This window comes from Varanus komodoensis, unplaced genomic scaffold (genome assembly GCF_004798865.1).
Source record: "Varanus komodoensis strain SLA01 unplaced genomic scaffold, ASM479886v1 scaffold28, whole genome shotgun sequence".
Classification (NCBI taxonomy): domain Eukaryota; kingdom Metazoa; phylum Chordata; class Lepidosauria; order Squamata; family Varanidae; genus Varanus; species Varanus komodoensis.
Window position 1 is genome coordinate 13,706,349 of NW_025335727.1, and position 72,089 is coordinate 13,778,437.

Consider the following 72,089-nt stretch of genomic DNA (forward strand, 5'->3'; position numbering starts at 1 on the left):
AATGCACTGGAAGCCTGTTCAGAGCAGGACCTGTGTGTTCTATGAACAAAGAACCAGTCATTAGACCAGTATATAGAACTTTTATGAAAAACAAACAAACAAACTTAAGGTGTGCCTGTCTTAACTGCTTCTCTAGGCTATTAAATGAGTGGTCAACTTTTTCAATCAAAGAATATTAGTGTTCCTTGATGGCAGTCTACAGAACCTGGGAAAAATGTGTGTGTGTCTGTGGATAAATTAGGAAAATGCATACCCAAATGTACACATTTCTGTAAAGAATTTGTTTTGGTTTATGTGTTCTGTGTTGTTTGTAATCAGAAACAGGAAAACCTGTCAGGCTCTGAGATTGAAATATCATCCATTCATCTGTCCATCCACCCTCATTTCTTGGCATTCAGGGGTCTAGGAATTTAATACACTTAATATTGGTTTCAGAGTTGGGATGTTAATGGTAGACAAAAGCTAAAATATCATTAAAATATGTTAGCATGTAAGGATGGCATTTTGTATGTTTCTTTCAACATGTGTATGTCATCAATGGTGGCACCCCTTTCTTCTGGTCTTTTCCCTGCCCACTATTATTCCTATGGACACCTATGCATGTCACTGTGTCATCATGATATCATGAGCTTTCCCATCATTATCAGTGGCAGAAAATTATGTGGAGTAGGGACAAGATGAAAGAATAGCGCAGATATTAGAGTAAGAGAACTTCAATTTGGAGGTCATGTCCAGCATATAATTTTTACCAATAAGAAATAAGGAAGTTGTCAAAGATACACTTGGGCATTCATATAAAGGGCAGAAGCACCAACCATAGCAACGTGTGGACAGTCAAACATAATTTTCGTTTATCCAGATAAAGAAAATTACTGTTTTACAATGCATGCTAGTAACAACTAATTTTTGATAGATATGTATACTATTGTTGCCTTATGCCATACAGGAGGATGTATCTATCAAAGAAATTTCTCCCTACAGATCACATTACAGCCAGGACCAAAGGCAACAGCAGTTTACTGAATTTTGTGCAGGTTCAATAAACCTGACAGTTTTCATCCTGGTCTGATGTGCTCTTGTGCCATAATCTATTCTTTGTCCAATTCCGACAGAGAAAAGGTCTTATTTGATGCATTTTCTCAGCATGCTGCATGTGAATATATCACCAAAAATCATGCCAATTACGTAGAATTACTATTCCATATAGACAGTCATGTCTATCCAGTATCATTAGGTTTAAATCAAATCTGTCTACCATCTGATCACCCTTAGAATACAGCAGATGTCTTCCCCTAGTCTCAAACTGATTTTTCCTGCCTTATGGTATGTGCCTTTATGAGAATAAGAGTTTGGGGAAATGTTATCTTTTTCCTCTTTGTTCAGAATGTCAAATTTACAAAATGCTGCAGTGTGTATTTCTGTTTAGGATTCTAGTCAGCTAGATATGCCCTTTTCTGGGATATGCCATTCCTACCCAATATCTCTAAGCTTTCCTCACCCCCAGTGAGAATTTTCTTTCTGTTCTTTGTGTAGTTTTGTTAAACATTGGATTCCCCCAAACCTGATAATACATTCTTGTTCTGCACAGATCAGTTTGCCATTTTGGTTACAGAAGATTCCATATTCATGATATGGCATGTGAGCTGTTCATAAAAATGTAATGGTCACCTTTTCCCTTGGCATTTGATGGCTGAAAATTGAAAAGTGAAAGAGGCAAGTTTAAAAAAAAAACTTTCTGATTTTTATCTGTTAAGATAGATGTTAGGTTCTCTCTCCCATTTTTTTCTTCACTACTAGTCCCATTGAATCCAACAGGGACTGCAGTCTATGAGTGTCTTCTATATCAACTGAATCAACTGCAGCCAGCAGTCCATGAGTGCTCAAAACAGCCATTCTTCTCACTCACAACAATAGGCATCCAATTAGACACTGGACAAACTACCAGTTGTTTCCACAGACATGAAACAGTGTGATTTCTGGCCAGGAATTATAGAAATTGTAGTCCAAAATATCATGAGAGCACTTCACTTTTAATCCCTGTGATCTAGCCAGTGTGTGTGTTTACCTGGTCCCTCAGGCCTCTATTACCTGTGATTACAGTTTCGTAAAAGATAGAACTAACTCTTCCCTTTCCTTCTAATAAAATAGGGCACTGGGAGGAATGAGGACAAAGATGTCAGGACTCCAGAAAATGAATGGATGCCTTCTCCTACCATCTGCTACTCGTTGGCCAGCCAAAGGAGGGACAGCACACCTGCAGGCAAAGGAGCTGAGATGCTGCTAAGAGATAAGCTTTAGCAAGTGAATTAAAAAGCAGAAATAAATATGCTGAACAACAACAACAGAAATAATGAAGCATTTTCTTGGCTCTTGTCTTGGCTAACATGAAAATGCAGCTAATCCAGCTAAGGAATGTCTCTTAAATCTTACCTACAGTTTGGGTTGCACAGAAACTAGAAAGGAAAGCATACCACTGGATTCATCCTAAAAATGGAAAATTACAGTTGTGTAAGAAGAACTAGGGAGACAGGTATCTCTTCCACTGGCTTCCTTCTCATCCCAAAGTTTCCTCTCTGGTTTCCAGATTTAATTTGTCACATCTAATAGCAAATTAAAGGTGATAGGGATCAACAAAATTTGAGCCAAAAAGGGGTCAATGATGAAAAAGAGAATGGAAACAATAAGTTTATCATCTGCAAAAATGTAAAACTACAAATTATTTGTTAACATGAAGAGAAAAGGAGTAATTTCTATGTTTCTATAGCCCCATTGATGTTCAAGGATAGGCTGGACATGCACATGGTACGCATGCCATGAGCAGAGCTGGCTGGAGCCTGGGATCAGACTAGATGGCTCAGGAGGCCCCTTTTGACTCACTTTGTTTCTATGTTTCCAACTTCCCAAAACCCAAATAAGGACTGAACATGTACATCATTCTCAGTTCTGGAGTCATACAAGCTCCACTCTAGAGAGACACCTCAGGACCTGAGGTGACAAGAACAATAAAATGAGATGGGTGACAAGAACAATAAAAAGAGAGCAATATTCCGAGGTCTTAAAAAATGATGTGAATTCCCAAGTCTGAGGCATTGCAATCACCACTTTGCAGAGCAAAAATTGTATCGGTTTTGTCTGAATGTAGGTAGTGTCTCTAAAACATGTGTTTAATTCTGCACAGTGGGATGCTCTCCATGATTTATCAGGCAGAAGAGCTTTGTGATGGAGGGGAAAAACAGCACAAGATTGTTTTTTAGTCTCTGAACAGGAAGAGGGTTAGATCAAGTTTTCTATAAAGCTGCTTGCTTACAAGTAGATAGTAAATCTCTTTTCCCCCCTGAAGATGTACAAGCACCACACCACCAAAAGGAACATCCCTATCACTCTAGATAACGCACCAGTGATCAAATGACTGATTACATGTCTGCCAAATCATATTGGCTAGGGGGAAATTCAATTTTAGTAGCTCTCCCCAGCTCATGAAACCCTAATAGCCTTTAAAAATCCTTATAAAACCACCCAAATGAAAGCCGTGATGTGGCTGACTAACACAAAAGTCAACCCACTGAATTATAGCTGCAGCTCTGGGATTAAGAATAAGGTGATCAACATGTTCTGCTAGCATCTTGAAGATGTTTTTCTGTGTGGCATGTGTGACATATCATCACATGGAAGAGAGAAAGCAGTCTGAGGAACACGGGGGTTTAAACAGAGCATCTAGCTCCTCTTCTTGCAATATTTTCAAACTAAGAGATATCCAAGCATGAACATCCATACCATATAAATTATGAAGCACATGTGCACAAGCATTGTAGTGTGCTGGACAGAATAATAAAAGTTAGAATTGGGTTTAGTTTCCCACCCAGCCATGAAGCACACCAGGTTACCTTGAATTTTCAGACACAACCCATCGGGTTGTGATGAAAATAAAATGGGAAACCCATGCATGCTGCCATGAGCTTTTTAGAAATGGATGGGATAGGATACAACTAAAATACCTTCCAATCATTTTATTGGTCTTAAGACATATTGTTTCAGACTTATTGGGAAAATGAGGATGATGGTGATGATGGTGCACCTTTTACCTTTCAGAGCAGAACTCTTTGAAGATTATGCACGTGAAGCATGAGCACTGGGCCTCATTACATCCACATTCCACCTCACACAGCTTCCAATGAGACCTAAACATCCATTTATCAGCAGTCTTTACATATTTTAGTGATTAAAGTATGGATTTTAGTAGCATGAGCCCATAACTCTGGGAGGAGATTAGGATGAGAGGCTCACTGTCCAAACCTGACAATTCTTATTGACTGGCTTCACAAAATATGATAGGCCATGGTAGTTTATACTCTAGGATAGCTTGCCATGTTGTCTGAACCCAGAAGTCTGAGTTTTTTAGCCATTCTGCCTAGGTGCCAATGACACCTGGTTTCTAAACCACCTGGTTTCTAAACCACCATGACTTATTGTGTTGAGTGAACCCAGTCTTACAGTTTGTAGTTGAGAAATCAAAGCTTTGAAAAACCAAATAACATTCAAAAACATTAGAAATAGTGATATTTACTAAGGAAAAAACACTGAACTGGCCTTTCAGCATGTATAATAAAGAGAGTGATAAGGGATAATAGCTGTACTTGCAGGAAACAAAAGTCCTACTGGGTCCTTCTTATTATCTCTATTCTATTAACGAATAATGACCTTAACTACATATATCAAGGCTGGGGAGCAACAACAGAAAGACTTCTTGGGTCATTGACCAGGTGTCTTACCAGACATAGTTCAGCTAATACATTTGTGTTTTGCTCTATTTTTATCCCCACCTTTGCCTTTGGGGGAATGCATTTTAGGAACCCCATTAGAAACTTAATAGCTTAATCTAGTCTCACAAGATCAGTCCCAACCCCACTCCTGTGCCTTTCTCCCATTTTTGCTGAACCTGGAGAAGAAGATGCCTGATTTAGCAGCTTAGTTTCAAAATGGATCAGTATCATCCAAAGACAGCTACTTTCTAGTATGAGTGAGCTTTGATAATTGATGCAATATGTTTTCATTTAGTACTTAGCATTTTATATCTGAATACAAGCTGTCTTGCTGTCTTGTGAACCCTAAGAAATAAATCACGACAATTGTCTCACTCAAGTACAGAACTTTGCTGTGCTAAATTAACCCAGATTACTCATAAATATCAAGGACAGAATTTGCTCCACAACTAGGGACAGTTCATTATGGAATAAGGCCATTTTTTAAAATAGGAATTTGGATTGTTAACTGTTTTTTCTGCCTAGCAAATATCAAGTTCTATTTGAGTTTACACTGGATTATAAATGCATCATCCAGGGATAGCTAATTAAAATGGCAAAACTATTTGCTCAGATCCTGTAGAATATGACTGTGGCGGCATCAAATATGTTTGATTATAATTTTTCTCTTCTTTTTCATTCATTCATTCATTCATTTTTGAGAGGCCAGTACACAGTACATGCAGGATCCTGAATTGTGTAGCTGATGCCATACTGCCAGGAAACATTTGGATGTGTGCTCCCTACTGCCAAAAGAAACAGTTTCTGAAATTTCAAAAGGCCAAAACGTGGTCTGTGGTAGGGCATGGAGCAAACTCATAGTGTTCTTACATAGGCTTTTGGCCCTGCAGCAGCCAGTCAACCAACTGGTGTGAAGCTGCTGCTTCCCCCTACACAGCAACTGGTGTGAGAACAGAGCAAGCTATGCCTTTTCAGGAAGCGGCATCAAGAACAGGCCTTGGCTCAGTGCAAAAGTAAGGCTGCTGCATGGCTGGTGATCCATGACGTCAGCAGGAGTTACTAGTTTGTTAGCTGCCATGCAGGAATTCTGAACACAACATGGGGGGGGGGGGGGGGGGGGGAAAATCCCCAAAAAGAATTGAAAAACTTCCAGCTGATTTTAATGGCTCTGAGTTGAACCTTTTGTCATCAACAATGTAAATTTTATCCCCCTCCCCCTCCCTCCCCCCCATATATATATATATATATTTCAAGGACAGACTATTTTTGTATGGTAGAAGAGAGACCTCTTGTGGCATGTTTAAACATGCCATTCTTGGACAAACATTAAAAGGACCCAATCAAATTTCCAAAAAAAAGGCCAAAACGGATTTGATTTATTAGATCGTGGCCATCATTTTAGAGCACATTATTGTGTGAGAACAGAAGAAATAAAGGGCTGGCAATATCTAGGAGTGAACAGGCCACAATTATATAAAAAAGGAAAATGTCACATAGCATGCTACCTACTAAGATCAGTGCTCTGAAGACATCAGCGCTGCGACTCTGAAGAGTCTTATGCCCTCAGACGATGTCAGGGGGCCATAGGATTGTGCCCTAAATAAAATTATGGAAATGGGGTACTGAATTGTAACATGAAGCAGATTTCCAGGCTCCAAATGGTGGGGAAAGGGTAAATTCAAGAATTACCTAAATGCTGAAAATACCAGGTTCCAGCCTGGTGGGAAGCAGGCATCCAAGGCCTCTGGGGAGACATCATCCTCCCTCCCATTAGGGAGATGAGAATTCTCCAAATTCTCAAGGACACAGGAGATAACATGGAAGGCTGGTTGATGACTGGCAGCAGAAGTTAAAGGCTTTTGAGTGGTGGCACCCTAGTTAAGAATGTTCTTAAAGCGGTGTGCCAGGAACCAATTTTACTTTCTCCAGTGCCATATGAATACATTTGTTATATTTTCCCAGATATTTTAATTTGATAAATGCCTTTGTCTTCTGTATATTTTCAGTTGCTATCTTGCTTTAGCATTACCATTAGTGTTTCATTGTGTATTTTAATATTTTATTATATATTTGTCCTTCACCACCATAGATCCAATAGTATTTATTGGATAAACGACACTATGCAAACATTTCAAATAAGTTGCCTTAAGTTGGACATGATAACAAAAGCATGATATCAGTAACAATAAAAAGCATGCATATAATTAAATAAGTTCACTATCTTATTAACTATCTCTGGAACATTCCTAGCTGTAATCAAAACATTTAGCTTTACATATAGTAAAACAAGCCTGTAAGCCATAATTCACAGATTCTTTCCAGTCTTAGTAGTTACAAAGTACACCACAGCTTGGTGGTCTGGTTAAAAGTCATCACCTGTTAGTTAATTAATCAATATATTTATCCCACATTTTTCCCAGAGTCCCCCATAGCAGCCCATAAAATCATAAATTATGACAGGAATAGATGGCATCTTCACCAGCCTCCATTAGTTACAAGACTCCCTGCCTCAATTTGCTGCTGCCACTGAACCTCTGGATGGCACAATTCCAGAAAAGCATGAACTTGATCAGAATTTAGCAAGTATATAATGCCCACTCTGGAAATACACAATTACAACCATGCAAAAATTATGGTAGCCTGTAAGGACATGAAAGCTCAACAAGATTGCCTTCTTCCCCCTTTCATTTGCCCAATCTCTTTCCACAATATGCTTGACTCTTCCTCCAAGTACCTGCTTGAAATGCCCTACAACAGAATGCTCAAGAATGAGTCCCCCAGAGGACCCTGCCTGGACTTTCAAGCCTAAAATGGAAGGGGAGGCAATACACTTTCCCAGTGCATCTTGTTCCCAGCATATTAACTTTGCGGTTTCCTTGTTCACCGGGTGGTGCCTGGCCTGCTCAATACTTCTGAGGTGGCTCCCATCAGGCTTCAGCCCCATGCTGGGCTGATGCCAAAACAGAATCTACAAAGACTTCAAGCCATTTGCCCTTTACAAGGTGGTCCCCAAATATTTTGTCCAAAATATTTCAGAGAGTCCGACCCAAACACGTTTGAGTGCTGAACAGAGAGTAATCCAATTTTCATCCACAATTTTGCAACCTCCCCTTGACAGTCTCAGTATCATTTTTTTAAACACACATGTGTGAGTGTGTGCACACACATGCACACACACATACAGAATGAGAAAAAGAGAGAGAGTGCAAAAAGGGGCTATTGACTGAGACAATTCCATATGTATGTTGAGTCCAGGTTGCAGGAATTGGTAGAATACACACAGACACACACACATGCGTGTGTGTGCACACAAGCACAACATACACACGTATAAATTCTATATGGTGATGTCATACAGCTAATTTTGGCTATGTAAAACTGACATCACTAAGCCAGATCTTAGTAAGGTCAGGAACCATCGCTCTCAGAGTAGCTTTTCCGACAAAGCCAAAAACCAATCAGACAGCTCTGATTAAGGCATAAAGCCAGATTAGTCTGAAGGTATTGCTTCCCATCCTCTGTTTGAATGAACCAAAGGTTTGTCCCTTCTTTCAGACTTTCCCAACATGTTCTGAAGTGTGAGCATTCTCACGAAGCAACACATTCTTGCACTGTGCTCCCCATCTCATTTCTACCCTAGTTGCATGAGGCTTAGTTATGTGGTAAGCCAGTGACTACATCATATTAATGATTTTAGAACTTAACTCTGCCAACAAATCAACAAGCTGCATATCCTAAGAAGAAATTACACTATACACTTAGAAGGTTTAGCTACACTTGGTTGCAACTGCTGGCAAAAATCGCATTAGCTGCATCAAATGCTACCATTGTTATGGCTGAATAAATATTGGTCTTAACAGAAAGAGCCAGTTGGCAGAAAAACAGCAATCCTGGAATGTTTGCTTCTAGTGTTATAAAATAAAATAGTATTTAAGAAGGATGCCATAACAGGATTTTCTTGAAATAATTTCTGTTGGTTACAACATCATAGCATCATATATACCTTGTATAATCAGGGGGTTTTTTCCTTTAATTTCTGTTCCTATTGCCACCACAAATATTGCATAAAATCTCAGTTTTCAATGCCCCAGTTAAACTCCTTCCAAGGCCAACTGTAAACTGGAGTTACCCTCTTTGCTTAGATCTTACATTTCTTATATAACTACACAGTAATCTCATTGACTTTGTTCAGCAGCCTCTAATTACTTTGTGGGACACATTCTGTTTGAAAAATCATCACCCACTATGGCTTCCATCATAACAGAGGATTCCACTTACCTGCCTAGCATTTTGTTAACTGCTGAATTATGTCCATTGTTCACCTAGAGCCTCGTCATTGATTTAAATCTGAATGTGCAAACAATTCCTCCATTAAAACCATTGTGCTAGCCCACAGGGCAGGCATGAATGCATTGGACTGGTTTGGATCTTAACTCAAGAATATCATCTGGTGGCCCTACATGCGGAGCCAATAGTTCTCCATTGCCTCTGAAGGGACAACTTAACCAAACTGAATTGTATGAACAGAGGATCTAAAATGGTAGGCCACGTTTGGATGAGCTGACCTAACATGAACAACAGAGGTGAAGCTGATGCACCACCAATGTGTATAAAGCTATATCAGGCCTCTGAAGAATCTGTACTAATTGTCTGTGATTACTGTTTCACACATACAAAGCATTCTTTGATGTTGCAGTCACTCAGAAATGACCATGCAGGGGTGAACTCAACCAGAATCTAACTAGTAGACGCAACCACATTTTTCTAAGACTGGTTCCCACATGGCAATCTGAATAAATTTTTCATATACTAGAGCCAGGCTAGTGACATCTCTATTCTCTTCAATACATAAGTACCTGCTTCCAACTGATTCACAATGTATCTTCTATTTCCCTGAAATAGCCTTAAGTTCTTTTGCAGACAGCTGTGGGATGTTTTAGATGGACACGGCAGTAAGGCACTGAAGAAAACAAGACTCCTTTTCTTCCCTGCAACATGACCTCTTTAAGTGATGGATTCTGCCTCATTAGGATTTTGATAGACACCATGTACATAAATACAAAGCTGGTAGTTACCCTTCCAGATAAGCACCATAACCATACAAGAAAAGTCAGTAAGCACAATAACCAAACAACAGGAATACACCTTGCTCTCACGCTACTGTGTCTAGTTCACAGCTCAAACATAATTTCTACATTTACAAAATCCCCAGATATAGCAAACAGCTGAGGAGCCATCTAAAAGCTAATGTAGTGTGCAAAGTGACCCTGAAATGCATGGATATGCTGCACTATATTTCCTAGTGGCAACAGTGGTGAACAACAGCAAAATCCTTTGAAGGAGAAACCTTACTTACGGGAGTGCTGCTGTTTGAAAAGGTATTCATGCTGATAGAACTGCTCATTTTGTCAGACGACAAGGAAGGCGGTGATGGACTGCGCTTCTCCAGATGCTCCTGGTTCTGTATATCATGACGCTGTAGATATTCACGCCATGCTCTCTGAATGCTACATGAAATTTGAAATATAGATGAATATTGGCATGCCTTGTATACACAGATAACTGAAATTCTTCTTTCCAATGGAGGCCCTGTGGAAGGCCACCTTGAGGATCTTAGATGACATCTTGCACAAGGCTAGAACTGAAATCCAAATATTTTCAAATCTCTCTTTAGAAAACTGACTTTAAAATGTCCATGGCACAGAGTCTAGCCCTAGTTTGTTTGTTTGTTTAAAGTATTTTTATGCCATCCTATTATAAAAGATCTCAGTTCCTTCCTTGTGTTTTTCCCCCTCCAATGGGAGAAAGTTAAGCTATGAATGGGTTGACAATATACACATCTGGAAATAAGCCTCATTGAATTCCATGGGATGTGAGTCTGAACAGATGTATATTCAGATCAAGTGTATCATAATGGTTAGAATGTTAGGCTGAAGATTGGGAGATCTGAGTTTTAGGCAGCCCTTAACTATGAAGTTCATTGGATGACTTTGGTCCAGTCTCACAAAGTCTCAGCCTAATCTAGCACACAGGGTTGATGTGAGGATAAGATGGACGAAGGTTCTATAAGGCATCTTGGGTTCTGTGCAGGAGAAAAGGTGGAATAGATGACTAAATAAAATATACATAATAATGTTGGTCTGTTGATGACATTTTAATGTTCTTCATTATCAGTTTGCTAACCTCCCTACTTCATCTAATATACATAAGAATACAGGAGAAACGATGTTAGATCAAACCAACGGACTCTCTAATCCAGCACCCTGTTTCCCACTGTAATATATGAGGGATCTTCATAGAGTTTCCACACTTTTATATTCTATAAATATAATTTATATATTTTTGGCTAATGGCATTTAAAAGTTGGTACAATGCTGGGAAAAATACATCACAAAGGAAGGTGACTATGTAGAAAAGTGATGTAATTATTTTTGAAATTCCTAATAAACAGAGTTTTAAAAAGTACAGAAACTTTTTGAAGAACCCTTGTATAACCAACATGACTAACTGCCACTGCAGGAAATGCTGAATGAAGGAAGAAAGGCAATAAGCTGAATAAGTAATAGAATGGGCACAAATTTGGGTTAGGGGGATTTTCTTGCAATTCTCTGTCCTCATTCTCTCAAAAAATGCAGTTTAGGTTTACAAAAAGTGTCCATAAGAGTCTATACCAATGATGGTGAACCTTTTAGAAACCGAGTGCCCAAACTGCAACCCAAAACCCACTTATTTATCGCAAAGTGCAAAACATTGCAATAAAACCTGAAAACTGAGGTTTTAGTTTAGAAAAAACAACTCACAGCCAGTCCAAGCAAATATATATATATCATCCTTGGCAGCACACTGACCAACCATGCGAAAGCTCAGACGCGTCGCAGCTCGTGACATCATCGTCTGGCGCCGCTACTCCTTTCCGAGCATGCGCATGGCCCCTGTGTGCACTGTTATCCAATGCTTGGCTGCTGGGTGATGCTGGGGTGACTTGGGTCGCGTGCCAGAGAAGGCTGTGTGTGCCTGTTGTAGCACGTGTGCCATAGGTTCGCCACCACTGGTCTATACTTTTCTGTAAACAGTGTAGGACAAACTGTTTTGTTTCAGATCAAGGACAAATGAATCAATATAATCTTACTCAACTCATACAGATGGATTCACATATAACACATGATATAACATATATATGTCTTTGTTATCTTTCTGAGTATTGTTAATAGTGAAAAACCAGAAAGAGTTTTCCAAATCAAAACCAACTAATTATAGATCTGCACTACTGAGTAATCAAGTGCTCAGTTACAACTGCATAGTTAGCACCAGATGGCAGTGTAGTTTCAAATAAGGTTTTCATTCTTTAATAGAATTGTGCCAAGCAGTGCTGTTAATACACTAAAAAAATTCTAGGAAACCAATACTTGATCTTTTGACAAAATCCATAAGTTCCTGTACCATTACCTTACTTTATCTTCCATATATTCCTGCTTTTTTCTAACCCTCAATAGAAAGTACTGTCCCAGTCAGCTATCCTAACTGGGAGGGAGGAGTCCCATGGCAGACAAACTGCAATTTCAGTGGCTTTGTTAATTGAATCTAGCCAAAGCAATTTGTTTTCAAAACTTCTTTCTCACAGGTCTTTGTTTTTTAAAATTCTTCTCCCAGTGTGAAGGCAATGAAAGCCTGAACTTGAGGGAGGTTGGATGCGCAGTCCAGAGACATGCTGGAGATGCGAGGGGAAAGCGGAAGCAAAGCCAAAAGCTACCCCAGTGCACCTTCAACATTCCCCTGGACTGAAAAGAAATGACAGTACTCCAAATCAGCCAGATTTTGAGATTTGCACATGCTGACAGAGCTCTTCTCCACCTGATGGCAAACTGATGGATATCAGAGAAATCCACAACACATTCAAATCAGTTCAGTTTTCTAGGAATGTGTCCTACAGATTCTGCATTGGATCAGTTGTTCCTGAGTCACATAGTTAAAATATAGCTCACAAGTATATAGTATATAGTATATATAGATAGAATCTATCTATAATTTCATGTGAATTTATTCAAAATATGTATATGAAAAGCACTGACCCAAAATGTAATTTATCTGCCTAGATTAAAACATTAAAATATGTATTTTGGGAGGATTTGTATATTTTGGTGAGATCTGAATATTTCTAGAAGTTCAAATTTGCATGAATGTGCACACACACATTTATGCAAAATCAGATTCTGTCAATGACTGGACAATGAAATTAAAGGTGTCTGAAAATCTCCAAAACACCAAGGGAATTAACTTTACAAAACTGGTGTATCTCTATCCCAACCCTGCTCAACTGTCCTTTCTAAACCTTTGTTTTCATGGATACCAATATACTTATATAACATTGTTTGGCAATTTAAGAAGGAAGAAAATCCATTGAGCATTTTGCCTTTAAATTAAAGGAAGATCAGACAAAACTGGAGAATATTCAAAATAGCCCAATGGAAAAGAGAGAGAAACTCTCAAGCTGTATAAAAAAGCATACTCTGAGGAATAAATATACTTTAGATTTAGTGATAGGTCAGCTCCTTCACTTTGAATTGGAACTGGCTGTCCAGTTAAGTGCATTTTTTAGAGCACTCTCACAGCTAAAATATAACATTTCCCAAGGGTTCTAAACCGAGTTGTAAATTTGGCTGCACTACATTAAATTAGTTTAAAACCTCATTTTTCCAAGGCCTAGATAAAATTACTCAGCACTAAGAAGACATTCAGTGAAAAACAAAGCAATAAAACATGTTTGTCTTAAAAGGGGATATGGAATTTCCAACCTACACCCCTAATTCCTGCCCAATCCTCACTTAGATCTTCATTTTCTTTCATCTGCCTACTATCTGCCAGACTAACAGGCATGCACTTGGTTTTAATTTGAAACTTCATGTCCCATGAATATTCTATTAATATTTTAATATTCTCTAAACTGCTTTAACTTGAGCAGCATTAGATGAAAGTTGGATTAGCTGCAAACACTGCAGCCTTGAAAGGCGGCTAAGACACCCCTTAATAAATAAATAAATAAATAAATAAATAAATAAATAAATAAGGGCAGAGTTTCCTACACAGGATCTGCACCAGGTCTTTGCTGAGCCCTGCTGAGGCTCACACAGCAGTAGAACCCTTTGTCTAAACTCTCATCCCTCCCATCAGTTGTGCCTGCTCAGAGGGTGCAGATCAAATTCATGAGACAGAGGTGCAAATGTTCTCCTTCCTAGAGCTTGTCTCTGTGCTATTGCCACAGCCCTTGGAGAACAACACCCTCCCTTTGCCACTGCACTCCATCACCCAGCATGTGCCCAATCAGTCCTCCAGAGAAGGAAAGGATGAGGTGGATGGGGGGGGGGGTCCTCTTTCTAGATAGCTGTTAAGAGGCATTTCTGGCAATCAGCCATCCTACAATTTTCTCTTAGGGTATTAATTTTTGAATAAGAATCACAATTGTGTCATTCAAGCTGAAGTTGATTTCTCCTGTCTGGTTCCTTACACTGATAGAATCTTAATCATGATTATCCCCTCCAAGCAAAAATTAAAAAAGGGAGAGGGATGTAGGAAGAATAATGACTGCACCTTTTTAAGCCTCCTACAGTGATCTTGCACATTACTCTGTGGCCAGCACAAGTCTGCCATGGAGAGCATAATCCTCAAAGATTCACTGCCACTCCTGGCTCTCCGAAAAGTCTACCTGTGGCTCTTATGTGCTTTCCAAGGGTGGGAGCTGGATGTGGTGTTCTTTCATCTGGAGCCCCAGATCTTTGGGATGCCATCTGCCCCACCAGCCTGCTGAGCAGGGGTAGCTGCTGAAGCAAAGGCACAGAAGCCCTGATTATCTCTGTTGCATCTGATCCTCCTGATTTAGCTGGATTTTGCCCATGTGGGCTTTGACTACTCCTGCATCCCCTTGACTCTTTCTGTGTGAGGTTTCAGAAATAGCAAGTGCTATCCTTTACCTTGACTGTACAAACATTTTTACAAATAGGTCTCTCTGGGAGACAGAGTAGACAAGGGGTCCTCAAACTTTTCCACCAGGGGGCCAATTGAAAGGTGCCAGTGCTGGGCGCGGGCCGGAAAGGTGGTGCCGGCCAGGGCGCCCAGGCCGGCACAAGAGGAGGGCAGGGCACGTGCATGTGCATGGGCTGCAGTGGGCATGCGGGTGCACGTGGTGAGGGGAGGCGAGGCGAGGCGGGGGCGGGCTCACACTACGATGCAGCAGTGGGCGCGCGATGCAGCAGCTTGCTTGCTTGGAGATCGTTTCCTCCGATCGAGTCCAAAACGATCTCCTCGCTAGCAAGCCGCCGCCTCCCTGCGTGGGGGGCAAGGCAGGCGGCGCGTTGAAAACCTCTGAGGCGGGCCGGATAAGTGGCCATGGTGGGCCGGACCGTAGTTTGAGGACCTATGGGGTAGACCTTTGTTTTCCTTTAAAGATACACACACTGACTTTAGATTATATGCAAACTTTCTTTTGTCTTGTCAGCCTGAGACCTGGATCTTTTCAACACCTAGTACCACCCCGGTGGCATCTAATCAACTCCTTCCACAGTCAGCACAGGGAGAAGCGTAATCTGCTTTCCACGCTGCAGCTCTCCGTGCTCCCTCAAAATCTGCTCGGGTTGATTGGAATTCCAGAACAGATTCTGGTGAGACTGAGAGGATTATCTTCATCCTGTGAGAACTGGAACCCCAGGTTGTTGATAAAGCAACAGTCCAGATTTCTAATCCAAGAACAAAGTATGAGTGTAAGTTATTCCTCGCTGATCAAGCCAGAATTCTGGGTTCATACATAATAGTAACAACTCGGGTATTTGTGAAGTGCCAGCCAAGTCATTTGCTGGGTTATTCAGTAATGTGCCAACTGGACCACTGACTACCTTCTCCAGAAGTCTATAATAAGCTGCAGCAGAAGTGGTATGTGACATCTCCCTGAATTACGCATTACAATTGCCATCAATAAACTTTTTCTTAAGATTGTGGAATTCAAATATAGACGAAACAATATGCTCCTATTACCATTTTCTATTGGATTAATCCCAATTTTAACCTATGTAAGAAAAATGAAGGCACTTAAAAATTCAAGCCAATCAACCAAATAAAACATCTCTCTAGAGCTCAGGTAATATCACTGTATTTCTAAAGCAAACATAAAGGAGTAGGTTTTATGTCACTTACACTTTCACTTTTGATTCCAAGGGCTGTAAATTAATGTGGTATTTCTCAATATTATTTTCCACATCCATAGCAAGCTGATGGCTGTAAAATAGAGGTTATTCATTAAAATCTATTTCAGTATGACATTTCTACAATTACCATGAACTATCCAGTTAAAAGCATACATGCTCCAGCTGCTTGTTCTAAAATGGACAAGTTATGTGTGGGTGTTGGGGCGGGGGAAGGGAACCTTTCTGGAGGTCTAACAGCCAAGCTATCATAAAGTACTGACAAAAGCACATAATTTAAAAGTCATGTGGTGGGTTTCCGAGGCTTTCTTCCTTGAGTTTTCAACAGTGGTCTATGGGTTCTCCAAGATGAGGCTTACCTGCCTGCTGCTTCTTATATAATTTCTAATTTCCATGTGACTGCTCTAGAATTAGCTGTTCTTTCACCTTCATCACTTCCATGTAAAGGCATGGTCCAGAAAACCTCAACCTGTGCAAATGTGACAAGTCTCACATGGTAAGACTTGTTATGTTATCATCTTCACTAGACTTTCTCTTTGCTCCATTCAGAAATCCTTACCCTGGAAGCCTGTTTTTCCCCACATAGAATCGCAGAATAGTAGAGTTCAAAGAGCCAAGAAGACCATGGGTTTTTTCCTGACATCCAGCCAGAACCTGGGTTCCTGTAACTTGAGCTCCTTATTCCATGTCCTGCATTCTGGGATGACTGCGAAGAGATCTTGGCCCTCCTACAGCCTTCCAAGTACTTGAAAAGTGCTATCCTATCTCTTCTCTTCTCAAGGATAAATATGCCCAGCTTTTTCAATTTCTCCTCATAGGGTCTGGTTTCCAGTTCCCTAATCAACCTTGTTGCCAGCCTCTGATCTGTCTTTTCAGTTTGTCTGCATCTTTCTTGATGTGTTGTGCCCAGAACTGGATGCAGTACTCAAGATGGAACCTAACTAGTGCTGAATAGATGGGAGACAGAATTTCCTGCACCCACCCCCATTTTTAGCTTTAAAGCACTCAGTAGCGGTGCCAACTCTGATCTTTCTGTTCTTCTATCTCTGTGTTTGTTGGGATATGGCACAGACAGTCATATTAAGATTTCCTGATCTCTCAAAAGAGTTGGCCCTTTCACCCTAGCCTAGAGCAACTTTTTACACTACCTCCATAATACCACATCTCTTACTTTCTAAAAAGACTTTTCAAAATGTATCTTTTACATGAAGCCATCAGTCATAATCTATTGCAAGGATGTCAAAGCTGTCTCAATCTAAGGATCAAACTCAAGTATGGAGAAGTTGTTGGGAGATGCCAGTGGTGGGTGAAGCTGAAGACTCAAGGGAATGTTGCAAAATGCAATAGAAGTAAGAACTAAAATACCCAAAGTCTCAGCATATTTTAGCTTAAAGCTCTTTCTGCCAGCAACCAGGCCATGGGAGATCCATTTCAGAATGAGAAAAAACACACACACAAGCTGAGAAGATCACCTTGTGATCAGTGAATGATCAAGCAAATGATCAAAAAGAGATAGGAGAAGGTATGGAGGGCTGGATTGGGACCCCTGGCAGGATCAATCCCAGGTGACCCTGTCCTACTACAACTAAGCTTAAGCATGCATAATTGAAATATTTGCATAATCTTCCCTTGTTTAACCCTATCTCCATTTCCTTCTTTCCTTTATTGTATTCCCTGTATGGATTTGCAGATTCCAGAGTTCTTGGGGTGGGGAACTTTTCTCTCACATGTTAGTATCATCTATGTGAATGGCACTTGTAAAGAGTAAATGGTCAAAAAGGCTAAGGTTTGTTTGTTTGTTTGTTTCTCAGTTGTTTTCCTGACTGCTTGGAAATATTAAAAGTGGATGAGAACCATCCACTTCATTTTATCTCAGCCTACCAATTAAAGTTAATTCCCCCAGCACTCATTAATCAATGAATCTATATACAATATTGGCTAACCCAAACAAAGCCTGAAGTCCCCATTAATATCCTGTGCAAGCCTTCCATTTGGAAATCCAAAACTATCAGTACTTACTTTTCAAGTAAATATTTCCCATCACTAACTTGCTCCAAGGTATGTTGCAGTCTTTTGAGTTCTTCCTGCAGTGAAACAAGGTATGGGGAAGCAGTATAAGCATCATTCACAGAATATTTGTCTCGAAGCAGGACATCAAACCTCTTACAAGAATGGAATCCCCTAGCTAGCTAGACTTGCGATTTATGGCTCCTTTTTAAACACTGGAAGAGTTTGTGTCTTCAGTGTAAGGCACCACAAATCATGAATAAGAGACTTTGTAGGCATTTCCAGGAACTTCCTGTGACACTCTGAGAGTTGCTTAAAGAGAATACTGCTGTCCTGCTCCTTGTTACAGTACAGCTAGCCAGAGGCAGGTAATGCAGCTTCTAGTTCACAAGTTGTCAGGTGATACATGGAAGCAAATGGGGCCTCACCAAACTCTATGTAGCAAAGTGCCTTTTGGCAGCAGGTTGCAATGCCCCCTTATCCTGTCCTGTCTTTCCTGATGCCCATATAATTCCGCACATTGCCTGGACTGTCCTGAGAAGCATTCCTCACACACAATTGCCTTTATTGCTGGTTTGTTGGGCGATGGCTGGACTCTTCACCTTGGCAATGCAGGTCACAAATAATCCAAGGTTTATTTCTAATGTATGAACTGAAAAACAAGTGGCAACCACTGCACAACTTTCCAGGTGATCCCTGCCATTTCAGGGTTGGAGGGATGCTGCTCACTCATCATGCTTGCCAAGGGATGGTGAGCAAAGAGCAGATTCATTGAAACGTTATTTGTTTTTCGGCGCCAGGTGAAGACCTTTTTATTTAAATGTCATTTTAATTGTTAACAATATTTGCTTATTTAGCTGGCCAGGGCGACTTCTTTTATATTGTTTATTTATTTTATATTGTTAATTTTAATTTTATATTGTTATTTTTGTATTTTACTGTGCTGTAAGCCGCCCCGAGGCTTCGGCAAGGGGCGGCATAGAAATGTTTTAATAATAAATAAATAAATAAATAAATAAATAACCCTGGTGAAGACCAAGCTGCTGAGCCCTTGCCTGGGTTTTTTGGGCCTGTGGGTGAAATTCTATCAGCAAATCTTCCTGCTTTCTCTCTCTCTCTTTCTCTCTTATTTAAATATCATTGATCTAAAATACTTTTGGCCACCTTCCAGGTCAAAAGTCCTCCAGAGGCAGCATGCAACAATACACTACCACAATAAAACTGATGTGATAATAAAAACAGCAATGAAAACAGCAATGCAAGCAAACATTCTTAAAAAGACAACATGCAGCAGCATAAAATAAGCCTGATGACACAGAATAGCAGCTACAACTGAGAATGATAACTACAGGGAAAGAAGGCTAGAGTAAATTAGAAGGTGTTCAGGGCATTCCTAAAATCCTTCAGGAACGGGGCCCGGTGGATCCCTGATGACAATTTATTCTAGAGGCATAAAGCCACTGCAGAAGAATTCCTCTCTTGTGTAGTTGTGGCTTTCCTAACTGCCCTCAGAGGTAAGGAAATGAGAAGGGCCTCTCTTCCTTATACAGGTGGGCCAGGCTGATATGGGCAAAAGCATTTCTTCGAGTAATTTGGTCCCAAATGGTTTAAGGCTTAAAGGTCATAAGAAACAGTTTTAAATGGACACAGCAGAGGTGCTCAATGGTCTAGTTGCCTTGCCTCACCAATACTTAGGCAGCCACATTCTGTAAAAACTGAACTTTCTGTCTTCAAAGGCAGTCCAATGCTCCCCATGTTCCATTAGTCCAGCTTGGAGGTCACTAGCGTATGGTTAAATAAGGCAAGGCCCATTTTTCCTGTCACTAGCCTCTCCCTCTGGACACAATTATTGTTCCTTTTCCTTGCACCTCTCACTGGCCACTTACTCAGAGATGACAAGCAACAGCACCAATAAAGAGAAAGAGGAGGGCCAGTAGGATCCAAGGCAGCCTTTCCTAGCCTGGTGCCCCCCAAAAGTTGAGGGCTGCAGCTTTCACAATTCCTTTGCTGGTCATGTTAATGGGTCTGATGGGAGCTCGCATCCAAATCATCTGGAGGATATCAGGAAACTGCATTGGCAGTGGGCCCTTTCTTGGAGTTTAAATCTAGGCCAACTCCTGACACCATCCCCACCAAGTTGCTTTCAGACAGTCCTTGCTCCACGGATACTTTCTGAGTTTGCTTTGTCTCTAGACTGCCAGCCTTCACATGGATCAGTAAAGGCTGCAGTCTACATCTTAGTCGTTCCAAAGAGGACCTTTCAATATTTGTTTGCACTTGTATTGCATAAAAATCACCCATTGATCAAGAAAACCCATGCATAGTCACAAGTAGCTTGGCATGAGTAATTAAGCATTGCCAGAAAAGAGGAAATACATCACCAAAAAGATACTATTAGATTCAGATCAGCATAACATATGCACATGTTTATATACATAATTAGAAATAATGACTGTAATTTGAATAGATGCATTGTATATCCCACCATATCAGGGATTACTGGGATCAGGTGACATGCATGTCTGTTCAGTTTGCTGTCTGGATGCTGTCAATAGAGAGCCGGTGTGGTGTAGTGGTCAACAGTGTGAGACTGAGACTCAGGAGATCTGGGTTCTAGTCCCTCACAGCCATGGAGCTCACTGGGTGACTGTGAGCCAGCCACAGACTCTCAGCCCCACCTACCTCACAGGGGTGTTGTTGGGAGAATAAGTTTGAGTGGAGGAGGAGAATTATATAAGCTACCTTGAATTCCTTAGAGGGAAAAAAGGTGAGGTAGTAAATAAATATGTTCAAGACTCCTTTCTTACTTCTTATGGCTTTTTATACCCGACTTGGATTGGGCTGCACTCGAAATGCCTTCAAATATGGTAGAGTCCTCTGCAAGGTAGAATCCTGCCCTAGAGCTCCTTAAGCCATTTTATCTCCATCAATTCTGGAGAAGAGCTACCATCTTGATCCTTGGAAAGGTTCTGATTAGTACTGTTTAGTACTGATAATTTTAACCATATCTCAGATAGCAACATTTTTAAAGGTAGATTATATTTTTATGACAACAGGCATGATTAGAAATTCCAAAGATACTGAGAGAAGCTTAGTTATGCCTTGCAGATGTGTGCACTCTGCTCCTTTGATTTTCCTATATTTTGTTGTGTTACAACCTGGAAGTGAAATGTATTTCATTGGCATTGCTACCAGTAGATGCTTACAAGGTACTCAATGCTATGAAGGCACAAATATTTTTATTGTGGCACCAAACACAAACAAGCACTTGTTGCTTGCATAAGTATTCACTCCTTTACTGTGACATACCCAATTAAGCTCTGGTGCCACCCACCACATTTCAGAGTCACATACTATAACATTAAGTACTTGGAGTGCACCTATGTGCAATTCCAGTGCCACATGATCTTCAATTAAATAAACAATTTCTGGAAAGCCTCCAAGTTTCTTGAATAGTATCTTAAATAAACAACATTATGAAGTCTGAGCAGCAATCAAAACAACTCCAGGATAAAGATGCACAGAAGCACCAGTCAGGGCTGGGTTATTAAAAAGAAATCCTAAACTATGAACATCCTCCAGAGCACCATTAAATCTATTATTACAAAATGGAAGCATATGGCTCAACTGCAATTCTGCCTAGAGAAAGCCATCCACTACAACTCAGTGACCATGTAGTGAGGGCATCAGTAAGAGAAGCATCCAAGAGGTCAACAGCAACTCTAAACAAACCGGAGGGATCACCATCTGAGATGGAAGAAACCACCATAAGCAAGGAGGAATTCATTTCTGAAACAAACCCATATCAAAGCCAATCTAAGTTTGTGAAAAAGCATTCAGGAAACACAGAAAACATGTGGAAAAGGTTTCTTTGGTCTGATGAGACCGAAATGGAACTTGTTGGCCTTCTGCAAAATGCTATGAGCGGCACAAAGCCGAGAGTGCTCTCAGGGCCATTGTGGGATGCTTCAGAGGCTTTATTCTGAGTGTTCCATTTTCTACCCATAGTTTGTTCTGGATACTTTAGCTGATGACATCACCCTCTAGTTTTTCCCCTTTTTTTAAAGGCACTCCCACAGGGAGCTTTGGGAAAGGAAAGCTTGTATTTTTGGCATCACAACATGACATGCAATCCCCCACTGCTGGAGACGAGCCAGCATGAGTGATCAAAGCTAGGGATGTGTGAGGAATCCATCTTGAGGGTGGAAATCCCCTGGATCCCCTGGGCTTGTCTCCCTGGACTCCAGCCTGCTTTCCTGTGTCCATGTGTCCAACTTTCTGGTGAGCACGCCAAGTGTCTGCCCGGCACTTGCCAAGACTTGAGCCCTGCATGATTGCTGCACATTTCTTTTCTGCACATGTGATTTTCAGCCTTTTTTTCCATCGCACAGGACAGGGAAGAGGCTTACCTGTTGTGCAACTGGTTCTGTGAGTATTCACAGGCTTCCTCTCAGCTTAGATCACATTCTAAGACTGGGCCAAGGAAGAGAAGGGTTCCACAAACTGAAGAGGGATAGATTTGACAGGGTTTCTTAGCAACTCTAATTCCAGCTCATTGAGGGTTTTCACATTCTTTCTTAAAGGTCATTTAACCTTGCCTGCATACCCAAACACAGGCATCTTTATTTTGGTCAGGAAAGACATGCATTTTTTAAAAAAACGTGCATTTCCTCAATTGAAAATATGCATTTACCCTCATCCACTGAAGCATGAACATGCTGATCTGGGAGAGAAGTACAAATGTGCACTTTCAACTGCAGGCATAAGTTTGGGAAGTTTTGAAAACTTCCCCCTAATTGCATCCTGCTGATGGCTTGGGGTTAGGAACAGGTTACAGGCTGTACCAGAGCGCCATCTAGAGGTTATTTAGTGGAAAGCAGACAAAGACAAGGAAAGAAAATAATCCAGGCAGAGCTCCAATCTCCAATCCACACAACCAGGGGCAGAAACCAGGAGTTAAACAAGCTCTTAGACTGAGCTTATCTTAAAATGGATTAAGATGATCTTGACAAAGTTAATTCTAATAGGTATCACCCAGAAGAAAAGTATTTAAGCCTGGATTGGTTCACTGAATGGTTAGCAATATATTAACCACCTGAATTTTGCGCACGCACACACTAAAAATGGCCAATATGGAGTTCAGAACTGGAGTTAATTATGTTAGGGCTATTGTGGAAGGATGAACAGTTCAGGAAAAAGAGCCAAAAAAAAAAAAACCCTGGGAAGAGGGATACTTGGACAGTTCCCCCTGGTTCACCAGTGCCATGGTTGCACTTTCAAATCCTGATGCCAGGCATTGAGCTCTGTGGGGATGTACATAAAGGACAGACAGAGAGAGGGTAAGTCTATTGGACTAGTTGTCATGATGGCAATATAGAAGCTCCATGTTTACGATTGTATTTCAGTTGCTGGAGGGCAATGAAAGAGAGCACTATTGCTGCAAGCATTGCTTATGAGCTTTATGGAGGTATATTGGTAGCCACTGTGAAGAAGATTTTGGGCCAGATGACCTTTCCAATTACGTTCAGGGTACATATGGAAGGGCAGTGCTCAAGGATCTAGTTTTTGCCCAGTGGGACAATATCACTATTAGAGGATTGCTTCCATCATCTAGACATGGGGCTGGAGAAAAGGATAAGTTTCAAGATTTTTCTTACCACTGGAAAGGAGAAAAGATGGTGAGGATAAGGAAAAATATTGTGGTGAAGATGAGGTCAAGGCAAAATCAAGTAGGGCACACACAAAGTTAAAATAATGCAGGTATGTGGGAAAGTTGTAGGAGGATAAAGTCCATTTAACAAGAAGAGCAGAGGGGCTGAGCATCAACAGGCTATGCCCTTGATGTTAAAAACAATCGTTTATACTTGTGGAATTCACCTTTGCTGACACATTCATCATTACACTTCTTCCAGCCCCAAATTTAACATAAAGCAGTTATTCAAACAATATATATATGGACAATATATAGATATATATATAGTTATAGTTATATATAATAAATAAACAAATAAATATATTGTTATTCAAACAAAATATATATATGGTGGACTGGAAAGCAAATGTATCAGCTATAGTTTGGGCATTTTGTTGCTAACGTAAGAATACGAGGACATTGGAAGAGCCAAGTTGGATCAGAGCAAGAGTCCATGTAGCCCAACATTCTGCTCGGACGTGGCCAGGCAGTTGCCCACAGGGAACTTACAAGTGGGACGTGAGTGCAAGACCACCTTCCTGCCAAGTTCCCCAGCAGCTGTGCGTACATAGGCATACAGCTTCTGATGGTGGCCGTTGATAGTCTTCTCCACCATTTCTCCAGCTCCTTTTAACACTACTGATGGCCATCACTGCATCTAGTGGAGCTGAATTCCATCCTTTAGCTGTACGCTTTGCAAAGCACTTCCCTTCACCTGTCCTGAAGCTCCCACCAAACAGCTTCACAGGATGACTCCAGGATCTAGAGAGAAAGATGTCTCCCTATCCACTTTTTCCACAGGATGCATAAGTTTCTACACCTCTAACATGTCTCCCCTTTCTCAGTTAATTCTAAAACAGATCCCTGCTGTTGATCTTAACCTCACACAGAAGCTGCTTCAGCCCTTACATTTGCCCCTTTCAGCACTTATTTCAGTGCCACCATATCCTGTTTAGGTGTTGTGACCAGGCTTTATAGAGCATTCTTTTTTCTTTATTAGTGCCATCAGCTAATTTAGCTATTTCACTGCTTATTCCCAATCACAGACTCTCATTTGGGAATCAGCTGTATACCACTTTAACATGAGGTGGACCTGGGCAATATAAGAAATTAAAGCATTGTTTTATGTCCTTCTTTAGCTTGTTAACTTCAGAAGATAATGTAAAGACAACAGTAATCAGACTAAGCAGGATTCAGAGTAAATTAGCTGGCCCGTTTGCAAGATTAAAAGGAGACAAAGCCTCAAGGTTGGTGAGCTTATGATAATTAAGGAAACAAAATGAGGACATTTGCATTGTACATTGTTCCCCAGATGACCTGGAAGTAAATCTCAGTTCTGGGTTTGTCAGCAAGAGGCCATAGTTCAGACATTTATGTGTTCTGCCTCCTGAAATAAAGGGCCAATTTAGGATTGATCCATAGGTACGCTGATACTGGAGCTACAGAAGGGCAGAAAAGAGCAACCAAAATGACTGAGAGGCTGGTGTAACTCCCTTACGAGGCAAGTTACAACACTCGGAGCTGTTCAGCCTAGGAAAAAAATGGGTAAGAGGAACCATGAAAGAGAAAGTGTCTTCCCATCTTGGTTTGCCACACCATGTTTAATTGTTTATAACATGGTATGGCAAACCAAGATGGGAAGACACTTTCTCCCTCTTTCAACACACTGGAAAGATTGGACATAAGAACTGCCATGCTGGATCAGACCAATGGTCCATGTAGTCGGGCATTCTGTTTGCACAGTGCAAACCAGCTGCTCAGAGAATCCCACAAGCAAGGTACGAGTTCAACAGCACCCTCCAGTCCAAGTCCCCAGCAACTTGGGCAGCATATAGGCCCACTGCATTTGATACTGGAGGTAGCAAATAGCCATCAGGATTACTAGCTATTGAAAGCCTTCTCCTCCATGAATTTGTCCATCACTTTTTAAATCCATTCAGTAGCGGCCAAGCCAAGGCAGGTGCAGAGGGAGATACTGTTTGTAAGTTGGAGTACTGATCCATCTAGCTCAGTGTGGTCTACACCAGTTCTCCCAGCTTCCAAACCTTTCAGGCTCATCTGGCATTGATAGATGAACACATCTGGAGCGCACAGGGTCAGGGAAGGCTAGTCTACATGAACGGACATGGGGTCTTTCCCATCTCTACCTAAGGATGCTGAGGGATGCTCCTGGGACCGTTTGCATGCAGCACCTCTGTTCTGGCACTGAGCTATACCTGTTCCCCAAATGAGCTTCATGGTTAAAAAGGATTTGAAGCTAAGTCTACTTCTGCACAACATATGTACATTACACTACACTGGACCACACAACAGGTGCCTTCCTACATTTGAGTTAATGGCAGCATTGGAAGCAGCCCCTGTTCCACCTAATATGAGGTAGAAATGTCCCTTTGATGCTTGCATGATGATGCAGTTACCTTATAGAAGAGCTTTAAATGAGACAGCAATGCAACTGACATTGCTCTGAAAGTTGGAATTTGTGGAAACTTCCACCACAAAAATAACTGAGAATTAGTTTCAGGTTCCTGCTGTGAAAAAGTAGAATGTTTAAATGTGCTTTTCCCAAGTTTAAAAATGGCCATGGCATTGAATCAGCTATGGTTGTTATTAATAATGCAGCTTACATTTCCCACAAAGTTTGGAAACATTGATCTCTACCTCAGCAATTGCTTGTGCATGCAGTAGAAATGGGAGAAAAAATCTGCAACATTATCCTCATTCTTTGGATAACATACACCTGTCCATATTCAGCAAAATGGCTTAAATGCTGCAAGATTATTTTATACACTTCTGATTACTGACTAGTTTAACAGCCTCTTGAAGGAGACCACTCATGAAACTCATCCTCCATTTCCACCTTTCTCAAAGAAGTCTCTCTGTGTGTGTTTATATGTGCAAAACTTAGAAAGTGTTCACATTTTCCTGAAAAATGACTTGCCTATAGTGTGCTTGAATCTAAAAGATAACCTTTTTCATTTTCTGAAGTACAGCAGTGGTCAATTTTGTTTCCGTATATCCCAAAGCAACATAAGGTAATTTAGAAACAATTTACAATTGACTTTATATATAGCCATGGGTGACAAAACTTGCATGACTTACATAAATCATTTTGTGAATGTGTTTGACATCATTTTATATTAACCTAAGGGTGAAGACTTAACAAAAAAAGTTTTTTTTAAGTCTGTGACTTTTTTGCCCATTCAATCATTCCATTAAATATTATTGGCTTGTTCTTTATGGGAAACTGTAATAGGACAACAACAAAGGGGCTAGTAAAGTTTGCATAATTTGGAAAAGCAGAAGACATAAAATCTATACTAATTTCAGTTTTGCGTCATTAAACATGATGTATTGATTATTGCTGCTTGCCACAAAATTTATGAAGCTAGCTATGTTGCTGTGTCCACATAAAGTGATTTTGATGTTTTGCCCTCAGACCTCAAGTATCGTGAATGATGGCACCTCGTGACAGACTATAGCTTAGTGCTGTTGTTCCAATTCACAGCCTTAGTAGATACATCTCACAGATTATGCTGGGAGTGACCCAGCTGCAATCTCTAACTTCAGAAAATTAAATTGGAGGCAATCCAAACTTCTGTTGAAAAACACAGTGAATTATGATGCATCCAAAACCTGTTATCATGTAAATGTACTGTAAAATTCCATGCCATGTTCATTCTTCTCATCCCAACTGTGGAGGATGGACAATCATAAAGAAAACAGACTGAAGCCATCAACCCAAGATTTCCTTTTGATGTCCACAAATGTGGCTCTTTTGTGGATGTACACATAGTGTTTGTGGAATTGTAGGGCTGTCTAGCTGGGGAATAATGTTGTGGGACTATGCGGAAGTCTGGCTTGCCTTATCTCTCAACAGATAAGCAAAAGCTTGTTTTCCTGTATCCCAAAGCAGGTGGTCAGCAAAAGGCCAGTACCTTCTCTTCACAGGCACTTCTGTATCCCTGAATATTCTCTGAGCACATTTCTTTCAGATGATTGCGCATGACCACGTGTTGCTGAGAAGCAAGGGATGGTATTGCTATAGCTTGAACCCATGTGGATCTCATAACCTTTCAAGCCCATAATCTCACAGGGTGAGTCAGTTAAGCCAGTTTTTCTGTTGCTGGTGTTGTTCAAAACATTGTTATGCACCCTTCATCAAAATTTAATTCCAGAGCAGTTGAGAAATGAATAAGGCAACTTATGACAACCACAGGATATAAGGATTAGTCATCAGAGAGTAAAAATTACCGATGGCACTTGAACAGTCTGGCTAAATAAAAGGCATTTTGCCTGTCACATTGGCACTGGGTGCCAGATGAAGAAAAGTATAAGCCCGTTCCCTCGAGTCAAGGTGCATCATATCCAAGGCTGGTCACGTTCATGCGGCAACTGAGGCAGCAAATCCCACAAGGGCTTCTCCCATTGCTTGGTAGTAAAAGCATAATAATAGATTAAATAACCATCACTTTGCTGTGCTTTCATAGTGCAGAAAATCTGCTGCCTGAGACAGCCATCTCACTCTAGTATTTCTTTATTAAACTTTATAGCAATTATGTATATCACCATAACATCCTGCCAAGCCAGCTTACAAGTAAAATACCAATATATTACTAAAATCTACCATAAGCAATATTAAAGACAACAATTCATGAGGCTCTGGCCCACAGGGCAGTTGATGGGAGATGGCCCCATGGAGGGATGGAGGGACAGTCTGACTTGAGTAGAGGCTTCCATGGACCTTCTGTTCGCTGTCCTCTCTCCCTGCCTTTTCTGGAATCCTTAACACAGGTGGTCCTAGTCCCCACCAACATTCTGCTTCATGTTACTTATTTTATAACTAATATTTCAGTTACTTAGCACTTTATTTTACTGCACTTCATCAAAATATGCTTGCAGGAGGGTTTACAAGAGTCAAAGGAATGTCAGATTCTAGGTCTGCTGCTGGATCACACAGCCATGTGATCAGCTGATGACCCATTACTCTGGCCTTCAAACGTTTTCATAGTGGAGGGGAGAGGTTTACCAGTGGCTTGATCCCCAGTGGCTCCCACACCACTCACACAGCATAGAAGCCTGTTCCAGGTTCCCACCTGATTGTGATAATATGAGTCCAGCATATTATGCTTTGGAAATTCTACTGCTGCTACAGCCCTGCTGGAGAAGTCTGAGCCATAGAATGTCTCCTTTCCACAAAGCTCCTAAAAGAAAATGATGTCGATTGGCTCCCCTGCTGTTTGTCAGCCACAATGGCCAACAGTTGCGCCAGTGGTGAGTAATGGGAGTTGTATCCCAGGGGTATCAGGAAGGTGGTTCTGCATGATAATCATGGTGCTGTTGAGTCAGCACTCAGTCTCTTTGAGTCTGGCATAACTAATGGCAAATATCATTACATGATTGCATCGCATCTATATCCTGCCCCTTTTTCTCTTGCAAGGAGCCCAGGGCAGCCTATATAGTCCTCCTGTTTTCTATTTTATTCTTACAACAACCCTTTGAGGTATGTTATGCTGAGAGTCCATGGCTGACTCAAAGTCAGCCAGTGAGCTGCATCATCGTCATCATCACTTCCATACATCTCCATGGCCAAAGCTCTCCAGGTAGTTTACAACAAGATATAAAAACAAGGCAATGAAATATAGGAAAGATACCATAAATTTGTATCTAAGAAACAATTTTTAAACAGCTAAAACATAAAGTGAAAAATGACCCTGTAGAGGAAAATGTCAGGAATGGATAATCTCCTCAAGCCATTGAATAGTCAAGCATAGCTTTGAAAGCCTCAGCATTAAGGGCTGCCCACCTGGGGCAGAAAAGATGGCAGCAGGTGGGCAGCAGTGTGGAGGCTGTTCCACAGGTAGGGGGCTACCACAGATGAAGTCCTAGTACTTCAGCACTTAGAGGAAGTCCCCAGAACGGAGCATAGTAGTCTGAGTAGATTGTGGCTGGGAAAGGAGCTCCGACAGGTACTGTGGCCCCAGGCCATGTAAGGCATTGTATGTTAAAACCGGTACCTTGAATTGTGCCTGGAAGCACAAGCAGCCAATGTAAGCAGGTCAGAACTGGTGTTATCCATTTGGAGCTCTGGGTGCAAGGACACGGCTGAGTGGGGACTGGAATCCAGATAAACACCGTAGCCAGTACACTACACCGGCTCTCCGAATGTGCACATGCTCTTTCTACATCCTGAAAAAACTCCCATTTTGCTCTTCGGCATAAAGAACATAAACATATGAACTGGCAAGGCAGCAGAAGCTGAAGTGTGGTAAAATTAAAAACAAAACTTTCCCTGCGACTCTAGCCTTCGTCTGGTTTGTGACACTTACATGGTTAATTGTTCCTCACATTTAAGGGTAAGTTGCCATGGTGATGGCTCAGCAGTGAGAAGGACTGGTGAGAGCACACAAGGTGCTACCACCTCCCAGAGAATGACAGGGCCAGTAAAGTGTGCCCTTTAACAACAATAAAAGAAACATGGATAAAATAGGAAAAACGGTAAAAACAGCTACAAAGAATAGCAATGATAGCAATAGAATTACTCTGCAAAGCCCCAGGATGGCCAGCTAAATCATTAAAGGCCTCAGAGAAGAGGGCTGTCTTAATGTGGCACCAAAAGGATGACAGGTTTGGTGCCAGCCCTGCTGCAGTGGGAAGGTGGTTTCATAGGCGGGGGTGGGGGTGCCTCACTGAGAAACAAGGGGGTGAACTAGGTGGAGCTGTTAAAAGCTTCCTTCCTAGTGTACTGCACTTTTATCATCTGTTTTTATGGATTGTTGTAAACCAGATAGCTTTGACTGTGGGACTGTATAAAAATGAAATCATCATCATCATCTGGCTGTAGCCTCCACGTTCTGATGCTGATGCTGGCTCCTTCCTACCTAAATTGGATCAATGTTGGAAATAACATAAACAGGTAATAGGACTACATAGTAATAGTACATTTCCCACATTAACATGCCTTTCCTCCATGTAAAAGTTGCATTAAAATTGCTTTAAAAAACAGAAGGCAAGTGGCAAACAGAGGATTCACATTTACCTTTACACACAGTGGCCAAACAGAGAAAATGGTAACTGGAAATGGAAAATGGAGAAGCAAACAAATGTACCCTGAGAAGAATGGGCAGGAGAAGCTACAGTTGCTTCTGCTTCAAATACGTAGCACATTTAAAGCTTCGTCACCTTTGGCATAAAATCACCACATGTGATAAGAATGTCTAGCAAAGCCAGGAGTGAGCCACAACACGGAAATCCAGCTCTTTAGTTCTTGAAAGACATCCTGCCCACTTCTAATCCATTTATGAGAAATGGGACAGATTTTTTTCCCTGTGGACTTCCATCTCTAAGACAGCCAAAGTTCACAAATGAAAAAAAAAACCTCTAAGAAAATTTGTTCAAATCATGTGATTTAATTTATATAAATTTATGAAAATCACAGAAATGTGTTTATTTTGCACAAATCACACCCAAAACATATGTGGATCTTGTGTATCATAAATTTTACACAAATTTCCTTAGCATGTTTTACAAAGTGCAAATCATAGTCTGGTCTTTGAGACAAAAATCCATAAAGTGGATTGACTTGTACCATGGTGATTCGGCACCAGTGCACAGTTAGCAAACCAGAATCTGGGGGCCAGTTCATGAATATCCATCAGATTTTTACTCCTCTCGTTGGATTCCTCATGCAACCCTAAGCCAAGTGCATCTTAGATCTTTCATGCATACATTTGTCTTCTCTAGACAATATACATCAATCACACACCAATGAAAGTCAGAATACAGGAAGGTGTCATGCTGTACAGAAATTAAGCCAAGAGCACTAGCTCAAGGGCAGGAATAATTGGAGCCTTTCAAACTGGAAAGATATAATTGCTAATTAGAACACCACTGGAGTAAACATTAAGCTTTGTTGATGCTTAGTGGAAATGGTTAAGTGATGTCACTGCAAGCAAGAATTCTAAATACCTACCCAATAAATGGAATGAACTTATGGGAACAGTAGCCACTAAGCAATTAACTCATACTGTTTATTGCTCTTCATTTCATTTTTCTCAATTCTAGCAGTTGCTGCAGTTCAACATGTGTCCTACGGTATTTTATTTGAGACTCTTCACAGGACAGTATTGCTACAATTTCAAAACATACATCGAGCATCATCACACACTCTGCATAAGATACCGTGTGAAGCAAAAAGCAGAATTCCTAGAAAAAGCACTCTATCCATAGCCCATTTGCCAGTAGACTGCAGCATTTTGAAACCCTGATGGAGGATAAAATAGATGAATATTCTCTTGTTTCAGAAAAGGAAAATATTTGCACCACAAAGCTGGCCTGTTAGAAGGTCCTAGGCTAGCTTTCTGCATGGCTTTTGTTTGTGTTGCTCTGTGTTTAATGTTGATCAGAAGTTCTATCATTTTTTTAATGCAGCTATTCCAATGAAACATTCCTGAGATTTGGATAGAAAATGATTGGACAATTATGAATAGCAACCTGAGAGATTGTTCAGATTATCATCTGATCATAAATCCATCCATAAATCTGAAATGGGATGAAGAAGCCAGAACAGCAAATTCCTATGCATACTCATCTAAAAGCAAGTTTCATTGTATTCAGTGGACTTTCCTTCTGAGAAAACATGACAAGGATTGTGCTCCAAACGCTGGGTGTGCATGTTCATATGCGATTAACCATGAAGATCTGCTAATAAAGTTGCATGCATAACATGTTCGTGCACCCAGCATAATGATCAAGAGCTGACATTTTGGATACAGTACTAATATGCATTAGATGTCACATTGCCAAAAGAAGGCCTGTAATAACTTCCTGGTGGCGCAATGTTCCCTCCACGCATGTGGGATTGCATATAGGTTAATTTGTACACATTGGCCAGGGACCAATTACCAAGTTGGCAAAAGAAAAGCACCAGGAAAAAAAAAGAAGGAGCAATAAAAGTAGGTGTAGCAAAAGAGGGGTGTAATTTTCTTTATTCTAATTTAATCCTCCACCATTTCAACATTTCTCCAAGTCTCCAGCTAGTCCAGAAAAGGAGGATTTTGCCTTCCACTGACCACCCTTTTTGGTTACTGTCTTGGAGCACTTATTGCTACTGTTACTTCTGTTCCCTGGTACTTAAAAAACCTGAGAAGATAACTAAATGGGATAAAGTGATTGCATCCTATTGGATACAATGTCCTATTCATGGCACAAGTGTAAATACTGATGCCCTATTTGAACTGTTGTATTCTGTCACTTGTAAGATAAATGAATATTTGTCCAGTGTTTGGACTGAGAAATATATGCACATTTAATGATTAGGAAATAAATTTGTCACTATTTAATGATAGGGCAGTGAATGCAGGGAAAATCTGTACATCTCCCACAACAGAGCACTTACTGCAGCTGTGCAAATCCCGCCTCCCATTTACTTCCCAGCCATTAAATTTACATATTTTCTTGCATTGCTGTTGCTGCTTTTAGAACTGTCAGGAAACCACAGTAAATGCAGGAGTAAGTACTCTGTAAAATTGGGGCTTAATTTTCCCCTGTGTCTGGAGCAGCTGGAGACTTGGATAAGTGTTGAAAAGGTAGAGGGCACTCAGATGTGTCAGTTCAGCACTTAATGTGGAGAGGATAACATTGCTAAGTGGGAGATCTGGTCCTCTTGCCTTTTTACACAACTGCTTTTTCCTCTTTCCTCTGCTTTTGTACTGACAACACAACAATTGGACCCTGGCAATTGTGCACAATTAGCCTTTATGCAACTTTTCCATGTATGTTAGCTGATCCACTTCACTGTTCCTTTATACAGCTGAAGCACACATGGAAATTCCTAGACAAGGCTATAATGATCAAACTATTGTAAAAATGCACTTGAGCACTTGTTAAACCAGGGGTCCCTCAAACTTTTTTAACAGGGGGCCAGTTGAAAGGTGCCAGTGATGGGTGCGGGCCGCCAAGGTGGTGCGAGGTGGGGGTGTGCGCGGCAAGGCGCCGGCTTGCTCACAAGGAGATCGTTTTCTCCGAGTGAGTCCAAAACTATCTCCTTGCAGGCAAGCTGCCGCTGGGCGCGCACACTGCAAGGTGGAGGCTTGCTCGCAAGGAGATCCTTTTCTCCGAGTGAGTCCAAAACTATCTCTGCATGAGCAAGCCCTCGCCTTGCCGTGTGTGCGGAGAGTCCAAAACCTCTATGGTGGGCCGGATAAATGGGCATGGCGGGCCAGATCTGGCCTGCGGGCCGTAGTTTGAGGACCCATGTGTTAAAGACTACCACCAACTACTAGCAGTACTACTACTACTTTTTAAAAATATCAACATAATTGCACAATATTCTGGGGATGGAAAACAGATGAACTCACTGTGCATTTTTGAGGGTCTGAAAATAAACAGTAGTGAATTAAAATGAGTAGTGATCTGAATAGTTTTGTGAGGAGGAAGCCAGGATGAATCCAGCCACAAAAGACACTGGGATACCTGCTGAAGGAATGAGTGGGAAGGAAGGGGAGACCAAGACATTGAACTAAATCACCTGCCAGGTGCTGTGTGAGTTGTTCCACAAGGAATCCACGCTGCATAGTTTATTCACAGGATGGCTTAGGGTGGCAGGTAGAACCATGTGCTCTGTGCAAACATTCCCCAAGCAGAGCATAGTTTGACTCCTTCAACAGCTCATTTGAATACCCACTGCAACCCCAGATAAAATAAAATAGTGGGAAGATACAGGTTTGCATGCAGAGCCACTCAATAGGGGAAGGCATCGAGGAGGATTGTAGCAGCTTAAAGATGTTAGCAGCCAGTGGCAATTTTGGAAATATCAAAAGTTACTTAATAAAGAACCAGATAGCGTGTGGAAGCAGGGCACTTGAATATAAAAGAGCTAGCTGAGGAAAGCAGATTGACCTTACAGAAAAGCTTTGAAATTTCTAGGGCAGCTGAGTTGTCCAAAGAGAGAAATAGAGCTCTGGAAAGACAAATAATAGAACCTGTTCATATACTATAGAAGAAAGTGAGGGAAAATCTGATGTAAGGGAAAAAGTGGACATCACATAACAGTGCAAATACTATCAGGGATGGGGCAAAAAGAGGGGGTAGCTCAGCTTATGGAAAGAAACACAACGGTGAGAGGCTGTGGGTAACAGAATCCTTATTGAACACATACCAGGCAATGCCAGTGTAAATAACTGTATGCAGCCAAGTGCCTGGGGTTAAATCATGACCATTCAATTAGACTGTAGTGTCAGCTGAAATGTTTTCCACTGGTGAAGCCCAGTATTTCATTGAGAGAGACCACTCCACTTTAAAGAGTGCATAATCACACTAGATGAAAATCAGCAAAAAAAAGTAAAAGCAAAATTTCTAAGCCAAAGATAAACAGGAAATACAGACTAAGAGCATGTGGTCGTAGAGAAGGTCATCTCCGCTAGGCATCAAGGTGATCCAGGTGATGAAACCTATAAGGGTACAATTCATAACATACTGACAATGGATGGTGGAGTGATGAAAAATTCAGAAGAAGCTAGAACCAAGAAAGGATTCAGAGGGAACTCATGGATGTGCTTGAGAGAGATGGACAGGCAGATGGAGTTTATGAACTGAACATTGTTCTGTGTGTGAAGCCAGATAAATACCAGAAGCTTTAGTTCAGCTTCTGAGACAAGCTGCCAAGTCAACGATAGTGGGGATTTTTTTTGTAGAGAAAAATACAGACTGGAAAAGTAGTCTAGTGGTGATCAATAAACCATCGGGGAAATTCAGAAAATGCATGGATACAAAGCCCTTAAACAAAATACCAAAAATCACCCACTGCATATAGATATATTGCAAGATCTGTCAAAAGCAGAACAATTTTCCATCTGGGATGTCAGAATGGATTCTGGCATACTGAGCTGGATGAAGAATCTAACTTGACATTCTCTTGGGAAGCAATGCTGGCAAAAATTCCAATGGGCAGCAATCCTGCCCCCAAGTATTTCAGAGCAGGATAACATGTGACTTGAAGAGTCCAGAAGGAATGTAAGTAATAGCTGACAATGTATTGATAGTGGGAAAGGGTGATGACCCACAGCTAGCACAGCAGGTTATGCATCATCTTTGTGGCCTTCCCTGAACCCTGTCCAGATTATCAGCATCTTTTTTAAACCTGGGTGCCCAAAACTGAATGGTGTATTCCCGGTGTGATCTGACTAATGCAGAGTAGGTAAATATATTGCTCATTTACTGACCTCAGGTGGAGTGAAGGTAGATCCCAAAAAAGTAAATATTCTCTGAGAAATGCCATGACTCCATGATGTCAAGACAGTCCAGAGATTTCTGGGAATGATCAATTATTCAGCTAGGTCTTATAATCAGAGAATAGCAAGATTCTTAGTCAGTTGGCACATTATGACACTTTCCAAGACACTGCAGGAATAGATGGAACAACTTGAAGATGCTTCCTAAAAAGTGAAGTAGATGATAGTGACAACCCTCACCTTAAAGTATTAAAACCCAGTAGAGTCATCAATGTTTCAGTGTGATGCAGCAGAAGCATGCCAAGCCTGCCATCCAGCAAGGAAGACAGCCAGACGCATTTGTGAGCAAAGCCTTATGAAAAACAGGCCAAATTGAAAAAGAGCTACTTGCAATTCTTTTTAGAATGGAAAACTTGCACGAATACATGTTTGCATGCACAGTAAGTAACCACAAGCCCCTGGAAGATATATTTGAAAAATGCTTATTCATGCAACAAAGGACTGACAGTGCATGATGGTACATCTTCAGAAGTACTAAATATGATTCAACTACTACTCTGGCAGAGACCTGGTGTTAGCAGAAACTCTGGGCAGGGCATACCTACCAGAAATTGTCATAGAGGAACCAGTAGAAGCTGAAGCAGAAGATAAAAGACAGAGAGAGATTCATCAATGAACACAAAAAGACATTGTTAAAATTCATGATATTACATTGTCAGCCAGAAAGAAAAGGTCATATACTACAAGTGATAACACCATTCTTCTAGATACTGGATTAACTTTGTGTACAAAATAGCATTATTTCCAGGAAGAAAGAGCAGTTATACCAGAAATGCTTTGAACAAAAATTACATAAGTTGATTCATCACATCTGGGAAATGAAGGATGTTTACAATTGGCCAAGGAAAATGTTTACTGGCCAGGAAAGAATAAGCAACTGAAGACACTCCTGGGGAAATGTAATTGTGCAGATTCTGGGAAGACCGGCAACTAAAGAAACACTGTCATATATTGTATTTATCTTTTTGTATAGCTTGGCCATATAGTTTGGTGCAATCCACAACTTAAAGTGAAATCCACTGTATCATATGACCCCTTGAATGTTGGTCACCTCTGCCCTCTGGAATATTCCACCCCTGGAATGATTGTGAGCATTAGGATCATGCCAAAGACATTTCTCCCAACTTCTGCTCTTCCAGATCAGTTTTGCTCATCAAGTATACTGCTGGTTACCCTTGCAGTCTATGATATATGCTTTTCTTATGATACATGCTATTGACTTGGGATTGTGATTTTATTGTATGCCACTTTGGTAAATTTCTTTGCTAAGTGGCATATAAATGTATTGAATAAAATAATCTGTGAACAAGAATATAAGAATTGCCTGACTTGTTGAAAACAATGTTCTAACCATGCAATTTACAGTCTGCCCTCACATATATTGCTCCTTGATATGGAGGTTGTCTTTCCCTAGCAAGTATAATATCTAGGTCTTGATAGACCTATTCTACGTGAATGTGTCTAGTCCTTTTTAAATGGCCATACACTAGCTGGGATCCAAAGAGCTGCTTAGACACTAGCCCAGTAGAAGCTTCTGAGCTACTAGCCCTTTCAAAGCTTTCCTTTTCAATATCATGTTTCAATATTCTGCTACTGGTCTTATAGAACTGGATTCATTATATTGGAGAACCTCATTATGCTGACTTACCACTTCCCTCCCTTAGATCTTTCATGCCTTTCACGGACACTATCAGTGCAGACATTGGCAATGATCACACAGACTTATCCTAAGTGGCGCTTCTTTCACATCATAAGACAACAGAAACTTCCTTTTCATCCCAGAGCACACAGGGTTCCACTCACTGGGATTCCACCTGCATCTTTTCTTATGACACAGATTAATAATTCATAGCAACAACAGTCATGAATAAGTAACAAGAGATGGGAGGAGAGAAAAAGATTTCCCTTTTTGTCTTCCCTTTAACATAAGGATGGGCATGGAGAGTTAACAGCTGACATTCCTTTTTTAACAGAACATGAACTAATAGAGTGCAAATCTAAGAGCATTTCCCTATTTAGATCCCCCACCCACACATGTCCCTGTATTATGACATGCTGTGCTCTGCCCCATTTCTTTGCCTATTAATAAGTTGTTTCCCTCCATGCCATTAGGTTCAGTAGTATGAAAATCAGAAAGCCCTATTGTTCTCCAGCTGTAATGAGATACCCTATTAATATAACTGTTCTAGCAACATACTGGAATGGTACAAAAAACCACTCAAATGCCAGACAAATGCATTAAAAGCTTTCTTATTTCCATGTTTGCTGCCATGTCAGTTCTTCAATCGAAACCCTTCATTTTGTAATACAACAGCTTCTAAAAATTAAATAAATAGAATATATTTCTTTGGGTTTGGGATTCCTTAAACAGATGAATGAATATCTGCCATTGTAAACAAAAACTTATGTAAGTCAGATCCAAGATGTATTGAATTTGTATTACCAGCTTGGCTCCCTCCCCATTTTTCTGTTGACAAGACTATTCGAAACTAATTATTTTGTTCTCTACAACTCTCACATAAAGCTGCAAATCTTATTAAAAGCCTATTAAATACTAGGTGCATATTCCCATTAAGACCAAAATATTCTGATCCTAACGAAAGTTAGAAGCAAGGACCTGATGCATCATAACTTTATATATATTTAAAGTTACACACACACACACACACACACACACACACACACACAGTAAATTATCAATCTGAAAGACCACACTGAAAGTGGAAATTGACATTTCCTTTTTGAACTTTCAGAATAAGAATATATTTTGTGCAACACCTGGTGAAAGGTAATCTCTTCTGATCAGAGCATGAAGGATTTCATCTTTTGGAATTCCATATTCCCAAAGCATCAAACTATGTCGAGTGTTGTTTTTTCTCATTTTAATTTGAACTGCTACTTTTCTAGTCTAAGGCTCTATTCAAAGCTCTTGCTAAAATCAGCAAACTAAGACCACCGACATTATCAGTTCAAATAACTATTTTAGGATAGCTTCCCCAATTAGTTACCCCCATTCTCTTTTAATTATGGAAGGTTTATCACTTATAGCCATAAGAGTCACCAAGCTCTCATACAAATACAGTTTCCCAACTGTTCCAGTGACATCAGATATGCTCCCATTTTCTTGACTTGAAGCTATTTTCAATCAAAGGGAATGTAATCTGCAGAGCACAGCACATTATCTATAGAGCACATAGATTACAGAAGAAAAATGCTAACAGCAGATAGAATTATGCAGCTATATAGATGATATGATTTTCCAGTAGAGACAACTTCAAGACAATTTCTGTGTAGATGATTTGCATCTTGGTTCCAAATATATTCACTTGGAAGTTAGACTCTTAGATTAAAATAGGGTGACATATGTTAATCAGTTTGGGGTGAACCCCATTCATGTTTGGGCAGAAGTTTACATCTTGTAACACGCTCCAGCCAACAGAACTGGCTGGGGAATGCTGTGAATTATCGGACCTTTTTCTCTCTAAAAGTGCATAGAATTGCATTCTTCAGCTGGTTGATTCAGCTGTATAGATTTAGCTGAAAGCTTTCACCTCCTTTTTTAATACATGGATGTGCTCCTAAAACAGGACTAAAAAAGAAAGTAATACGAGTGTTAGTATTATTTAGTGAACAATTTAATCTCCCTATCCTTCTGAACTCAGTGGATCATTAGCATTCTATGCAGGGCAAAAAGAGCGCAAGGTCTCCTCTCACCCAGCAGAACCCTTAGACAACACATTTCAGCTACCTAAGAGGGGTGACCTAAGGGAGAGAAAGAGGCTGAGATGCAGCCAGGCCACGTGGTATCTGGACAGCACTGCTCTTTTCTCCTCCCCACCCACTAAGCCCCGTCACTATGGTCACTCTCATGACCTTGGAAAAGCAGATGGCTTTCCTGTATGGGACTTAGACTAATTCTCTTAATGTAGTATTTTCATTGTGTTTGATCCCCCTTTTTGTTCGATCTGATGAGTTTTGTATTCTTCCATTCTCTCTTGGGTTAATTCCTTTGTCTGGTTTCCAGACTATAGAGGTCTAGTTGTTATATATGTCTTCTAAAGGAACCTGCAATTGGATGGAAACTTAAGTTGTGATGAAAGCAGATTTAACACAGTAAACAAGCATTCATGAAAGATGCTGAAGCTTGATCCTGTGAATCCTCTGTATGCAAAATGTAATTTGCAGTTATTCAAAGTCCTTTAATAATTATGTTCAAGAACTCTCCTTTAAACAATCCACTGACACAGTATAATAAACTGGTAAGCCTTCCAAAACGCTATTAACTAAGCCCAGGTGGAACAAACAATATTTTTAAGCTGCTGTTATTGCACTTGGTTAGGAGTGCAACAGACTCATTGAAATCAATAGCACTTATGAACACATTACTATATATAGGATTGTAGCTGTAGAACTGAGGATGGATTGTTTGCACCTGTAATTCTGGAGTTATTAGGTAAACTAGGGCTCAGCCCGCTTTATTGTGGTCTTAATGTTTACATATAGGGTAATTTCCAAGGAATAGTATTATGTTGTAGCAATGAGAAACCATCTCTTCCCATACCCCAAGTAATGGAGCCATTCAGTCATTTGGATTGGTTTAGCTGAGGGATACCTAAAGAACCATCCATCCATCCATTAACTATTGCCAGCCAAAGCAGTGCTGGATTGAATCAACTGTTTCTATTTTTGCTCTTTTCCTTTACTGTCTCCTTGCTTTGCCTTCCCTTATTCAAATGAATTATTCCCACTCTGTGCAGCTATAGAAAACACTCTAAAATTTAATATCCAACAGCTGTTTAGCTGCAGATGCACACAAAACCCAGCCTAGGAGTGAGCAGCTAAAATAAGGAAGATGGTCATAATGAATGGAAAAGGCTTGGAGCAGTATTCCTGTGTGGTGTCTTTGCTGAGTGATGCTATTCAAAATCTACCTCGCAAACATCTGGCAATATCAACAAGAAAAAACAAAAGTAACACAGTATTCATGCCAAGGCTACACAAATAATTTCAAGAACTCATTAGCGCCTTTAAAAGAGAAAGTTTCAGTGCCACTGGGAGCTGGATATAGCTCAGGCCTGTGGTGACACACTTGTAATCCACAGCTACTCTCTTGCCCGATTGCCCAGGTCTATCTGAGCATGCGTGGCATTCAGCCAGCCTCAGGTCCAGTCCTGGCATAGTCCCCTGTGTGAACTCTCTAACAGCAGCTGCTGGTCAGTGCCGACTAAAACCACCTCTTATAGGAGAACATGAGCTTTCTGTGCTTAGTCCTTACATTTGGATGGCCACTTATGGATCACCAAAAGAGAGGAAATGCAGCACCAGTCAGTGGTCTAGTATCATTCTTAATTCACTCTATGGTTTATAGGTAAAATTGGAACCATCCCGGGAGATTAATATGGCCTTCCTATCATCAGCATCAGCTTAGCTACAGCACTGCCTTTGCATGCATTGTCCCAACAATGGATAAAGTTTAACGGACTGTGGCATCCAAGCAAATCTTCCATATTTGTACCACCCAGCCCCCAGTTCTCCAGTTAGGGAAGTTAATGATTTTATTCATCCAAGGGACTTCTGGATTAACATACAGAATTCCAAAGCCCAGTGCAACTCAGCTTTGCTTCTTGATTCCACAGTAATTAAGGGAATGATCCTTTTGCCCTCTAGACATGGAGATAAAATATACCCTCCTCTGATGCCTTTGCCTATAGGGAACCATTCTGTCCTTACTGTAGCTTCTTGTCTATATCTGTAGCAGCCTTCTAATTAGTTCTGTTGTGCTAATATTTTATAGCAAAGAAACAAAAGGAAAAACACTTCTGAGAGATCACTTCCTGGAAAGAATAAATTGTGTATGAGGACTCAGAATATGTGGTTGATCAGATGGCCCAAGATGATTTCTGAACCAGGTAAAATGCCGCAATGGCCAATGTAGACAATGCGGCATCAAAATGTACTTAGGCAGTTGATAAAAGATGCATTGCAGGGTGTGGGCCATTCAGGCATTTGCCTGAGGGAGAGATTAAAGGGAGTCAGGCCACACACACTGGCGCTGCTGCCCTGCACACAATGGCCTCTCTGCATTTTCACCACTTGGGATTTTCAAGCTCTCATGTAAAATGCTCAAAATCAAATGATCTCAATGTTTTTTGAGTAATCCTGAAAAAGCTCGAATGGATTTTTGAACTCACAAATCATTAATGCCTACCTCCAGGTGAACTTCCCCAAAGTTTAAGATCAGTGTGGGAGCTCATATTGCATAGTGGTTAGAGCACTGGACTAGGCCTCCTGAGATGCAGGTTTTAGTCACTTCAACCATGGCTTTGGGCCCATCACTGCCTCTTCCCCAACCTACCTCACAGGGTTGTTGTGAGGAAAGCAAGGAGAGTAGGAAAACTGTGTAAGCTCCCTTAGGTTCTTTGCAAGAGGAAAAAAGTGGGATATAAATGGAATGAATATATAAAGAATAAATCAGCACCCAGTTTCAAGTTCCAGCTTATGCAGAGACCACTGGATTAATCAGCACAAGGACCTTCACCAATGTCAAGAGCTATGGAACACCATCTTATTTGCATTTTGCTTCCCCTGGTGTCCTACAGGCATGCAAAAACACATGGTTTTTCAGCATGCCTTGGGATACTCATTTTTATTGTCTGCTGCTTCTGATGTTTATTTGTAAGGTGCTTGCTAAGCAACTTTTGCTTTTCTTTTACATGATTTTCAATGTACTGTTTGTAAGCCACTGTGGAAACACCTGATTCATAAATCCCATAACATAAAATTAAACATCTTTGAATGAGCTGGGTTCCAAGTCCCAGAGACCACCCCTGCTGAATCAACGGGCCTGATTGACATCCAAAAGGGCTTCAATATGTGAGTTGCTTAAGTAGCAAGGTTGCTCTAAATTCACATTGCGGCTTTTCTCTTTATCAGCTCAAAGTAATTTATTCTTTAAAAAAAATCTAGCCTGAACTATTGGAAGGTCCTTGAACATTACCGCTAAAACCACTAACAGATGGGAAATCAGACAATTAGGTAATGCTTGTAAAGTGGTAGCCTTTTGATAATGGCTACATATTTGTTGGAGATTCTTACTTAATGATTATGTCTTTGGTACTTGAAAATGTGAAGTGGGAGCATTTACAAAGCAAACATCTCATCAGTTGCAGCCGCTGTGTAATTCCAACATATATCAACTGTACCACAAGCCATTATCTCATTGCTTTGGAAGAATACTATGAAAATGCTACACTCGCTCACCTAAGTCCCAGTCAACTCAGTGAGGCTTTCTTCAGAGTAGGCATGTATGAAATCACACTGTCTTTCACCAACAAAAGCATTTATCCAAATACAAATGTTAGCCTTATCTATGAAATTGTCAGTGCAATCCTCGACATGTCTACTAGGAAGTAAGTCCCATTGCATTCAGTGGTTATCATTCTTAGGTAATTGCAGCCAAAGATCATATTCACGGGACTGGTTTTGACTTGCTAACTTGCATGCAGGCATTGGAATCACACTCCAACCTTTGTGATATACCCATTTATCCAGGCTAGTGGGACATGCTGGGAGCTGTATGTCCTTTTCTGTGAAAACATGCATATGATTGTGCCTTTAAAAATGTGCTTTCCTAAGGCAGGGTTACTGGCCAGAAGAGCTGCAATATGCTAGTATCTGGGGCCTTTCCAAACCATCAACAGTGTAGGAGGCAACCTTCAGGACACTGAAAATGTGCAGTCCCGGTCCGGTAGTCACACTGCCTCTGAACATACCCGCTACATATTTAAAGCAATGTGTGCTTTGGCATCCAACTACTGTGTCCCCATACAATGTGCCTTCTTTTCGGAGGAGTTTGCATAGATGGACTTGTCAGTGTATTTTTTCTCCAAGGCAGTTTGCAATGGCCAGGGTAGCATATAAAGGAGAGGAGAATCTGCTGACAAATTCTTCTCTATAGCAACTCTGCTGGGACAGACTATGCCATGGAATCATACTAATTAGTTGTGCCATAAAGAGACAGAACCTGGCATTCTCACAGGTGAAATAATCTAATTTTTTCGACACTGCAACTCCATAGTTAATCACTTGATAACAGTCATTAACATGATTGTTCAATCCACTGTGGTCTCTTTACAACCTGTGTATAATTTTACTGTACCATTTAAAAAGATGGCCAGAGATTAGACTGGGAGGCAAATTACCAAGCAATTCAGCTGTGTCTTTTAACATCTCAGCTGCAGTGAAATGGATTTAAGAAACATAATGTGAAGTAACAGGTTGTGAAGAAAACATGCCTATTTAAGTGAGCCAGTCTAATTTGCAGTATATTTTTAAAAATTGTAATTTGGGAGGACAGTGTGTTCTCTGAAAGACAAGCTAGATATACTTTCTTTTTTCCTTTTCATGAATAGAAACAAATTACAACTGCTAAAATAGCACAAAAGGTATACAAGCTTCTTTGATTAGAAACAGACAGGGAAGGAAAAACTTCCCTGGGCTAAATTTCCATTGTAGTTAAGTAGACCAGTAATTTCTATTGTATAAGCTACACTAATAGTAGCATAAATATTTGTTCTTTTCATAAAAGTAGATGCAACTAATGAACAGCACAAAGAAGTTGAGAAGCATGTAGGCCGTTTTTTCCTTATGCATTTCATGTGTGCCAAATGTTAATATTATTTAGCTTCTAGAAACCAATGCTAAATATTCAGTATTTAACTTCTAGACAAGAACCTCAGACACCAATTCTTCCTTAGACTACAGCCCCTATGCCCATTTACCCTTGAAATCCATGGAATTTACTTTTAAGTTGCCAAGTATAGCATTATGCTATCGCTGGACCACCCCAGGCACGGAGGACGCCAGGGCCACGCCAGGCCCGCTGCCAACGGCACAGAGGAGGGTGCCACCATCTTGCCGCCAGATAGGTTTCTGCACCCCTCCCTGCTCCCCCCCGCCGGTGCCGGTGAGAGCGACGCCGGTTTGGGGCGGGGCGCATGGGTGGGCGCCAGTTTAACCCGCCGGACTCGGCCTGGGGCAGGGTGGTCTTGGAGCTCCCTCCTCCCCCCCCGACATCGGCCGCATTTTGCGGCTCGGTCTACCTGCCGCACTGCGCTGTGCAGTCGCTGCCACTGCTGCCAGACTGGGGCGCACCGCCGAGGGAATGGGGAGTTTTTTATTGTTTTTATAATTTTATTGTATTTTAATCTGTTTTAATTTGTTTTTATGGAGTCATCCCTGGCCATGTCGACGTTTGTGTTTCCTGGGGAGTGCGTGGGCGCCACCATTGGGGTGGCCATGGGCAATGGATGTAACAGCGGTGGGGGCTTAACATGTCCGTGTAGAAGAAGGAGGGACAGATAGTTGACACCTGTCCCTCCTTCTGGTTTTTCCCCCAGCCAGAGGGTTCCAGGTAGTCTTGTCAACCGCCCCTCGGGCCTGACGGTGCTGCTGCTCAATGCCAGGTCAGTCCACAATAAATCTTCCCTCATCCATGACTTGATTGTGGATGAGGGGGCCAACCTGACTTGCATAACGGAGACCTGGGCGGGAGGGGGGGGTGTCATGCTCTCTCAAATGTGCCCACCTGGGTATCTGGTTCAGCACCGTTCACGCCCAGAGAGGAGGGGAGGGGCAGTCGCTTTGGTTTACCGAGCCTCCATCTCCCTCACGGGACTTCCGGTCCCTTCGAGACCAGGGCTGGAGAGCCTCTTCTTGGTGTTGGGCGACCGAGACAGATTGGGGATACTGTTGGTGTACCGTGCACCCTTCTGCCCAACAGTCTCCCTGCCTGAGCTGACGGAGATCATCTCGGACCTGGTGTTGAGGACCCCCAGGATGTTGGTCCTGGGGGACTTCAATCTCCATGCCGAGACTGGTCTGACTGGGGCGGCTCAGGACTTCATGGCCTCCATGACGGCCATGGGGCTGTCTCAACATGTCACTGGCCCGACCCATGAACGTGGACACACTCTGGACCTGGTTTTCTTGACAGGGCAGGAAGAGGGTGGTCTGAGGGTGAGGAATTTATGTCTGACACCCCTGTCATGGTCAGATCACTTCCTGGTGAGGTTTGTGCTTGAGAGTGGCCTCTCCCTCTGTAAGGGTGAGGACCCGATTGTGTGGGTCCACCCCCAGAGCCAGATGGATCCAGACGGATTCCTGAAGGCCCTGGGGGAGCTTCCGGCTGACAAGACTGGTGCTCCTGTCAAGGCTCTGGTCAAGCTATGGAATGGGGAAATGACAGGGCTATTGACACGATTGCTCCTAAGCGTCCTCTCCCGCTGGGCAGAGCCCACTCTTCCCCCTGGTATACACCTGAACTGCGGGCGATGAAGCAGGCTGGGAGATGGCTAGAGCGTAGGTGGAGGAGATCACGGGATGAATCTGACCGAACACACTTAAGAGCCCATTATCGGGCCTATGCTGTGGCGATGAGGGCAGCGAAAAAGAATTTCTTTTCCGTTTCCATTGCCTCCTCAAAATGCCGTCTGGCGGAGCTTTTTCGAGTGGTGCAAGGCCTGGTTCTTCCAGGTCCTAAGAAAGATCTGGTTCCACCCTCGAAGGCCTGCTGTGATGACTTTGCCAAGCATTTCAGGGAGAAAATCACTCAGATTCATCACAAGCTAGACTCGGAGGTTTCTCAGGAGACACCAATGCTGCCGTCTGGTCCAAAATTAATGGATGAATTTCAGTTATTGCGGCCTGATGATGTGGACAAGGTGCTTGAACGAGTACGTCCCACCACTTGCCTATTGGACCCTTGCCCGTCTTCCTTGAAATAATTCCAAGCACGGGATTGGGATCTGGATCTTGGAAGTGGTTAACGCCTCTCTGAGGGAGGGTTGGGTACCTGCCCCTTTAAAGGAGGTGGTAGTCCGACCGGTCCTGAAGAAAGTGTCACTGGATCCAGAGATGGCCACTAACATCCCGTTTCTGGGCAAGGTGTTGGAGCAGGTGGTGGCAGGACAACTCCAAGCTCTCTTGGATGAAACTGATTATCTGTACCCATTTCAGTCCGGCTTCAGACCCGGGTACAGTACTGAATCTGCCTTGGTCGCCCTGTACAATGACCTGTGCAGGGAGAAGGACAGGAGGAATGCATCCCTGTTGGTTCTTCTGGACCTCTCAGCGGCTTTCGATACCATCGACCATGGTATCCTTCTGGATAGGCTAGCGGGATTGGGGGTCGGAGGCACTGCTTTGCAGTGGTTCTGCTCCTATCACAATGACCGATTCCAGAAGGTGGTGCTGGGGGACTATGGCTCTGCACCATGGCAGCTATGCCATGGAGTACCGCAGGGGTCCATTTTGTCCCCTTTGCTGTTTAACATCTACATAAAACCACTAGGAAAGGTCATCAGGAGGTGTGGGCTGCGGAATCATCAGTACGCTGATGATACCCAGTTCTACCTCTCGTTTTCCACCTATCCAGGTGAGGCAGTGGCTGTGCTGAACCGGTGCCTGGCCGAGGTAATGGGCTGGATGAGGGTCAATAAACTGAAGCTCAGTCCAGACAAGACGGAGGTCCTGTTGGTTGGTGGATTGGGCTTCGGGGAAGGTGAATTGAACCTAGTCCTGAATGGGGTTGCACTCCCTCTTAGGGACAAGGCCCACAGCTTGGGAGTGCTCCTCAACCCAGAGCTTTCATTGGAAGCTCAGGTGACAGCAGTGGTGAGGAGCGCTTTCCTTCAGCTTCGGCTGCCCCTACCTGGAGTACGACTGCCTGGCGACAGTGACACATGCGTTGGTGACTTCCTGCCTTGACTTCTGTAATGCGCTCTACGTGGGACTACCCTTGAAGACAGTCCGAATACTTCAATTGGTTCAAAATAGAGCTGCCAGGCTGCTGACGGGGACTGGGCATTATGTTCACATGACTCCAGTCCTCCGTCAGCTTCACTGGCTTCCCATTGAAGTCTGGGCCCAATTCAAGGTGTTGGTGAGGACCTATAAAGCCCGAAACGGCTTGGGTCCTGGCTACCTGAAGGAGCGCTTACGTCCATATACGCCTGCCCGCCCCCTGAGATCTGTGGGAGAGGCCCTTCTCCGGGAACCCTCCGTGAAGGAAATTAGGAGGGTAGGTACTCGGAGGAGGGCTTTCTCTGCGGTGGCGCCCAATCTATGGAATGCGCTTCCCAGAGAGGTCCGCCTGGTGCCGTCGTTATTTGTTTTTCGGCACCAGGCGAAGACCTTTTTATTCAAACGTCATTTTAATTGCTAATATCGTTTCCTTATTTTATTCTTTGGCCAGGGCGACTTATTTCATATTGTTAATTTGTTTTATATTTTTAATGTATTATATTTTAATTGATGTTTTGTGAGCCACCCCGAGGCTTCGGCGAATGGGGCGGCATAGAAATTTTCTAAATAAATACATAAACAATATGCAACTATCCCTCCTAGTCTCCTGTGATAGTTCCTCGGACAATTAACAAATGCAAGGTTGCAGTCAGTTCTTCCCTTCAAAAGAGAACTGTTAAGCCCTTTTAGATCTTCTTATGGTGCCTTTAAGACTCAATTCATGAGGTGAGTGTCAACAGGGCTGCAGCCGAATGACGAACACTGAGAAACAAAGGGGAGGCGGTCCGTGTGCTTGGAAGACTGCTGAGATTTGCAGAAGCCCCAAAATATTGAGAGGAAAAACCTAAGGGCAACCACCCACACTGCAACAGCTGTGTGAAGACCAAGTATGCCCAGTAGTCATGAAATGTTTGCTTCTGCTGGAAAATCAAAACTGAAAAGGGAAAAGTGAACTGGGGGATGGCTTGTTGCATGTCACCCATGCATCTGACTCATGGCGAACCTATGAATAAATGCTATCCAAAATGTCCTGTCATGGACAGCCCTGTTCAGCTCTTCAAAATTCAAAGCTGTGGCTTGCTTTACAGAATTGATCCATCTCATAGCTGATCTTCCTCTTTGTCCTTCACTTCCCCTAATGCTATTGTCATTTCCTAACCCTAGCCCTTGCCTTCTCATGACATGCCCAAAATTTGACGGCTTCAGTTATGTCATTTTTGCTTTCAGCGAAAGTTCTGGCTTGATCTGGAATACAATATTATGGATGATCTTGGCCTTGGTCTCCAGTGCAATACCCTTACACTCGAGGAGCTTTTCTAGTTCCTGGATTGTGCCCTTCTAGGACTCCGTCTTCTTCCAATTTCTTGGCTGCAGGCTCCCTTTGAATTGATGGTTGTGTCAAGGTATGTACAATGTCTCCCAATTTCAGTTTCTTCATTGCTGACATTCAATTCTTCATTGTGTGCTTCTGTAGTCATGATTTTTGTTTTCTTAATATGTGGCTGTATTCCTGCTTTTGCACTACTTTCTTTCACTTTCCCCAGGAATAATGGATTTTTCCCTACTTTGAGCTCTTTATAGCTTACATCTCAAGTTGTTCAACATTTTTTCTTTTCTTTTCCTTTTCTTGCTATATAAAACAATCATGAGAACTAATCTAAGCTATAGTCCACAAGCCTAGCCATATCTTTTCTTTTGAAGAAGTAAAAGCAACTGGGGAAAGGTGATTTCTCAGCAGGAATATGGCTTAATGGAGCTCTTCTCTCCCCATGCCAGTTTCCTTCATCAAACTGCAGCCCCAGCAGCTGCATTTCATAAATTAAATGACTGTGAAAAGAACTGTGGAACTACATTTTATGTGTATTTCTTCCTTTTCTTATGTGGGAATGATTCCACTGACTTGAATCTAGCCATTCCAGAGCACTTAGTTTGAGAACTACAGTACAAATGGAATGGAAAATAGGTGAAATGGACATCAGTGTCTGGAAGTAGGGACACATTTATTTGACATTCAACAGGAACCACAGAGGTGACTGGACAGGGAGAGAGTAAACCATATCAAAGGTGAGCAGGTGGGCCTTCTTGGGCCCCCACAACTCCAGGTGGGTAAGAGAGATTAGCTCCATGTGGATCTTGTAGTGGCAAATCTCAGGAACTTCCATTTGTCATAAAGATCTCTGGACACTCGAGCGCAACAATTTAATTGGATTATTTGCCCCTAACAGAAGAATGAGGGACATTTCATTCAGGTTGAATTTTGATATGAGTTCCAGACTTCCTAAATCATTATGCAAAGTGGAATGCTGTTATTTCTTGCTTTCACATTTCTCCAAATTCTGCAATGTAGATTGCTGAACCAAAATGAGTACAAAAATACATATATAGAGGTGAATATAAAAATGTATATGTTAATTAAAGATGCAAAAAGGCATTATAGGCAGAGAAAGTATTTGTGAAAAATGTGTTATGAGAATTGAGTAGAAAATTCCATAGAAATGTTCATGAGACCTTTAGAAAACAAATTACAAACAGGTTCAAAAATGGGGTGGAGAAAACTGAGAGCTAGGAAGAAGAGAATATGAAAGCATTTGAACTGACAGATTCAGCCATCGTCTACCATAATCCCTCAAGTCTTAGTATGGAGTATGGTAAAAGCCCTTCCTACTGGCCCAATGTGTAGAATTAGGGTTCTGAGATGTCCTATGAAAGGGCACCTAGCTTCTGCAACAAAGGAGGGTGGGTATTTTTATTTTATTTTTATTTATTTTTGATTTATATCCTGCCTTTATCCTGCAAAGGGCTCAAGGCAGCTTACATCTCCTCCTCCATCTTATCCCCACAACAACAACCCTGTGAGGTAGGCTGGGCTGGGAGTCTGTGACTGGCCAAAAGTCACCCAGTTGGCTCCATGGCTGAGCGGTAACTAGAACCCAGATCGTCTGAGTCCCAGTCCTGCACTCTGAAACCACTGCACCACACTGGGTGGCCATATAGCATCCTTTCCACAGGGAAGTCTTCCAATTAAAGGGCTGCCAGAGGACTGATCTCTATTTGCAGAAGTCCTCTATTTAAAGGACTGTGTTCTTAAAGTCAGGTTAAAAAATAAAGAATCACGGGAAAGGAAAGCAGGGCCCTTGAAGTTCTTCATCAACCATTAACACCCATGATAAACAGGCAAACCTATTACCTGTTCACTGCTATGGTGAAACTGCATATCTATTTAATTTCCAATTGTTTTTTAAACTTGCACTTATAAAAGTAAATTAGCATCTGCACTTGTCATGAACATCTGTGGCCTTTTTTGTCTGCTCTTCTGGCAAGCCATTTCCTCACTTTTGGCAATGCATAAATGGCCAACCTTATGTTAATGGCAGAAAACATTTTTTAATGCAGGGGGGAATGGAGCTAGTTTAAATACCATCCAATTTATAGACAGTGCAATAATCAAAATGACATGAGTCTGCACATCAGGGGCCTGCGTACCCAGTCTGTCCATGGACAGGTGCCAATGGAAGACCCGAGCTGGTCAAGGGAACATCTTCAGGACCAAAGCAAACAAAGAGCAAGAAATACAGGAGGGGTTCAGGATCCTCTTGAGAGTTTTTTCTCTATCCCATGACCATCAAAGACACATCTGAAGTGCTTTGGCCAGCAGGCCTTCTTGGTGTCTGCTCCCAGGCTCTGGAAGTCACTGGCAAATGAACCAAATCTATTTCTTTTTTATTATCCATCTGCAGGCAGGCAGGCACGTATACTTTAACTGCAGGTTGTTAAGTTGCTTTTTTCGCTGAACTATGTTTTAAGTAGAGGGTACTGTTTATTTCTTGCTTCTTTTTAACAAATGCGTTTTTAACAGATGTGTTTTCATTGTTACGGTTATGTTTAAACTGTTTTGTTTTATCTGCACATTATAATTGTTAGCTGCCTCAAGCAGCAGTTTCAGTGGAAAGGAAGGCTATAAATTAAATAAAGAAATAAGTGAGACACCCCTGGATCACTTTCCTAGTGTAGCATCTTTTTTAATGTGATTTTTGAGGCTCAGCCGAGATCCTTTAGGCTTAACTGTCTTGAGGGTGGCTCCAAGGCACTTGCCTGGAATGCCATTTGACTGAAACCAAGCTAACAAGGAGGCTGGTAAGAAGTGAGCAGGAGTAGAACAATTTCTTGCAAGAAAGGAAAATGAGAGAAACTGGACCAGCAAGCCTTTTGATACTTACAGGCAAGAGGGAGCATTTTAATAGTCTCACAGATTACTTTTGCTATCAGGACAAAAGAACTCAAACTCCCTCTGGCAGAAAAAGCTCTGATTCCAGCCTTTGTTTGTCTCAGTGGGAAGCTTTACTTTTAAGTATCCGAGCGGGTTCTTTGAAAACAGTGGTTATATAAAGAACAGTTCTGACAAGAAAGAACAGGTAAGATTTTTACCAGTATCACTACTAGGAAGAACAATGGTAAAGTGGATCATGGATATAGGGCAAAACCCTCCTTTTAGCTAACATCTACCCCTTGTTCTTCCCAATGGTCTAATGGTGTACAGATATCTGCCTGAAAGACACTAAATACAAAGACAAAAATACTTTTGGTAAGTGCAAGTCAGAACTAAACATCTCTCTCCTCTCCAGATCTAATCCATGTTGTCCACTTATTCAAGAGAAGGATCTCGGTTTTCACTGATAACCTTTAGCTGCTGCAGCTATTTGTGCCCCAGAAAGCTTGAAATGGCATAGAGACCCTCAGTATGGGCATGAATGACTGCACAAAAAACTGGGGGCCTCATTTATTGTCTGAAAAGGAGCCAAAGTTGTGCCTTTCATGCACAACTTTTCAGTCAAGCAGGTCACACCATTCTCCAACTGTTGTATACAGGCATCCATCCAGGAGTAGCTCATTCTGAACATGGCAACTTCTTGTCACCATTACCATTCAGCGAGGGCCCAATTAGTGCAGAGGCTTCACAGGGAGAGCTTCCTTATCTTGAGAAGATCCCTTTGGTATTTTGTGAAATTAAATAGTATCAAAACAACACAGTCCTGCTGCATTGCTGACAGCGAGTGGCAGGGAAGCCACCTTTGTTTTAACCAGAAGGAAAAGTGTGTCCTTTTAAGTTTGCTGTTTTGTGTAACTTTTGATTCAAAGTAACAATCAGCAGGGAAAGGGGAACTCACTTTAGCAACTCTTCCTCTCTCTCACTGCTAATATGTAAAAGGAAGGTTTTATATGGTTACATGGTGAGTTTGCTCTGTAGTACCTGTTGCGTGCAGGCAGCTATAATTTTTCACCCCAGAAGATAAATACCAATTAAATACTTAAGACCAACTGGAAACTCTTCCTTCACCTGTCAAAGAAGTCATGGTGAAATATTTCAGTGAACAAGAGTTCTTACTGTATTCCTATGTGCATGCAGTTATTCTTTTTGGTCCGCAAAGTTAATCTGGTGGACATGCAAACTGAAGGATGTGCATGCCCAATCTTTAAGCCCTGCTAGACTCCATTATGGTTGGGTGGCCCACGCAACCAGGTGCTCATGACTCCATCTTACCAGGTGTAAGAGACATCATCTTTCCTTTTGCAAGCAGCTACAGATCTCTGCTTAAGGGCCAGGTCCCTGGACCCTTGCACTGTTGAACAGATGGCCTAGATTAGCTCATCAGTAGGTTAAGCATTGCCACTTGCCCAGTCTACCCAAGAGTAAATTGCTCAGGTGCCTGAATAATAGGAGTTTTCCAGCATCCATCTCAGATCTGGAGATGAACCATCACCAGACAGGCAGCAAAAACAAGAGACACTTTCAAAATATCCATGCAGGCAAGGTGGGAAAGAGGAACCAAACAAGGTCCATTCTAGAGGGTCATTCTCTTCCAACACAGAGGCCAGAAGCAAGTCTTCTGGAAGTAAGGAAGCTTGTCAGGCACATGGAGTGATGGTCCAAGGTTTTTTCAGTAGAGGCATCCCACTTTTTTCCCCCCCAGTGAAATGGGGGAAAGATCTGATACAGGCACCAGGAAACGTTGCTGTGGCCATAGTGGGTCTTCAAGGAACCAGACAGTGATGTGTCCAAGTACTGAGTCAAGTCTCAAGTCAACGCAAGAAATTTTTGAGTCCAGTATCAAGTCTCAAGAGCCAACTTTAACAGAAAAAAGGGAGGTGATTGTTGGGTGTGGTTTTTTGGGGAGGAGGGGGAGTTGTAACCCCTGATATTCCCATCTGCAGTTACAGCGGCTTAGCAGGGTATACAGTACACCCCCACTTTTGGAGGCCACCACCACCCATTGATTAAGTTGCTGCTGTTTGTTCCTCCCTGGAAATGCACCAGAACAGAGCAGAAGCAGCAGGCAGGAGAAGCGCAGTGGAGCTTCCTGCCAAAGAAAGCAAAGTGTATCAAAAAGAATTAAAGCCTTCCCCCTATAGCTCAACCCCTCCCCCCGAACCCCCACCCCGCAAGAAGAAGAGTTTAAGCCTGGCCTTCCCCCTTTTGCAACCCCCTCCTCCCAATCCTGCCCCCAGCCCCTTGCAACTCCCCTCCTACCCTCACTTCTGCTGCTCTCATGCCTGAATACCTGGCCGCAGGGCAATCCCTCTGTCATAAAAAATGTAGACTGCGACTCAGTTGTAAAAATTGCAGAAATCCTGGGTCGAGTCACTCACTCAGTGCTTCCAATCCAAGGCCGAGTCAAGTCACTGACACGATGTGAGTCGGAGGTGGGAGCGAGTTGTTCAAATTGAGTGCTCAGCAGTGGAACCAGGTAGGCAGCTTGCAGCAGGGCAGTGGTCCCTAGCTGGTAATTTCCCTTTTGGTTGTTCCATGCCACTGATGTGATGCTCTGAACTACTTATCACTTCGTGCACTCACACTGATCTGCCTCCTTAAATCCTTTATTGGTTGTACCAGCATGTATGAATGAGTGGTTAAGGCTTGCTGCTGGCTTTCCTTAAGGAGGGGGTGGCATCCCTGCCCCCTTCCTGTTTTGGTTAACCAAGCTTTAAGGTCTTCTTGAGGTCCCGGGAGTTTCAGCCTAGTCAACCTAGTCCTCTGCCCTGATTAGTAAAAATCGTCACCATAGACCCATCTCCCTCCCTAACATAGTATAACCCTAAACTTAATCTTACTTGGAAAATGGAAGTTGCACAGCTTCTACAATCGCAGTTACATTTTGAAAGCAAGCAAGCACAACATCTAAGTAAGTGATCAGTTTAAAACCACTGTTTCTTTTTTTCCTGTATTTCTAAGATCAGGCTTGGGTAGTCAGAATAACACCCACCCATCTAGAAGAGGAAGGCTATTGGCTATAAGCGGAACTCTGGTTTTGCAGATGTAAGGAAAAACCCTAAGGGGAGAGGAGCCCAAAATATGATTCAATGAAGACTCTGTTCGAAATGTTGACTGGCTGTTGAGGGAAAAACCATATGGGAGAGGGGATGGAATGGAGTATCATGATGGAGAGTGTGGCTGGTGAGAACCAAGACTACATGCACTTAACAGAGCAACATTTTGTTTCAGGTTTCTCTTGTTAACTGTAATTCCAGTTCTTAATGTCGAATGCTTCACAGATGGAATCCTGAAGCATCCAACCAAGTGGCTAAATAAGGAAAGACTTCCTATTAGAAAGCTTTAAATGCAAATTTTAAAAGTAGGATAAGAAGACATAGATAGAAGCTTGTTGTATTCAACCTCTGAAAGCTAAAAGCTCAGTATAGATGAATAATTCAAAAACAGCTTCCAACAAATTATCCCAGGTCTATGCAGAAACAAAGTAAACCTCTGGAGTCTGCCACTCTTATTACAGCCGAGTCCATGCTGAACATTCTTTCTGCTGGGTTTTATTTTTTATTTATTTTAATATGTTTTTATAACAAATGAGTGTTCAGGCAGGATATGCAGATGCTAGCATTTACAACTACACCCTACAGAGAAGGGGTTTGATTTGAAATTCATTTCTGAGTTGTTAATTATTCACCACCATGGTTCGTGCAACTGGATAAAAATTAAAAATTAGCAAATTAGTTTTCATTTGTCTATGTAAATTATTTAGTATTTCTCCATTTTAGTATAAAAACACATAGGGATAATTTGAAGCATTTGGTTTATTGTGGGGTGGGGCAAGATTTGCTCTTCATGATGCCAATTAATGTTGCTAGGTGGTGCAAGAAAGTTTAAAAGAGGGAGAAGCAGAATGGTCTTATCTAAAATATTTGTTTCTCCTTGGATATGCTGGGAAGGAGAAAATACTCTGCCAGTGGAACAGCCACTAGATCATATAAATGCCCAGCCTGAGGGGGGGGGGGGCAAAGGAGGGAATACAACCAGAATATACAAAATGACATTAAAATGGCAGACACACGAGCCACAAGCCTGGAAACACTTTCAATACTAACCAATAAGACACTGCCCTCACATACAGGGTCCATGAGGATGGAGGCATGCCAACGCCCCGGAACAACCTGTGCACCACTTTTCTGAACTGAGCATACTCTGGTGCACCTGCTGTGCCAGGTGTACATCTCAAATTCTGCCAGCATAGTGGGGCTTCCATTAAATCTTAAAGCTCTTGAACTAGCAGATCATGGATGCTGGATCACAAATGCACTGCTGGTCTTCTCTGATGAATTTACAAAGGAAGTCAGAATTTTATTCCATTGCCTTCTAAATATTGACATGCTCTTTCTAAGTGGTTTCCTTCTCAGTCTTTTATACAAAGGCCTTGTGCTCCCCCGAGGCTGTGATGTACAAACACCCACTAGTAACTTTGAATGTCAGCTTGAGATGCATTCATTCTCCAATGCATGACACCATCTTCAGTAATTATATATTTTATAGGAAACATCTTGTTCCGTTATGATCACTGGAGTTGTATAATAAAGTGCAATTATTATAACCGATAATAAATTGTAAGCCAGGAAGGGATAGTGGTTAGAGCACTGGACTAGGATCAAGGTTTAAATTCTTACCAATATGTGAACGTCATTAGATGACCTGGGATTTGAACCTTGATCTCAGTTCTATCTCATAGGATATTTGCAATATACAATTGGAATAGAGACCCACCATTTACTGTCCGGCTACTCTGAATGAAAGGCAGGGTTTTTCTAAAATCTAAATAATTAAAAGTTAAAATTATGTTGTGAGCCGCCCCGAGGCTTCGGCGAATGGGGTGGCATAGAAATGTTTTAATAAATAAATAAATAAATAAATAATAAAATATTTTGTGGTTTGGTCCTGAATTTGAAGGACAGACACCTTCTCAGAGAGGTTCAACATGATTTTGGGATAGTGTCTCCTGCTCGTCCACATTTTTGGGGGCAGAGCTGTGCTGCAGTCAAGTGTGCCCATTGGAAAATTGTTTGAAATGAATTAAACCAGTGTGAGCCAGAATCTGAAACCATGAAGAAACTCCTCCTGGTGACATGATGGTGGAGAACAGCATGGTTCCCCCTGCAAGTATCTGCAGGACCAGGATCAGATTTGTAGGATATGGACCCTGGACAATCATGTGGCACAGGTGAGCACTCTGAAGGGCTCTCTGTAAAAGGCTTTTCTGTGCTGTCACAGCTACATGGATTTTTGTGGTGGCTGAATCATTTTCCTGACTCTGCTTTCAGTCTTACCTCTACTCGTGCTCTTGTTTCCAGTCTGGCCCTGCCTTGCCAGGTACCTGATCCTTGTCTTTGCCTCTGGTTCTGCAATGCTTTGCCTGGCTATGTAGTTCACACCTGCTCCTGACTCAATCTTTGCCTCTGGTTCTGCCATGTCCTTTCAATATCTAGTCAATGTATGTGCCTTCAATTGTGAACCTGGCTTGCCCGGCTGAATATCTTATTCTTTCTTTTTCTCCTTTGCTTCTGGACCTACTGTATCAATGCCAAGATCTCCAGCCACCTCCATCATCCTGGTCCTATGGTTCCAGACATAGACACCTGCTTCCTATGTCCTGGACATGACAGCATGAGAAGCAAAGGCATAAATTTGTTCCAGGAAGTTTGCCCTTACCAAAATAGAATAGATCCCCACTCACCATTATCGGTAACAAATTTCATATTATGGCACTGCTGGTTTTGATGATGGTACCAGAAATGTTTATTAAAATGAGTTATGTATGCACTATGATTTGTTTAGCAAACAACAGCAACAAAAGTTTTATTACACAGTATGTCAAGATTTTCTTCAGCTTCTGAGTGATCCTTGGGGGTGAGGGGGAAGGCTGAGAGCCACTAGTCTAAGACCTAATGGGCAAACTTTCCAAAATTTGATTGGACTATCTGCCTATTAATTAGCTACTGAAAAGTCAGCTTCTAAATATAAATTTCAATGTATTAAAAGTCAATTCTCGAACCATATGTTTCATAGTATTTGCAAACCATGGGTGTAGAACTTCTCCTACACAGATCTCAGATGTGCAAAAGTCTTTTGCATATCTCCTTTTCATTTCAATTTGACTTGTATAAGACAATATCCTAGGGATATTATATCCATGTTTTGCCTGAACATAAGAATCTGCAGCAGTGATTACCTACTTCTTTTCACATCTGAAAGCACAGGCAGAGTGACAAATGAAATCTTGCAATAAATTTGCACTGCTGAACATGATCCATTCTATTCTTTTCTCCAAGTTTGTAAGGCCAAATGGGTACAGTTTCTCATTAAGCAGAGCCCTCTCCCACTAGCTCCTATATTGTTTAAGAAGTCACTTTTTCCCATAGGTATCTAATTAGGAATAAGCTCATCTAGTTGCCATTTTCATTTGTTTGCAACAACAACCCAAGATAGCACATCAAGAGGTCAATTCATCTTGTTATGGACGTAATGGTGACATCTAAACATTCTACATGACTCCTAACATCCACAACAGCACATGCCAGGGCACCACCACCTATGGGGTTTATTATTTATAGGAAATGCTAATATTTCTGGTCTAATGAAGTCTCAAGAGAACAATGTGTAAGGAATCTGGTTTCCTTGATTCAGCTCTGCAGATTCCAGCCCTCTTTCTCTCTCCCCTAAATCTACCTTTCACTGTGTATTCAGGTGGGTCTGTGAGATTGGCTTGTGCACATGTCATCTGTGTGCCCACTGTGCAAGTGAAGTTCGATCTACTTCTGCACATTGACTTGTGGACTTTGTATACTTTGCATAAAGAATTACATGTTTTGTTTAACAAAGCCACCAGAGCATTCATGAACTTGATGGCAGCTGTTACCAATTGCAGCACACCAAAACACCCCAAAAGTAATTGGCCAGAGAAAGGCCCCAAAAGTAGTTGGCCAGAGGGGGGGCCACATAGTAAAAACACCACAGTTATACTGTCCCAGAAGGGAGGGGGAATAAGAACAAAATGAACTTTGAGTAACCCACAGCTAACACGCTAGCCTGACCTCAAATACAGTAATCAAAGGGACAGTGGAAACTGGTTCTAGCCACCACGAAAGTTGCAAACGTGCAGGGAGTAAGAACATGGCAAGCCTGTGTGAATCTCGAGCAGATAAGAAATAGACATGGGAAATGTCTGGTCCTTGACAGAAGAAAGGACTCTTTCTCCAGCATGGGAGGGGGTGCATACATTGATGTATTGATGTATTAGATGTGTATTAAGTGACGTAATTGGTTACCTAGGATATAAAATGCATGTACTGGGGTGCAACTTTTGAGACACTGCTTTGGGCTGAATGTCCCCTTTTGTCTCCCTTTATTCTAGAGTGCACTAGAATAAAGTTGATTTTGGCTCTAAGTCTTGTCTCAGGCTCTGTTTGGCTCAGGTCTGGGGTCCACCCGGGTTTGCCCCAGCTGTTGACTGGCTGATTCTGGTAACACAGCTCAGCTCACTTCCTGGCCAGCGCCAAGCAAGGGAATTAGTCTGGTGGGCATATAAAAGATGAATTCTGGCTGGATCTTTGCATCCCTATGCAGCAGTTCTACAATCTGACCCCTTTGTCTTGCTGCCAATGTTGTTAGAATAGTCTAAAATTTTCTAGTTAGCTGATAGATGAGGCTTAGATGTACAACAGGCAAAAACTAGAAACAAACAGAACAATTAAATAAGTAATTTATTAAAGGGATATTTTGTATTTGTGATTACTAATATCTACTTAGTGACTATTGTTTAGGTCTCAGGAGATACTGTCATGGTTACAAACTTGTGGTTAAGAGCATGGGACTGGGACTCAGGCGATCCGGGTTCGAGTCCCCGCTCAGCCATGGAGCCAGCTGGGTGACTTTGGGCCAGTCACAGACTCTCAGCCCAGCCTACCTCACAGGGTTGTTGTTGTGGGGATAAGATGGAGGAGAATGATGTAAGCTGCCTTGAACCCTTTGTAGGAAAAAGGCAGGATATAAATAAATAAATAAATAAATAAAGACTTTTTAGACCTCCATTCCTTAAACCTTCTTCCCATCCAAATGCTCTTTCAAATATTTGGGGTATAGCCATCTTCTGATACCAGAATTCCTTCCGTAGTATTATTGGCTGCTTGGGCAGGTTATCTGGATTTTTACTACCTGTTTGATACCTTTCCGGCAAGATCCATTTTCTTTGTTTATCTTCATCCCCCCTAAGGTTATGCCACGGAGAAAGAATAGCAAGATATACCAGCCTTAGCTATTTGCATTCTCCTAATCTTTTTCTCCTAATCTTTCTGAAACCCCACACTCCATCCAGCAAACCTTCTCCTTCTCCCACCACAGGCCAAGCATGACTAAACTCCTAACCAACAACCTTAACTGTCATTTCCCAACTACCAAGAATCTCCAGCCAATTACAATTGAATTTCATTGTTCCAGGCTCCTTCAGAAAAATTCTTTCTCACAGCCTTTGGAATGTCACTCAAGGACTACTATCAAGCTTTTGACAGGAACAAAACAAGGTCTCAGGCCCACTCAGGTATGCTATAGCTGCTGAGGTGGCACACAAAGTAATCATTGCATCACAACAGTTCTATACAGGTATTTCTTCACAGTCTTTAATGCATTGCAAAGACTCTGTTGTTTTATCTTCACCTGGTAGTCGCAAATATTAAGTGCCCACTACTTAAGGTATAACATATTCCACTGTTGCTATAGACTCTTACTACTATTTTAATACACTAGAAGTGATATATGCAGAATGCTATAACAAGAATCTTCAATAATCAACTATAGCTCTTTGAATCACAGAAGAAAATTCTGTTGAAAAGAATCCAAATCACTTTGGATTGCTGTCAAGACTAGAAACATATTTCTCACTTAAGCAAGCATTTGATGTTCTCAGTACGCAGATATATTGATACAATTTAATCTAATCACTCCACAGAGGCAACGAACATTTTAAATCATTTTAATGATTTGAGATTCTCATCCTCTGAGAAAATGGGTTAGCATTTGGACTATAGACTTGAAGATAACTCATTTCAGAAAGCTACTGTGTTGTATGGTCTCTTGATAAAACTGAATTAATTTCATTGTAGGATTTTCCATAAAGCAGAGTAGAGAAGACTTGTCTGCTCAACATGTGCGTGTTAGGCCCCTAAAAAGAGACAAAGAGTTAGCAGACCTAGGCATCAACCCCTTCCTTGGGTCAGAACAATTCATGCTATCGAGGCGAGTGACAGCAAATAATTCAATCAGTGGCAAAAGGAGGACAAAGCTCAAGGAACAGATGGCAGACAGATGGTCCAGAGATAAAGAATGGGTAAAAGGTGGATTTTTCAGGGACAGAGGGATGTTTGCTGAGGTATCAGTGATGATGATACATAAGGGCCCATGATTTAGCAAACCTACCCCGGGTTATTTCTCAGAAGAAGCAGCTCAGGCTGGCTGAAGCAGTCCAGGAAATGGTATAGAGACAAGTAAAGGTCAAGTTAGCTTTGTAGATCAGTTGTGATTTCACGTCAGTTCTCATGAGTCTGGGTCTAACAATCACGGTTCCTATACATTTTCCCTTCTAGGACAAATAGCAGTTCAGTGGGAGCTATTTGGGGTGGAAAATAGCATAAAGGGCAGATGTGTGAAATATTCATACACATACACAGCAGTAACAGGTGAGGCTTCTCAGAGTCAGAACAGTGGCTGTGGCAGCAGCAATTGCAAGCAGGGCGGGGTGGGCGGCAACACAGGATGAGGAAAGGAAAGGGTTTCTCCAAATGGTGCCACTTATGCACAGAAATAACACTGTTTTGATAAGATTGCACATGATCAGAAGCACACAATCAATTCTGAAATTAATAGATTTGTAAACTGCGGTAAAAGGTGGATATTATGAATGGGAGAGACTTAGCAGGCTAGTGATAACTAGTGCTATGCTGATTTAACACCTGTGGTGGAAGAGAAAGCCTTTGTCTCAGCTGAGACCTAAATATACAGAAGCAAGCATACTGATGCTTCCTACTTTAGTCATTTTACAATACAGTTTCCCTTTGAAGATTTGTGTTTTGTTCTGCTTCTGCTGCAGTAAATGCTCAATGCTGGGGTGCTGGTGAGGCCAAAGTTGCAGAGAACCTCTGTGAACTGGGGTCAGGATTCAGGAGTGATCAACATGGACAGCTGTTTGGCATAGGAATTGATCAGCACCAAAAATAAAAAAAGCTCCAGGTGATACTGGGAGTTGCTCCAATGAAGACCAAATGGAGAATGAGGCTTAACCAGGAAGTTAGTAGCATCTAGGTTGATTGGCTGTGTGGGAGATCAGCCAATTTTTCTGTATTTGCATCATTGAACGCCTGTTGCTAAATTAGGCCAGTCTATAATCAAATGTCTCAGGTACCCAGAGTTTTGGCATTAAAAATGAGATTCTAATGGCTAAGGCAACACAGTTCAGCCTCTTAATCTGTGAGTAATAAAGTTGTCTCATCTCTAAGGTTTGCCAGATGAGAAACAGGCCATCAGATATTGATTATTGGCACTCTTTGCTGATAAAAAAAGAAATCCAGAGCAAGAGCCAATATTAAATGTATAGCTACATTTTCCTCTTAACATTGTGAAACAGAAATAACTATAAAACAGTTGTATAATGAGGCCATGTAGGCTATCAGATAAAATTACCAGAAGGCTCCTCCTGATAATAAATACTGCAAATATGTAATTAAAAAAAACAATTGCATGAGAGAGAATGCTATTGAATAGACACTTGTTTGTCACAAACACATCTGTTATATGTCAAAGAAGGGTAAGACATTTGTTTGAGTATATTGTTATGTTATTTCTTTTCATAAAAAGCTTGGGAACTGTTTATACAAAGTTCATACTGAAAATATTTAAGGCAGAAAGCAGAAGACCAAGCAAGGAAGGAAAAGGAAGACCAAACAAGAGATGGATTAAAGGAAGCCACAGACTTGAATTTAGAACTGCTAAGCAGGGATGGCATGGATAGGAGAACATCTTGGAAGGCTTTCATTCACAGGGTCACCATAGGGTCCTTGAAGATGACTTCAAGACACATAACAACAGAAGAACATCTTTGGAACTGTTAGATAAGCAACATAAAAATGGTCTGAACATATTTTATACATTCCCCTAACATGCTGCCTGTAGAATCTGTTTGGAAAGACTGAGACTGATTATCACTGAGAACTAAGTCTTATAATTAAAACTTGAGTTAGAGGCCTTGCTTAGAGTAATGCTGAATGTTTCATGTATCTGAATTTATGCAAGCATAAATTTTGTATTTAGTAGTTATACTGATACTTCTGCAGTAAAAAGGCACAAAGAAAAACCCTTTTTTGAAATAGTGTTTCCTAGAAAGAGAAATCTGTGTCACCTGTATCAAGAAATCATGAAATAGGAAGCTCAATCTGGGATGCTGTCCCTTTTTGGAGAACTATAGATATATATGCAGCATACAGCAAAGTGACAGTGTATTTTGAAAGAACCTCTGAACCAGGACATACGTCATACTCTACATCTTCCTTTGACTTTTCAAGAGACACAGACTGTTTTAGCAGCCTTGAGGTTTCCGTGAAAGAGGAATGGGAGTGATTGAGCTATACTAACATCTTCATGACCTGAGTCCTTGGAGTCTGAGTACAGTAATGGAGCCTCTTCTGGATGCAGGGGAGTTGTCCATGCAGACAGGGCTGTTCTCTGGAGATATGGGTCATAAGAAGGTAGTGGCTTCATGATGCCTTTCTGTGATTCAGTCTTTTCCTACAGAGTCTGGAGCCTCTTCTGTGGATGAGTTTTCAAATCCTCTGAAGGTGATTATTCAAGGTGCTGGTCCATGATACTCTGCTAAGGAAGAGTGGTGTTCAAGCCAGCAGCACAGTATTTGGGTGCTCAAATTTTATTCACTGGTTCTGAAGGGTAGTCACTTTTGATGATATCCTTTGCTTTGTGCTGACTTGTTTGTCCTTTGTGGACATTAGAAGGACATTGTTGGCAGGCGATAGCATTCATTGCATTAGGGAGTGAATTGATATAATAGTCCTATAATAGAGTCTCTTGATTAGAAATGCAGAAAAGCTGGTATTTGGTTTCTTGAAGGGCCCCATCTCATTTATAACTACATAAGGATAGATAAAGTAAGATTCCTCATGGCCCTGATACCCCCTCCAGTCTTTCTGTCAGTTCCTAGGGAAGTTCTCAGAGCGGCATCACATTTAGTGCATATGTAATTGGTGGACATACAGTTATTTAAACCTTACAGCAAATGTGCAATCATGCCACGCATATATTCATTCAGATGCTTGTGAAAATCTATCTAAATGAGTTGCTATCTAATTTGGACCCAGGTACCAGAAACCAACTAATCCAGGGTACACTTCCTGGCTGCAGCTGTACCTTGGTCGGGTGAAGGCATTTGTTAATACTAGGGGAGGCTGGTGACCACTATATTTGTAGGGTTCCTTATTCATAGCAGCTCTTATCCTGAGTTTTATTGGAGCTGCCCACAGGACTGAACTCCTTTCCCAAAGTAACTCCACCACCATGGAGCATTGTGGATAGCTCTTACCAAGCTCAAATTGAAGCTGCAGTGCTGTAAAGCACCCAAAAAGGTTTGGCTACTGGGAGATATAGAAATGAAAAGGAATTAATAATGACGAGTCCAGCTGACATTGGAGTCATGAGACTTCCATGGTGAACACTTCTGCAGAGACTTACACTCAGCTTACGTGTGGCTCCTTACATTGGGTAGGCTCAGCCAACACAACAACCCATGGTGGGATTTTTACCATTGTTGGTCTATTGTGTTGTCATGGTATTTCATCATGGTAAGTATTTAGAAACCATGATAAGAAACACGGTTGGTTGGTATTTCTCCATACCACCACAGCTTGTCATATTGTCTAAAGGAGTCTACACAGAGTCACTCTAGTCTTCCAGCCTTTATGTGTGGACTCTTGAAGAGTGGCAGGTGACATAGTTAGAGAGTGATGCACCTTGGGATTGAATTTCAGGTGAATAGCTGATGGGATATATGTCAACAGTGGGAGGACACATTGAGGAGGATGGAAACCATAATAATGTGGGAACCACTTGATTGTCTGTCAGATAAGCTATGATAAAAAGTAACCATGCTGGACTGCTTGGTGTGTTGTGTGAACATGGCCAGCTCCTATTTACCCAAGAAGTAGGATGTGAGACCCTAGGTGACCTTGGGAGGCAGCTACCTGATTTATTTATATGGAAAGAAAGAGATCTATTTTTATTTATTGAGGTATTAAGCTAACCTTGCTTGGCCTAGGTCATACTACACAAATACAACAGAATAACATTACCAAGAAAAAATACACCCAAGTGTAAAGTTAAATTGTTGATTTATGTTTTCCCAAGTGTAGTCAGGCACAGTGGTTAAAGTATGCTCTTGTAAAGCACACCAGGGTGCTTTTCACTTCTTCCTGAATAAATGAGCTGAATATTACTTATGCATGCTTTTCCTTGAGTAAGGAAATACACAACTGTAAAGCAGAGCAAAGCCAAGTATTCATTCCTTTCACAGCATCAGGGCATTTCACAGTTCTTTCTCTGAATCTTTAGTGAAGGGGGACCAGAAATGTAAAATGTAACATGTTATTTTCAAATACAGTTTTTAACGTGGAATAACTACTTAGCATTCATTTACTTCCACAGAAATGCTACTTTCTTGTATAACAACACTTGTAATACAAATATTACAAGAAGCTATGTCACTGAGGACTGGTGATTTAAATGGAAAGTGGGTTTGTATAAACATGTTATTTACTTCTCAAACAGCATATTGGTTCACCTCCTGATCTCCCAAGAGCTATAAAATTGAGGTTTTAAAGCAATTTTTATTTATAAACTTCTTCAGTAAATAATTCAACTTTCTTTTTTGGTGTGTGTTTGTTCATAGTTATGTCTTAATTATGATAAATAAAAATGCTGTATAAAACTGTCCAAAGTACATCTCAGTGCCTTTTTGCATTTGTTCTTTAAGTTCTCATAATAATTATTATTGTATTTTAATTTTTATGCTCTCATTTTATTCACTGCCTGTGATAAATTTTATAGGAAAGATGGCTTATAAATATTGAATGTTTAAAATCTGTTTGCTGATCTTTTTTCACCTGTGAAAAAGCTTGAAGTACATGCATAAACAATATGGCATATCCCAACCACCACCAGTAATAATTTATTAAGTGCTTATATATTCAAATACTTATTATTCAGATTTATACACTGCTTTTCCCAAAAGTATCAAAGCAGTAAAAGTCAATGGCAGAAAAACAACAAATATAAAAACAACAAAATATAGTTCATTGCTGATAAAACCACGCACACAATAACATGGTACAAACTTTAGCTGGCTGGTCACACTTTTGGCAATGCTGCAGTATACAGATGAATTTTCAGATGTCTGACATTCAACGCTGTGGAGGCCTGTTTAATATTCAATGGTTAAATTGTGTGTAAATTTAGAGGCTGGGAAATAAATGGAGGAAAATTTGCACATATTTGATGGCTATAAAAATAAGGAGAAATTTCTGCGAAGACAATAACTGACCTAAAAGAAGCTGCGGGGATGGGGTGCTAATAAGTCCCCTTTCTGAACTTGCTGGAGGCTCAGAAGTGCCGAAAGAGAGGTGAGTACTGATACAGTTCAGTTAGTTCTCAATAATGGGAGGAGTACATTGCCAAATGGCGGATATTCCTCCTCTCAGACAACAATGGTGCCTTGCCTTGCCTTATTTGCAAAAAGCATTTTATTTCCAAGGTACAGCCAGAAAACTAATAGCCAACTGAAGAAGAGTCTTTGAGCACACACAGAGTGATTTGTTGAATCCAAACTGGAAACTATTTCTGAAAACCCCCTTTTCAGTAACCCCAGGCTCCATCCCTCTGGTTGTGTCTCTCTGGAGAAGGGCTACCCTCCTAGCTCTGTGCAGGCCCTCTAGTTGGCTAGCCCTTCCTTCCCAGCACCACAGGCTCCTCATGCTCTTCTCCCATGTCACCTTCCTGCACTTCAAACCCTGTTAGTTTCCAAAGTCTTCCTGAAGACCTGGAGACGGCAGCCTTGAGATAACTCTTCCTCCTCCAGCATCTCTGTATCTACAAACCTTGTTTTCCTGCTTTCATCAACCTCACCTGAAGAGTTGTTACCACTCTGGCCCTGAAAGTGCACTAAGAGTAACCACCACTTTCATTCCCAACACACCCCAACTGCATTGACTACACCCTCCATAGCAGAGGAGTAAGAAGTGTGTGATATCAGCATGGAGCCTTCTGTGCAAAATTCCAAGACCAGCACATGTAGAAGCTTCAGCTCCCTGCCAGACAATAGCAACCCGCACTTTCTTTTTACGGTTTGAGAAACTTTCCAATGGGAAGTAGGGCAATGGTAGATTGCAGACAATTACAGTGGAGCAGTCTAATTGCTATGATCTGTCTCAAAGCTAAGGTGATTTCCTCATCATTTAAGTTGTTCATCTTTATACCACTAAATCAATAGATATCATTCTAAGCACTATTTTCTTTCTGGGTATCTAATAAGTTCCGTATGATATAGTTTCATTCTGCTTTCATAACCTAGTGTCCTATTTTTCTTTCCTAACCCTTTCATTGTATTTTGTATCTGTAAGAAGTCTCCATAGCAACTATCCAAAATAAATCGATTCAGCTACTATTTTCTGGATGCTGCTGCTGTTGCTTCCGAGGTCAGAATCCAAAGACAAGCTAAACTGAAGACTTCCTCATTGTTATGCAGTGTTTTCTTTTAATTTGTTGCAGCTGAGGCTTCTCCAGTAGAATATCTGCTAACACCACTACTGCAGTATTTTCCAACTGGATATTTTGATTAGTTTGTCATTGAATAAAACAACTAACCCTTAATATTTTTCAGAAGAAATTTGAATGTTTTTATAATTTCCTTGAAAAATTGGTCTTGTGAACCCTGTTACGATAAAGCTCTAAGGGGAAGATGGAAAGAATCTTGAAGTCTTGGAACTGTGGAGTCTTGGAAATTGATCTCGGAAATCCTGTTATAGTAGAAATCTGATTAGAGGTGAGAGATAATTCAAGACCATTCCACAACCCAGCCCAAGCAGAGATGCTGACTTGACTGTTCCTTTATTACTCCATCAGTTTGGTCTGCCTTGCTATTCCATTCTGTGTGAATCTCAGTTTAAAGCTAAGATTCTTTTAAATATTCATATTGTATTTTAGCAGTGACTTAAAATGACATTTTAGCTGGGTTTTTTTTACTGGTAGACAATATTAGTTATTGAGCATATTAGAAATGAGTTATATAAATAAAAGTAAAATTTCTAAAATAAAATCCACAGTTGGAGCATGTGCCATTTGCCACCGCTCTAGTCAAGACTGGGCCTTGATGGTTTGCTGTCTGCTTCACCTGCTGCAGCTAGAGAAGAACTGAATGTTCTAACATGAACACTTTTAGCTCAAGCTTTCGAGCTGAGGTGGGGACAGAAAACAAGGGTGATTATTTCCCCTTTTGGTGCTTCAAGCTACCTTGGGGTAGTTTCCTGTAGATAGCAGCCTTCTTTTACCACAAGATGAAATGGAATGACACTACATCATGACACCAATACATGCGGAATGTTCTGGGACAAACTCTAAGTATCTCTACACTGGCTCATAAGACCACCATTTTGTCACCTTTCATGCCCATTCTAGCTTGAAAGCTTACAGGTGGGGCAATGAAATGGGAATGGAGAAGAAGTCCATCTGAGGGGAAGACAAATGAACCAAACACAATGGATATTTTTTATTTTATTTGTTCATTTTATAAAGAGAAACTCAGATTTAGAACTCAAAATCTGAGGAGAAAGACCAGATGAGGAAATGTCTTAAAGGCCTCTATGTAAGTACAAACATTGGTGATAGACAGAAGTGATAAAAAACTGGGAGTGCACACTGCTTACCAGTGGGCCAAACTTGTGGTGAAGTTAAATGCACCCATAGAATCGTACAATCAGAGGACTAGAAGGGGCTATGAAGGCCATCAGTTCCAACCCCCTGCTTGTTGCAGGACACCAATTTACACCATCCCACTCAGATGACTGGCCAGTTTCTTTCTGAATGTCTCTAGTGTGGGAGAGCCCACCACCTCTCTCTAGGCAGCTGGTTCCGCTGTCATATTGCTCTGATGGCGAGGAAACCTTTCCTGATATCTAGCCTGAATCTGGGTTGTTGCAGCTTGACTTGATTATTCTGTGTCCTGTACTCTGCTATCAGCAAGAAGAGATCTTGACCTTCCTCTTTGTGACAGCCTTTGAGGTACTTACAGGGGGATATCACATCCCCCCTCAATCTTCTCTTCTCAGAGCTGAACATGCCCAGTTCTCTCAATCTCTCCTCATAGAGCAGTGTTTTCAAACCATGGATTATTTTTGTTGCCCTTCCATATTGGTGTTGCTCTGGCCCTGCATCTATAATCCAACCCAGTGCATTATAGATGCAGAATTTAGAAAATGCAAATGTCAGCTGAAAAAGAAGGGATGCAAGTAGATTTTGACCACTGTGAAAGCACAGCGGGTAGAGAGAGGGATTTAAGACTTTCCTTTTCTCCTGCTATGGTTTCTGAGGAAAATCCTTTCTCTGTCTGCCACATCATAACAATATCCCTAAGTAGAATGCTTAATTTTTGTTTGTAGAAATAGGTGCATTCATTAAATTTGGTTCTTCTTGCTTGCTTTGTGACCACCCTAAAGTAAGGGGTGCAAATCTTCAGCGCCTAGAGTCTCAATCCAGACCTCCTGCCCCACCCCCCAAGGCAATTGCCTGCACTTTTGGTGTGTTCCTGGCTTTTATGTGGTTTTCCCCATCTCACCTCCTCTTTGGTTACTGGCAGTAAGAGATTCCAGCTAAAATATGCAGGTACTCTTGGCCATGCCCTCTACCAGACTTGGACCACCAAGAGCTTCACCAATATGGAATTCCACCCTCAGGGTGAAAGAAGGTTCAACAACCATGCCTTAGATTGGCTTCTCCTGCCCAGGTGTTTTGTACCACCCACACCCAATACAGCATCCTACTGACAAGGTGATGGGTGTTGCATTCCAACATATATGGAGGGCACAGACTTGGAAAAGCTGCACTAGAGTGAGAAAGAGAGAATGCAGGACATGTTTGTTTGTTCCTCCTTACATGGTGACATCACCAATTTCATACTTTTCACAATTTCAAGATAGCTTGGGGATGCAAATGCTGAGACCATGAAAGGTTTGCAGTGTTTTGTTTTGCTTTTTAATGAGCTCATGTTTTATAGTCAAGACACTTCCAAAGCAGTGGCATCATTCCAAACAGGAAATCAAGGTTTTAATAGGAATTTTAATATTTTATGATATGGATTACCAGCTTTATCTGTGCTTCTGTGTTAATATGTCTTAATGCTAAGCAAACGCACTTCATACAAATAATTTAAACAATTTCAGCCTTCATATTTACAGTTAGGATTCCAGGTTAGTAGAGCTCATGCCTATAATTCTCTCCATGTTCCCAAGACCAATTTTCTTATTTAAATAAATACTATTACAGAAGCTTGTAAATTTCCACTCCGTAAATGAAGAAGAATTATCTCCAATGCAGAAATTTCATGCTGTAGTTTTGGAAGTTGGTTATTACAGTTTGTGACATTTTAATGAGCATTTCTCCAGCATTGAAGATTTATTTAATGAACGCATTCAGAACTTTCATAGATAACCTTTATTAAGTTCCTCATGGTGGACAAAGTTTAATTCTGAGCTTCCCTCTCCTTGCACAAGACACTGGAGGGGTGCTAAGAACAGGATATGTAGTAATCAAGACAATGGAGCACCTAATCTTTTGCAGCACTGACACTTTGCCTAGTCTGCAAATGGCTGAGCAAGTTCTACAGTGCCAGGTCATTGCCTAGGTGGCCGTCATCAACAGCTGACATCACAAGCCAATCACTTAGGCCTAATAAGCCCTGGCCTCCAGGTTGTATCACCTACCTATACTCTTATCCTTGATCATGCCTGTTAGAACTTTGCCCATAGGCTGCTGTGAACTTTTTTGCTTGCTTCAAGCCCTACCTGGCCCATTGGACCACAACATTATCTTGACATTTAAAAGTGAGCTTTTTCTCAAGCCATGACAAGCCAATGAGGCTTAATTTATCCATGGGAACTGTCACTTCTTGCTGGGTACCAAAGGCTGCCATTTTTGCATAGTGCACAGGAACTTTGCACCTGGGTTGCCATGGCTTGTCATGACATTCAAACTCAGTAGCTGTTGAGAGTTAGCCAACAAACCAAGGTCCAACTGGCTGTGTAGAACTAGCACGGCCAGGTATCCTATTCTGCAATAGTCTATTTTGGAGAACTGCCAGAGAACAATCTTGTATTTTAAGGTTTCCTTTATTTGACAGGTTGTCCAAGCCTAGTCTGAAGTTAAAAAAACAAAAAAAAACTCTAAGGAAGGAGAGCAAGAGAGTCTAAGTGCTCATGAAGTTACCCAACAACAGCTGGAACTTGGAGAGCAGACTCAGCAGACACACAAGACACCTAATCTTTAGTGAAATGTCTTGTATTGTTATTTAATTAATAATAATTTCTATATTTGCATCTACATATACACGTTTGCATATACAAATTAGTGTCTTTCTTTGATGATGTATTTCTGCCTTTTTGGTGTGTCTAAGTGGCTACTCTATACCTTAACCATAGTGTTGCTTTGTACCATGCACTGTGGGACAACTTTCACACTGTTTGTATGCCTTTATTCTACAATAAGCCCTAACCACTATTCATGTAGTGAAGTTCAAACTATTCTGGAAAATCTTTAAGAGCTCTTTGGAAGCTCATCAGGGGAGAATATCTGTAATAGCAGATGAGTTTCCCCAGAAACCCGTTCATCCACCATAAATAATCTTCCCTGCAATGTGTGGCTATGGCAAGGCGCAGGGTGAATTATAGCTGCATTCACAGCAGGTCCAGAGCAAGCTCTCTTGCT

The 72,089-nt window shown here is 41.4% G+C and overlaps 1 protein-coding gene across 1 annotated transcript; it reads right to left on the bottom strand.

Moving 5' to 3' along the window:
• Window positions 1–10,059: 10,059 nt before the first annotated feature.
• Window positions 10,060–27,652, bottom strand: IQCJ (IQ motif containing J). The gene is made up of 4 exons (XM_044434410.1): window positions 27,584–27,652; window positions 17,969–18,033; window positions 15,942–16,022; window positions 10,060–10,267 (listed from the first exon to the last, which is right to left on the bottom strand). The coding sequence occupies exons 1-4, from the start codon at window positions 27,650–27,652 to the stop codon at window positions 10,060–10,062; spliced, it is 423 nt and encodes a 140-aa protein (XP_044290345.1).
• Window positions 27,653–72,089: the final 44,437 nt, after the last annotated feature.

Coding starts and splice junctions, on each gene's coding strand:
- IQCJ (XM_044434410.1), bottom strand. CDS start 27,652: ATGCGCAATCATCTGAAAGAAATGTGCTCAGAGAATATTCAGGGATAC. Junction 18,034..27,583: donor GAAGTGCCTGTGAAGAGAAG/GTACTGGCCTTT, acceptor GTTTCACTGCAG/GAAGAACTCAAAAGACTGCA. Junction 10,268..15,941: donor TTGGAATCAAAAGTGAAAGT/GTAAGTGACATA, acceptor AATTTCATGTAG/CATTCAGAGAGCATGGCGTG.